The following is a 67,622-nucleotide window of genomic DNA, read 5'->3' as shown; positions in this document are numbered from 1 at the left end:
GTATATGAAGCTTTTCCATTAGTGACACCAGTCTGCTTTTACACTCTTTGAGTATCCTCACAATAAAAAACAACAACTCAAAGCTGACCTGTTCTTTTCTATCGTGCATGCCTGGATGGACGTTGTTTTAAATATTTCAGCTGCATATAGCAAACCCTGACCTGTAGTGTAAATCTAAAATGCAGCGGCTTCAGTATGTGCCAGAACACTGGTACACGTACCTACAAATAAGGTTTCATGGCCTTTTAGGACTAAAAGGACTGTAGGTGAGAATGTGTTGAGGCTAAGTGCAGACCCCTGGCACCCAGCGAGACCCCAGCTCTGCTCCCTCACTCCCCTTTAGCTGGCCCCTTCTCTCTCTGCAAGCGTTGAACAAAGAGAGGACCTAAACAATGTATCACTCTAAGAGCTGAATGGCTTTACGGGTCAAGCACTAACCCCCCTCCCTCTTTGACAGAAACACAACCCACACTTTTCTGCTGAAGAGAGGCTGACCCTCCCGGCAAAGACATAATGAACGTTGCCTGGGCATTAAACTGATAAAACTACTGGGACTGGGATCAGTTTGGCAGACAAATCACGTCTAATGGCGTAAGGCTGGAGCCTGTCTTCTGTCCTGTCTCTTCCCTCTTCATTACACGTCTACTGTACACTGTCCAGGCATTCACACAGCCATGTTAAGCTGCTCAAGAGAGTTCATAGCTTAGGACATGACCTTAAAGAGCAGCTGCTCATTTTTTTTTTTTTATCTTTTTTTTCCATTCTTGTTTTGGCTCAAGATTGTTAGAAATAGGGCGCCTGGGTAGCTCACCTGGTAGAGCACACAACCATGTGCAGAGGCTCAGTCCGTGAAGCAACGGCCATGCGTTTTCTCATGGCCCGCGGCCCTTTGCTGCACGTTACACCCCTCTCTCTCCTCTTTCATGTCTAAGCTGTTCTGTAACAAATAAAGGCCTAAAGTAGCCAAATACTATCTTAAAAAATACATAAAAAGGTGTCACAAACAGAGATGTCATTGTGTGCAACCAACTGAAAATGTGTTGGGGAGTTATTTGTTAGGCAAATTGACTGATCAACTGCCACAAGAGCTTCTGTTTATAAATATAAGCTCCCCCTATGCAATCTCTCACAGCGTCAAGGTCCAACCTAGAGATTTGCATGTTTCATAGTCAAATTGGCTAAAGAAAATACATTTGCAAATCATCTTCAGCATTTATATACTGCTCCCTCCTGGAGTCTCATAGCATCTGAAAATTCCACTGATGTCATTCAGGGTTTCAATCACATCAGGAAAACACGAAGAATTCATTTTCCACTTCTTTCCCCGCGATTGTCTGAAGCTTATCATGCAGATACACTTGTTCGATTCCTGCAAAACACACACAACCATCTGGAAAAGTGAGGTTAAGGAATTATTTTAATGTAATGAATAATGCCAAAATGCAATTAGATCCAGATCTGTTCATAGTCAGCACAAGGTACGAGAAGATAAAAGTTAATTATCCCCATGGGGACAATGGGAAAGATCATCATCATCATCATTTACTGATCCATCCCTCTTATTCTTCCTCTACTTTTCTTTGGTTTCTCCTCAGACCGCTGTTTAACCACTGTGTGTTGTACATCAGGTGGTTTTGACTTCCTGCCGGCTTTGTATGGATGTCGAGACCCTTTTGTGTGGCTCAAACGGTGGTTTTACAGCTCACCGTGTGTATGGGCAGCTGAGGTCTGGAGGCATGCAAGCTGTTCGGTCTTTCACCTTCGCTCGCAGCCCCTCCTCCAGGTCAGCGGCCATACATTAGATCAAGCTAGGCCTCACAGGGTTAAGGGGCCGGTGCCAATCACATCACAATGTAGCAAAAAGCAGGGGTGTGTGGAAAATAAAAGCCTTGCTGAAGCAATGCCACATGTTTTTCTATCTTTTATTTCATTGTATTTTTTTCTAATCTTGGCTGGAGTTTTTGGAAATTATTCAATTGATCAATAATTAATCAGTTTGTTCTGTTTTCAAATGATTATTTCAGATTATGTGTATAATCTTCTTAGATTTAATTAATTAGCCTACATGCACTGAGGTCCTACTGTGTGTTATTGCTTGCATGCATTTGTGAACTTTATAATCTGTCTGCTGTCAACATGCTCAAGCATAAAAAACAGACTAGCTATAATAATTAGTCAATAAACAGATCATACACTTGTTAGAAAAGTGATTGGCAACCAATTCACTGACTAAAATTGACTACTTACAGCTTCATTAATAGTAAAGATGTGCTGGCTTTACGTACTTGTACTTTTCTTGGGTATTAAAATTGTGTGTATTTTTTTAACATATATTTCACAGCTACTCCTGACTTTACACTTTAACATTGTACATACCAAACATACGATCAATTCATAACATGTGATGCATTTTATTCTCACAGTTCTTTAACACTGTCTATGTGTTGACGCATCTTTGATAGTAGCTCAATTATATAATGTTTTATAATTGTTCTCTGCATAATGCGTACTTACAGTACATGGTGATTATACTTCTGCACTTTTACTTGAGTAAGAACTTTAATGTTGGAGTGTTTTTATATATGGTATTACTACATCTACCGTAGTGAAGGTACTACAGGTACTTCTTCTACCATTGTAGTAAGCAATGTACATAAATTAATCTGGGCTCTGAGAGATTGGGATGGGCATTATATTACTATTTTCTGAGATTTTGAAGACCAAATAATAATTGAGGAAATATTCTGCAGATTCATTGTTAATAAAATAAATCTAAGTCACGTAATATAGTAACCGTCACATGCAGACAGGTGTGTACAGTATAAAGAAGAGTACGTATGCTGCTGCTGGAATGCCTGTGTGTCTCCAGATCTGCATCTGCATGTCCCTCAGACAGCAGTCATACACTGAGAGGAGACTCTATGGCTTATTGGTCTCTGAGAATTGACTGTGTAAAATAATCATCCTCAGCTAGAATCTATTATCACCTGATCCCGTACTGTTTCAAGTTTGCCAAGGCCCAGAGACAGAATGCCTCGAGTTAAACCCTTTCCCCGTCACACTGCTGGATGGCATCCCATTTCCCTGACTGTTACCAAGAGTAAATGTTTTCTTTCGTCCTCTCCAATGAGTAATTTCTGGTGTCGAACTTGTCGCTAACCTTTTCCTACCCCCTTTTGTTTGGCTTTTGTTTAGCAACAGCTGTTATCATGGATTTTTTTTCCTTTTTTTCTGGTCAGCTGTGATTGCTCCGGGCAAAACAGGAGCAGATGGTGTTTTGCTATGCATGAATGGAGCGTTAGAGGAGTTGGGACTGAATAGGCCAAGTTTTGAATGGTGTCTACACAGCACCTGCCTTGTAGCAGCAGGGACATCCTAGTGGCATGATCTGTCTTGGCTTCGCTGCCATCGTAAAGGATGAAAGAAAGAAACAGAGGGGGAACCTTGTTGGGTACCGTCCGCATTTATTGATTTTCCTGCAAGTTGTGGCATAATGTGGTGTACAGTCAGTTTGAGTTAATTGGATGTGACACAGCGTTCACGTGTAATCTATCACTCTAGTCTCCTGGTACACTTTATCCGTTTTGTTGCCATAGAAACATGTTGGCTCTGTAATAGCCTACGTATATTAACAGGCTAAGTAAGTTGCAATAAAAGGCAATTTCAGAGTTGGGATCCTCTGCTGAACACAAAGCCTATAAAATACTGATGAAATAAATCGGAGGCAGTGGGGGGGGGGGGGGGGGGGGGGGGGGGGGGGGGGGGGGGGGGGGAGCGAGCTGGAGTTTACATTCTAAAACCAAGCAAGTCCAAATAAAAAGAGACGGCTATCGTTTCCATACAATGCAGGGGCATCTGTCAACCTCTGGGCCATGATGCTCTGTCACAATAAAGAAAGCTTTCTCAAATCACTGACAGCATGCTGTGCATTTCTTTTAGAGCGATTGTACAACTCAACAGAGAATAAATGCTCCAGATGTATTTTTCTGCAAAATACTGACAATGCACAATTGTGTTCTGAGTGAACAATAATGCTCTGAAACAAACAGCTCCTCATGCTCACTGCTACTATTGTTATGGTGACAATTGCTTCCAATAAACAGTGTTTCCTCAGGCTTTAGATGTTTATTCCATGACCTTTATGACGCTGACAGCAGGGAAGATGATGGTGGTAAGCTTATCTGGCTACATTATAGCTTATGTTCAACTGCACAATGTACACTCAAGTAGGTATAAAAGGAATAAGCATTTAGCGTGAAAAACAACTAGTATTTCAGTTTGTATTTGGCTCCTGCAAACAACCACAAGGCAGGTAGTTTCATCGCAATGACTTTTTTTGCTAACATCAAATCTACAGCGGTTGTTTCCTTCATTACAAAATCCAGGTGTGCTGCTATAACATACACATCAATCCCCTGAGTACAATTACATACTGTTAATCATTTACAGGAAATAGGCTCATTGACAGTCATTGACAGCTGCACAACCTTCTCTGGCAATATTAAATGTTTAACTGCGATGTCGCTCCTTGCAGTGTATGAGAATGGTTGTATCACAGTTGTGATAGTTTAGCGGTGCACAGCCTGACACAGGTCAAAAGACTGGCAGATCAGACTTACCATAACAGAGCTCTGCAAAAGAGGGGGCTAAGTCTAATGGCTGAATCACTGCATCACCAAGGCAACATCACTGAGCAGAAATCCAAGGGTGGAAAATGTGTGTATGTGTGAGTTTGCATGTTGCGTGTGCATGCATGTGGCTGGGAGAGATTTAAAAAGATGGAGAGGAGAGTGCATATGTGGTTATTTACGCGTGGGCTCATATTTTCTGCAAATTTGTATTTATTGTTGAAGTTTCTTTCCTTAATAATTCCTAATTCTTTAAATTCTTTAATTACAATGAATGTGCAAAATCAATTGACCAATTTAAAAATAAAAACAAATTGAATTTAAAGACTTAGTTATGATAATCAGAAAGGTTGTGCAAGGGTATCATAATATTTATACTAGCCCCCCTGACTATACCATTAACTCTGCTCAGAAGTATCGTCCATGGCGCTCCTTTAGTTCGGTAAATCAAAAGTTCTCTAAACAAATGTTACCATTGGTCAGGGATGTCAACAGTCCAGACAGCCAACAGAGCCCCCCCCAAACAAAGTTTACTATTCATCAAAGAGGGCAATCGTTTTCTTTACAAACTCATCATCACAAGGGCAAGAATTCCTTAAACAGAGTCAGCCATTTGACTGGAGGCCTAGCCCCTCCCTGGAAACATGGACTGGCATTGGACTTGTGTGGTCAGCTGTCTTTGCACTCCTCTAGCCTGTTTTTTTGTTTTTGTTTAAAATATAGCTCTTATATCTCTCTTGATATCTCTTGCATCAAAGTATTAGAGATTCACTTTTTAGAGGTACAGCTTAGTTTAGGTCAGGGGTCTTCAGCGTTTGAATCCTTAGGATGAGCTGTATCTGGGGATGAATATCTAAGTGACTGACCCATATAAGGCCAATAAGCCTATCCTCATTGGGGATTTATATTTGCTAATAAAATGTTGGATTCATGTGAAGACTTTGTAGTTTGAAAAAAAACTAAACATTTTGCAATAATTTGGAGGCCTTCCTGCGTTGACTCTGAGGAGCCCCTAGGTACTTTAGGTGATATACACGTCTCTCATCACCTTGATATATCAAGGTGATGAGAGAAATGAGCTCCATAATCTTACAAGTTGATTTACAGTAGTTTCACCAACTTGCTGTTAATTTAGCTCAAAGTCCCGGCACAGTTTTGGCCCAGGCAAACTGCCTGACTGGACCTCTGATCAGGACACTGGGGGTGTGTAGGCTACTGAGTTGGTTTAAATGACATCTCTTTCCCTCATTTGTCAGTTTTGTTGCACTTCTTAGGACAGCTTACACCTGGAGTTTGTTGACCTGAATGAATTCATAGCAGTGCTCCACCCAAATGCAACCCGAGCACAGGTCTAACCAGCCAGAAAAAAACAAAAAATCAAATGTGTGTGAGTAACCAGTCTTGAACATAGCTCTTATTAAGACAGTATCAAAGGTTTGAAGATTCACTCTTAACAGATACTGTCATGTTACATGAACCCTCTAACTTGTCATGACAAAACCAAATGACACTAAAAGAAGCCTTATGTCATAAATGTTTATGACTTGTTTATAATGTTTGAAACTTCATGACAGTGTCATGTCACACTTGTGTAGATTCCTTCAAGTAAAGTGTAACTGTAGTGTGTCTGATTTTGATGTAGTCATCAATATTGCTGCATTAAACTTGACCGAGACACACTGTTTCTGAAAGCCAAACCGAAAGGTTTAATGCGAGGCAATAATACTTCAGTGTGCAAAAAGAGGATAATTGGCTATACACCAAAATCAGACACTGACTGAAATATTGATGCATATTTGTTTTTAAAGAGACAAAGTTTAGTATCAGAGCAGAGTGGCAGGTCCTACATCTGCCACCTGAGTCCAGACTGTGAGATTGGCTGCAGCGTGGGTCTGATGGTCAGATGGTCAGTGTCAGCACAGCTTTTGTTATGCTCACATTGTATCTGTGCGATGAACGGGAAAACAACAAAAGAGCCAAATAAATCATTAAAATACAGAATCTCTTAGCCTCCACATCTGACTTCTTAGTCATCCACGGCACAGTGCCGAGCAACTGACCTTAGTGGGGAGGAGGGGAACAATTAGGTCACCTCGTGATTGCATTACTCAAATGACATATTAATGTCATAGTGCCCTTCATGCATTTCATCAGCGTTACTTAATGAGGAGAAAGATAGAAGAGCAGGACTGATATTGATTGATTCATGCTGCCATGATCATACCATATTGCACTTTGTAAAGAAATATTTGTCTTGCAGATGCACATAAAAGTCTCCAGCATACAGTAGGTGACATTTATTTATTCACCTACTTAAATTAAACCAATCCCCATTATATGAAAAACAGTGTATTATCCTTGTAAATTATGTGTGTGTGCATAGCAGTGTTTTGAAAATGTCTGTAACCTTTTTATTGCAAAGTCCCATAACTCCAACCCTAGCTGTGAGATATTTGTACACACAGTGACCGCAGTACTGAAGGGTTATGGAATAACAAGGAGCTCCATGCATTATTAATGGGCTCTGCTGTGAATCTGCTCAGAATAATAACGCCGATTTACCAGAGCCTCATTACTGTGTGTTTTTAAAGCATGTGTTTGGTATCCATGGACACCCTCTCTCACATTCTCCTCTTCTCCCCCTGTGTTGAGATTCAGGTCATGCACGGCACTTGCTGTTTTTAATTTTCATTTCATCATAAGCACTTTAAGACTGTTGCCAGTGCTTATTTGCAGTTTTCCAGCAGACCTCTTCACTCGGGGCTTCTGACAGGACAGATGCTGCAATTAATCACGGCAGAGAAATGGGCATCGTTTACATATTGAGCTGAGGAGCCAATCACCGCAGCAGCAGCGACGGCAGAACCTCAGCCCAAATTACAAATGCTTTCCTAAAACTAACTAATTGAAAACAAACCAAAATTTGAAAATTCTATCAAGCTGCTATCACAGAAGCACAGGAGAAGATTCTGTCTCCTAATTTGTAACCAACAATAACCCATGTTTAAAATGTCTCAGCTGCCTTTGGATTAAAAAGGCCCTTCTCTGGGCCAGTGGATTCACAGCCTATTGTGAAGATATGATAATTATTGTTTGCCTGCCTTCCCTCCCCCGCTCCCCATTATATTCAAGGGAGCTCAGCAAACCCCCGGGGATGTCTTGGAAATGAAGCGATTTTGAAGGGAGTAAGAAAGAGGCAGAATCCAATGCACTGGTGTGTGAGAAGGGGACTGTTATTGAGACAAGGACCAGTTACATGCTGACCTTGTCCAGTATCAACACTGTTTTTACACACAGTTACAATGGACTTCCGTTCAAATCACTGAGAAACAGCACACACTATACTAATGCCAACATGAATGCTCATATATCCCTGCTAGTATTTTTTTTCATCATAGAATTTTTTCATAGAAAACATAAAAATGTATTTGTATTATCTCATAAAGAACTGAGTGCTATGGATATCTATCAATTTTATTTGTTTTCAATAGCTAACAAGGAGGCGTGAAGAAATATCTCATAGAAATTATGGCTAATAAAGCTTTTGAAACAAACCGATTCCTCCAAATAAATATTTGTGATTGATAGTTTAATTCTGAACAGAGACACAAAGAAATATATAATACTTCATACAAAATTATGGCTACTATCATATTAGTGATGGAATGTCTCTGGATTCGTCTTCATGGCCGAGCAAAAACTCAAAACATTGAATTACTTTTCCTATTGGGAGCTGAAAACAACCTTCTAAGAACTCCATAGCAATATGCATTTATTCTATTGACAGTTTTCAAAAGCATTTGGTCTGTAAGCAAAATACAAACAAAATAAACCGCTGCCATTGTAACTCATAAAAAAGTATAAAAGAGCAGAAATGCACTATTTGATATACTATGTGATATAGCAATCCACAGGTCGTTTAACAATGTTTTAATTAAAGCCTCACATATTAAAACTTTACAACGGGTGATATGAAAAATGTACAACATTTTCTTTTTTTTCCCCCAGGGACTTCTGTACAACTGGCAAAAATACCTCCGATGCCTTTTCAGTTGGCTTTGGCAGTGCAAACAACGGTCTCTGCTAGTTTTCCTTTTTTTTAAACAATGACGTATCAAGGAGCAGAGTAAAAATACATCAATCCCTAAACCGTCTGCCTTGACCCGATCATTTGTATTAACCATAAAATATCCCCTTTATTACACAAAATAAAAACATAATTTAATTGTTAAAGATCTGAAGTAAAAACAAATAGATTAAAGAAGATTTTTTTGGGTGGGGGGGGCAGGGAAGTGCCAGTTACACGCTTTTGGATATATCATCTGGAGGGTAGATTACTGGATACAGGAGGTCTTGTCTCTTCCCACTCCACAAAACATGTACAGCAGATTACAGCTACAGTTTGATGACGTGATGAAATAAATGATTTATGGCAGTTTCTCTCTCAGTCTGTGCAGTCATTCATCTAGAGATCTGTGTCCCTAGACTTCGTATTTTCACTTCTCCTTATTCTTAAAGACATTGTCTGCGACATGTGTTCAAATATCGCTGGGCCTCTGATGTGTGAGGATTTGATCAAACATTTCCTCCACGCCATTGTTGAACAGTTTCATTTGCGAGAGTGATGGGTGAAAGAGAAAGGTTGAAGTAAAGAAAGTCTCGCTATATACTGGCCAATGTGGGAACAAAGACTGAGTGGGGGGGTTACTGGTTTCCAGCAAGGATTCTATGAGTCATTCAGTCCAGGCAAGAGCTGATAGAAATCCTTTTGTTGAAACACTTTCAAAAATGTCCTTTTTGCTGCACTGAACTGACAACTCTGGCCTCATAAATAAAGCTTTATTGTTAAATAAAACATTGAAAGACAAAAGTCTTTCAACATATAGTGTGCCCAGTCAGTTTAAATTGACAACTGAAAGACCTCACAAACAAACAAATAAACAATCACAGGCTTCTATCATAGCTCAGCCTATTTTATAGACAAAAACCCAGTTAACATGTTCACCCCCTGTACACGCGTGTGCATATCCGTCTATAACAATGGACAAAGTTCTTTGTATAACATTCTAAGTCTTACACACTTCTTAAGTGCAACTTTGAAAAAGCAACGTGGAATGATGCTTTTATTCTATTCCTGTTCTTTGACGTAGGATTTCCATTTGGCTCAGTAAATGCTGACTTGGGACAGGACCTGGGCGTGGGCCTGGATTTGGGAGGGGTGTGGTTGCTGCTGTGGAGCCGGCTGGGGGCTGCCGAGCGATGCTGAGCCTCCCACTGAATGGGGTGTACCGGGAGAGTGTTGGGGTGGGGAACACTGGGACTGGTGCTGCTGCTGTTGCTGTTGTTGGAGATGTTGAATCTGCTGCTGATGGAGCTGATGTTGCATCTGCATGTGCTGAAGCTGCATCTGCTGTTGCTGTTGCTGCTGTTGCTGTTGTTGCTGCTGCTGCTGCTGTTGCTGCTGTTGCTGCTGCTGCTGTTGCTGCTGTTGCTGCTGCTGATGTTGGTGTTGGTGTTGGTGTTGGTGTTGGTGTTGCTGCTGTTGCATGTGGTGCTGCTGCAGCTGTTGCTGGAGGTGGTGTTGGAAATGCTGATGCTGCATCTGCTGCTGGATCTGCTGGTGATGCAGCTGCTGCTGCTGCATCTGATGGTGCTGGAGGTGCTGCTGCATCTGCTGCTGCTGCTGGAGCTGCTGCATCGCATGCTGTTGCACCGGTTGCATCGGCGGGCTCATCTGAGACACCGCTGTGGACTGGGCCCCGGCCACCATGCCCCCTCCGGCGCCCATCTGGCCGAGCAGCTGCGGTGGCATCCCGGAGGACATGTTCTGATGGGAGACTGTAACCGAGGTCACTATCTGATTGCCCCCTAGTCTCATCTGCAGAGGTTTTGGGGCAATGGCCCGTGGCAGGGCTTGTTGCAGCGCCTGGGAAGCGGATGACATGGACATGGAGGGGTGCTGGTTGAGGGGGGAAGGCAGCACCAGGCCGGGGGACAGGCTGGTGGAGGCCAGGGTCTGCTGTACTGAGCGGATAGTCTGAGCCTCAGCTGATTCTGCTGCAGCCTGGATGGAGAAAAATATCCAAAGTTGATAAGCCACGGTTTTCCCCTCTGAAGAATACCATTTAATCTATCTAGTGGTTTAGTGTAAAGTTTTGCTTCGGTTGTTTTTGGCTTTACAAAAGAGTTTCTCTACAACAAGAAACTTTTCTGTCAAAGTCACACATTTTTCAGGTGGAAGGAAGGAACAGTTTCTCACCTTGGAAACCAGACTAGCACGGTATGCGGCGAGGGCTTTTAAATATTCTTTCTTGGCAGCTTCTGTTTTGCTTTTGTAAACCTGTGATGACACAAAGGTATGTGTGAATGGGCAAATAAAGCTTCTTACTAATTAGAGATATTTCCTGTTACAATACAGAGTATATTACATAGATTACATACTGTATATTCATTTGTTTTCTGCATTAATATGGATATCTGATGATGTAACAGTTTACTAGACCAGTCTGAACTTTGTAGTACCTGCTTCTGCTCCTCTCCCAGACCGTCCCACATCGAGGCCACAATTTTGGACACCTCTCCAAATGTGGCGTTGGGATTCTGACCCTTGATAGCGGCCTGGGTGTCTCTGAAGAACAGGGCATACGCCGACACTGGCTTCTGAGGCTCATTGGGATCCTTCTTCTTTTTCTTCTTAGGAGTCTTGGGCTTCTTTGCGGGATCTATGGGGGCTGGTCGCTTCTCCCCAATGACCTACAATAATTGAGATAAACAAATTTAAAAAAATGCATTTAACACCAGCAGGCTAATTTCCTGTGATCCAAAACATTTCTAACTTGGCTCACCCTGTTGCTTTCGTCCTGGTCGTCTTCGTTGATGGAGCTGGAGGGAGACGGCGTGGCGGACTTGCTGGCAGGCGGTGATGGGGAAGTATGGGTGATGTTGGGTCCTGCCATGTTTAGGCTCAGCTGTGCGTTGAGTTGGGATTGGTTGATGGTGGTTAGCTGATTCCGTGATAACATCCCGTTGGGGCTGTTCATGTTGATGATGGATTTCATCACCATGGCTGGATTGGGCAGGTACTGGCGAAGATGGCCTGCTCCAACATTCTGTAAAGGAATTGACACAAAAGGAAAGGGACCTTGTTAAGAAAATGATGAACAAATGTAAACTTGATCCCTTTCCCTCTGGTTTAACACTGGCTGTGAGGTTCTGGCTATATAAACTCGCACCTCATTTCTCCAGCTCAAAGTTATCTCTGTACTCACTATGACGCCTTACTGCCCAGCGCACAAAGCTCATAAAGCTGTATCTCTGTACACAGAGGAAAACGGGTCACTGGATTCTGCGGATTGTTATGTTGGCAGATCACATGTCACTGTGTCCTGGGTCTTAAATGTCTCTATTACAGGCCATGATAAATTATCTTGACACCCAAGGAGCTAACTTTATAAGCCAGTAATAGATGGCTACACAGCTCAGTTGATTCATATTAAAACTCTATTGTATGGAGATCTGTGACACAGCTTTTGACTGCCCGGTCCCTGGAGGGGAACTGTGGATTCTGTTCTCCGGCGCTGTGGTACATAACTTCAAATGCCACAATTAAAAGACTGTTCGAGTCGCGGTTTGTCTGCATGCACCTACATGTCAGTTTAGGTTGAGGGGGCCACAAGCCTATATGCTTTGATGTAATGTTACTTTTAAGGTTATAACTCTGTAAAAAGGCACCTTTCATAGATCATGTTTGACTGCCAGAGTGGAAAAGAAATACTTCTATGTAACCAACTCCATAAATTAACTGGCTGAAGGTATGAAGCTTAAGGGTTTTGGACAGCTCCACTTATGTCTTCCATCCAGGGTACAATGTAATAACATTTTCAAAATCGCTTTCACTTTTTTCCAGGTAAAAAAATGTGGTTCTTTAAAGAGTCTTGGAGAAGGTGATCGCAACAAATTTTTGCATTGATTGTGGTGAGGATGAAATTACAAGGACTACCAGCTCCCTAAAGGGAAGACTGATCAGAGAGACAGCAGAGCTGACTTAAAACATTGGAAAGGATGTGAACACAACAAAAAAGGTGATTTGTTCTCCCTAGGTACATCCATCGGGTATTCAGCAGCACAAACTCAATCTCTCCCACCATCAACAAATCAAAAACCCACACACCTGACTTTATTGAAAGAACCTTATGAATACCCGTCTTAAAAAACAATATTAGTACACTATTTCAGACAGAAACGTATTGGATCTAAAATCCATTTCTTTCTCATATGCCATGTCTACTGCTTATCATAAATACAATCTATGAAGGTAGAGCAGATTTATATGTACATGTGCGAGGAAGGTTCTACAAAAGGTGAGGCGAAGTTGGAGGAGAAATTGAAAACATATTGTTGTGATGCTTCAAATATGGAAGCTTTTAGTTTTCTTGTGAGTAAAAGCTGCAATAAACAAGCCTGTGACCAAATGACCGTGATTTACATATCTGCAACCCGCCATGTTCCAAGTGCTATTGTCATCTTCATTACTGAGAGCATGATGGCTCGCAGTTTGCTCTCTGCGAACATCGAAGACGCACACACTGAGATCATTAGCCCTGGCCATCTGTATAATAACACTTTTCCCCAATCCCAATGATGTAGTTTTGACTTAGAGCAATGGTACAGTCTGCCATTTGTAAGGAAAATGGTGCTTTCTTCTGATTGGCCTTTGGATGTTGTGCATTTATTAAAACAAAATATGTACTAATGACTGCAGTTAAACACTTAATTATATCACATTTAACAGCCTACTTAATATCATATTTTATCATAGACTACAGCAATAAATGAAGTTGCAGCAATTGTGTTTGTCACTTTATGAAACAAAAGAACGATGACAATTACATCAGTGAAATGCCGGAATGAGCACACCTGATTTGAATGACAACAAAACAGCTAATAACACAGGGAAAGAAATCATCTTAAGTAACAGTTGCCTTGATTGTGAATATGAATCTGGTACTAGGATGTTTATTTATGTCCCTCTACCTCCTCATTTGCATTTTGATTGCAGTATTGTCAGCAGTCACAGCAGACATCTAACTGGATATTTTGATAGTCATCGTAAATCTGCAAATAAGTCCTTATCTTGAGTACACAGTGGCCAGATGTGCCTTAGCCAGGTCTGTGTGTGTGTGTGTGTGTGTGTGTGTGTGTGTGTGGGTGCAAACACTAACTAGCTGAGATCTACTCCCTAATCAATAAAGGCTTTTTTATGTAAATTCATTCAGTAATATTCCCCAACGAGTTGCTTTTAATGTGAAATCTGAAATAACTGGCAACAACACAATGCTGTCAACAATATGCTCCAAGAAGAAGAAAAATAGCTTGTTTTGTACATTATTGTTGGCCTCATCCACACTCCACACAGCAAACACTCCACACAGAGCCACATAAAGCGTTCGAGAAACTAGCAGATAAGAAAAACACTATTGACAATGTGTGAAACCCATTTCACAATAAACATAGGCCAATACAGAGCAGCTGGACACAAAATGCAACATTATGCATTCACCAAGTGATAAACAATCTCAACACTGATGTCAAGGAAAGCAGGCTCCAGTCTGTTCTTTAAGATATTGGAAATCAGAATTTAGGGAGAATTTATGAACAGTGGCACCATGTACTGAGCTGTAACAGGCTGAAAAGAATGTTAACAAGTTCAATTTCCATTCAATCAATGCCAGAGCTCTTGGAAATGTTCCATGGCAGGAGAGGGGTAAAATCATCTATATGGTAATTATAAGGATGAATCCCCCAGTAACTTTCGCCAGCATGAAAGGTCAGTCCTATTAAAGATAGTTTATCAGTGCTCTGCACATATTCCTTTACTCGCCTTCTAAACGGGTACATCATTTTATTTTTTTCCTCCATTTTCAGCAACCTGCTGAAGTCTGTGCTTAAGCCAAATGAGAAAAATGGAATTTTGAATGCCGGTAAAGGCTATAATAGCATGAAGATAAATTGTTTTTCTTTCTCCTTCCCTGTCTCAGTCAAATACACTTCTCTCTCTCCCTCTCTCGTTCTATGCTGTGCAAACTCAGTCCATCTATCTCCCCAACCTCTAACCCCCACTTAAAAACAAATCTCTCTCTCTCTCTCCCTCACAGGGCCAGTAGGTTCCCTCCCCTTGGTCTGGTACAGCCACTGACCCATACCCTTTTCCAACATTTCTCCTGATGCATTATGGGTATTTAAAACTTGTCAAACATGACATCATTTCATTTTGAGAGCTGCCTGAGAAAAGTAAATTACAGAATCAATCATGCAGAAGGTCAAGCTGAGACTTCATTACAAGTATTGCATGCCTGCATGAATATCTTTCATTTCTGACTGACCCAATATGTCACAATAGCGGTCTGTCGAGGGAGAAAAGAAAAAGGCACGGAGCAAGAGATATAAAAAAATCCACTCTCTTAAATTGATGTACAACTCATGTCAGTGCTTCTTGGCTTGGAAGGAAGATAAGAGGGAAGTGTAGAAAAACATGCTTTCTGCAACACTGCCCACATTTTCCATTTTGATTCGGGATCTAGTGGCTTTTGACCAGTCAAAACACAGGGTGTTATACTTACTGGCAATCTACACTGTATCAAGGCATTTCAAATTATGAACAACAAACTGCAAATCTCTTTTTCAGCCTCACTTTCATCTAGCATGTGGTCCAAGCACACTATCTTGTGTTTGACATTAGCATATCTTTGCTGCTGTAAAGCTAATGACATGTGAAACAGCTAAATGGTAATGCAAAAAATATAACGCATCACCACACAGTGGTAAATGTAATAAGACAACAGGACTCAAATCTCCTAAATATTGATTTTAAAATCTAATACAACTGGTTGACTACTGTAGGTTTCGATTCCAATCGTCGAGGACATTTCAGTACATACATGCCTACATGTGTCGAGGAAAAGTGTGGTGAAGGCACCAGGTGTCTTTTAAAATAGTACCCAGAAACCCTTGCTGTGCAGCGGGGAGAAAATTAAGAAGAAATTGCGAATAAAGTAATACTGGCAGCTCTACTCCAGTACTATTTGGCACTATTGAGATTCAATCACAAATCAGTAGGACACATGCTGGGAGACAAAAATGAGAGTCAGAAGCTTGTTAGGAGAGCAGATTAAATAAATAATGACTTCAGATTCAGGGCTTGCCAGGCACATTGCAGCTGAGAAAATGTATTTCTCTTTGTAGAAGCTCGGCAGCTGTGGCCAATTTGCAAGACATACGCTGAACATTATCGGGAGAGGAATTAGCAGAACACTTGGAAACGCAATGACATGGAAGAAGCTTTTGAAAATAGCCAAGGTATTTTCACTGGCTGGGTATCTCATTAAGTTGTGATAAGAGACATGCTTCCACACACTAAATAGTCTCCACCAGTAAGTTTGTATAAAGAAGGAAAACCAAGACAAGTGTTGGGGAAATATGAGCATGGCGGCTTGATGAAAAATGTAATTGCAATAGTGCACGGTTTATTTGTTTGCCCCTGCAGCCATAACAAATAACACAGAATGTAATCATGTATATAAGGTTGTCATTCCTTTATCAGTGTTCTGACAAAATGACAAAACACCCCTCTTAGGGACTTCGTAAATCATTGTCTCTGTATATAGAATGCACTGCAATCAGCGCTGTTACTTATCTCATTTAAAAGTTGCACACTCTTTTAAAGGCAAAGATAACACCTTAGATGAATAGAATTTCTATAGGCATTGTCATAAGACTTTTGGGGATCAATCCCATTTACAGGAAAAAAAGAAGGGCCACCACAAGCCTTGTGTTGTGGCGACTGATAACAAGTGAGTAGTGTGCTGCCGACAAAGCCACAAGGCAAGGAGCAGAAACCCACATTCTCCTCTCAGTTTTTAATAGAGTCGACGCACAATCAGAGACATGAGCCATGCAAATGGTGTTAAAGAGGAATAATGTTTGAGAATCAAATCTAATCCTCCAGCAAGTCGTGAGAACAGCCAGGAATGTAATTGTGTCAAGGTTCCGTTTCTTCCAGATGTAGAAAGCTTAACTGACCATGAAATGAAAATTCTTTAGGAAAAAGCCTTCTGGGGCTCGCTTACTGTATGCGGCCGAGATATTTTAAAAGCCGCAATTATTTTACATGCCAGAAGCATGGAAGCAGGAAAAAGAGCTGTAAAATGTTAGAGTCGCCTTTCAATATGTAAAGTAAATAAATAACTTGAATAGTGTGATTCAACAAATATGTTGTAGCGAGAGAGGGGGGTCTCATCATGGCGTCTCTTCTCAATATAATGTGTGTTGTGGCTCACAAAGCAAATTCAGCATCAACACCATCATCTCTCCGCTCATGCCTTTGTCCTTTCATTTCTTTTCATCTAAATGAATCTTCCATTTTTGTGATAGGTCTGTAAGACAACTAGTCAGCCGGTGATATTTTCCTCCTCAAGGCCTCTATGATCGTGGCATTTAAAAATGCCTTTCAACCTCAAGACAAAAAGCTCACAATCTATAGCACATATCAGCATCAACATAAAGAGAGTGGTTATTTTCATCTACAGTTCCATGTTTGACCATCCATTTCAGAGGAAAGGAGGATTAAGCTGAAAGTAGGTTCATGAAGTCCTTTCTTTGAGGATCATTTTCCCCAACACAAAGACAAATCTGATCCTTAACTCCAAACAAAGCATGTGTCTTTTCTGAAGACCTCTTGTGACATTGGACAGAAAGCATGCATCAACATTTACAAAACAATAAAAGCTTCTGGAAGCAACATGAATTAAATATGAGCATGTGAAACTGTGGCACTTTGGGGTCCCATTTTCACTGTCCTTCTGGGACTACATGTGCTTTGTGCTTTAACACCTGTGATCTGTCTACATCTGCTCACCTTACAGAGGGGGATCTTCCACACTCTGTCTGCGTTTAAAAAACAAATCTTCACAGTAAGTAACATAATATCATGACATTTACTCAATGTGATCATATACCTCCTGTGTTGTAAACAAGGCCAGATGCTGTGCCAGATGTACTGACAACAGGAGGCGTAGGGGAACTGTGAAGGTGACATTATTGTTTAGTAAAAGGGCTCATTTAAGGACTGGATGCTTGTGATAGCAGCAGTGTCCAGTAGTGTAAACTAAATCATATCGTATATCATATGTTAAGTTTGGGTACACCATTAAAAAAACACATCTGGAGCTGCAGCTACAAGTATGACACATACTGGAGCAGCGCTATTGCAGTATCTTGTGTGTTGACAGATGAGGATACCATTGCTCCAGTCGCAGAAAATGAATAGCCTTCTTGATGTACTAGTGGTGTATATGCATAGCAGTGCTCACCCCCGGTTGGCCGTTGTTGACAGACACTCTTTCCTGGTCCATCATGTTGCGTGAGATGGTAATAGAGGGCAGATCCAGGCTCTGTGGGGGGAACTGAGGGATTAAGAGACCCCTGTGAGGAACTGGTGGCTCCGGCATTGCTGGGAAAGGTGAGTCCACTTCCGATAGACCCAGACCAGACTCCGTCTCAGGTGGAGGTGTAATGGGAGGAATCTCAAACTCCTCATCTCCCAAGCTGGGTGTATGAAAAGTCTGCAAGGAAGAGTAAAATCATGAAAATCCAGCAACACTAAACAGCCGACAAGCATTCACTGAGGTGGGCCTTATCTAACATGCCGGAAGGAAACCTTCAGGGATTATATAAGACAACTTTGTTTAAGAGAGGGAGTGTTTTATTTAAGTGGTAATACACTTGTCTGTAAGTGCACTAAGATGTAACATTTCCTAAACCTATTTAAGTCCAATTTAAAAAAAAAAAAAGGAAAAAGGCGAGTAAGAAGGAAGACGTCAAAACCAAAAATATCAAGCAGCAATCATGGGAGAGAGAGGATACATGATAAAAGCCCTTAATCTTAGGGATGGAAGATGTTGGGTTGAAGAGCAGTGAAAACACACGTCACAGGGAGATGGGTTTAAAAATATTTTCAAAGATTATTACGCTTGGCCAGAAGTTTTTTCTTTTTGTCCCTCTTGCCTGCCCCCTTAAATCTGCTCATCAAACAGCCTAATCCTTCTGGATTTTGCATTAAAGCTTTTGGACACACTTAATTTGCTTATGTGCCTTCTTGGAGATGGGACTGTTCACCTACTTGGGTCTTGTTTTAATCGGAGTATTGCATGAAGCTACTTACTGGGAAGCCAGTTTATTCATATCCTCACAATGACCACACTGCAGGTCCAGATACATGCGGCTGAACACAGGGCCAAACCGCATGCTATCTAGCCGCTAACGTGATTTTAACTACTTGCCCTTGGCACACTGCTTGCATCAAGAAGCTTCTAGGAAACCCAAAAAACTATGTGTTTCTGCTTGGTCCCAAACACTACTTTCTTGGCCTTGGGTCACTTTTACATTTTACATTTACGATTTAAGATCTGCCTCCAGTGATCTCATCAACTATTTGAAATATGCCATGAAATCCTGGCATGAAAATAATAGGCATAGAAGCCAACAAACGGGAGTAAACGGGCATTTATACCAATTCGAACTGGCACTCGATTAGTCTCCCGCATGCCAATTTCACCTTTTCACACACCTGCATTTAATTTCCAGTGGGTTCGGGAGTCGTGGAGATGATTATGTCTCTCTTTCTGAGATAAGCCCTGCTTCTTTGAAAGGGGAGCTGGTTTTTCTCACACTTTGTTGGCTCACTCTTAACAAAATGTGAAAACATTAGAGCATTTAGGCACATGTAAAGTATGATTGCATGGCTTGTCCTGTAGTAATCAAACTCCCACCCGAATAAAAGTGAAGCTCTACTAACCTCAAACCTATAAACGTGATATTCAGAGTTGCAAGAACTGCCAGCAGAGCTCACTATGGTCAACAACAAGGCTAACCTGGCATCTCCTCTCTGTCTTCCTCCGCGCTGTCTTTCTGTCTCCAGCAGAGGATAGAATAACAGAAGGGAGACAACGGAGGGAATATGCCAACACAGCCCTTGATTAGGAAGAATTAATGTTCCCCTTGCTTGCTTTAGCACACAGACACTTGAAACTAATTCATTGCCTGCTCAGGGCAGCTGTCTTGACAAGCCCTGATGAATTCCAGTGGCAGAGGCAGCAAATAGAGTTTTCATTCCTTCCGTTTCTTTTGCTCTTCCTGCTCCCTACCACTGTTTCACTTTTCAGTGCTCGTTTCACGGCTAGAGAATCAGTTCTCTTTTCAAAAGGAGCTATGGTCATATTCATCACAGCCCTAGCCTGTGGCATGCAAAGTGCAGAATAAATCTTGTGCACCTTCAGTAGGAACCATTTACTCTGAGTCCTCTGCTGTCATATTATGCTTCAGTCCACTCAAAAACCTCCCGAACTTGGGCACCATGAAAATCCAACCGCAGAGTGTTTAAAAAAAATATTAAATAAAATTGTCATGAGTCATGAACAAAAAGTTCCACTAGCACATAAAAAGGATCAGAGATCGTTCATCATCGCGGATCATCATCATTCATTCATCTTTTTCAACGTCACCAGTGGAGTAGGGGCAACCTCCACACCAGCCGTAAGATCTATGGTCCAAGTGTCGCCTGTATCATATCATGTAGCAATCTAAAAAAAACTATTATAATTTATCTGACTTAAACGGTATCAGCTCTGTCTTGGGTCTTACTTGTCCAGTACATTTTGACCGCATTTATCCACGTAAGCCCTTGCAGGAATGCTTTTGAGGAGGGAAACGTATTGCTTACATTTTTTTGCTCTTGCTCTACTATGGACACTATTTGTCAGTAAGTAGGTTTCCTGTGGCGTTACACCTTGTAAGGTAAATCAGAGCAGAAATAAATAGGCCACTGGATCCTATAGGCTGCTGCATTGTGGCCTAAATTACAGAGCCAACCTAGAGATTTGAGATGTCAAAGAAGAAGGTTGGCTAACAGAGCTCCACTTTAGTAGGAAAGCACCACAAGCATGACTGTGACCTTTAAGCAAAACACAGACATGTACTTGAAGGAGAGGAATGCTGTTGTTTAGTGTCTGCCAAACAGAATGTAGAGCAGTGGAGAACAGAAAAAGAAAATACTGTGGGGTAAGGGAGCTAGAGCAAGATCGGTATCAAAGACTGAACTTGTGTGCATCGCCTCTCTTTGTTAATGATGATACAAATTTAACATCTGCACCAGGGGCACTGATGATGTTGACATGGCGTTTGTGTCTCATTTGGGGGGGCATGGAAGATGTCAGCTGTCTGCGAAGAAAAGGCCCTCTCCCCAGAGAAGAGGAGCCAGATTTTACTGGAACCCACAGAGTGTTACAGTGTTGCACACTGTCTAGTGTCATTTCACATAAAGCCAGTCTAATTCTGCACCAGGAGCAGCTTAGGGGGCTCTGATCGGAGATTAAGAGATGCACAATCCACTTTCTTCGCATCACCAGCCTGATTATCCATTTAAATTGTCCTGAAAGGCTAAGCAGAGCCAAGTGCCAAGCTAGATGCTGGCTTGGGATGTGCAGGCATGTACATGTTAAAGGGTGGGCAAGGGACAGTACAACAGAGACAAGTAGTGTGTGTGTGTGTTTGTCTTTCCATTGGCAGCCACAGGATCCAGTGGTAAGATGGCAGGGCAGGGCTTGTAACAGAGAGGCCTAATGTACCCTGCATGAGCACCATGAGCAGGTGTGTGTGAAATCACTAGTCCTCAGTGGTAAACATGGACCAAACTCTACTGTTCTGCAAATTATAACATTTTCTGCCTAAAAATTCATATAATATAATCACAGCTAATGCTTTGTAATGATCAGAATTACTATATTATGTACAGCGGTAGATATAGTACCGTAAATTCACAGTAAAATATGACCAAATACTGGGACAAAATTATGCAAAAATCTAAACCTAAACGTCTACAGCCATACTAGCGGCTCTTTGCACAGCAGTGATTTGAGCTAAATGCTGCTGTTGGCATGCTAACCTGCTCACAATGACAGCATGCTAACATATGCTAATTGAATACACTAAAAAAACTAAATGCAAAGTATAGCTTAAGGAGAATACTGTTAATTCTGGCTGTAGTTAGTCATTAACCAAAGTTAAAATTTGGACCTAATAGTGCTAGGTGAAAAGTCAGAGGTTTTTAGGATTCATCCTGAGGGGGGCAGGAACACCTGTATAATCTATTTAATAGTTAGATAATAGAGACATTTCACTTAAGTCATCAAATGTTATACTCATGGGGGCGGTAGAAGAAACGAGTTGGGGGGTCACTAATGTCATACACATCTCCTGGGGACCATGACAACATCGGTACAACATTTTCTGCCAAGCCATCTGTCAAATGTTGACATTTTTCAAGTGATAAGTGAAAACGTATCAGTTATATCACCTGTAAAAGATCTTGGAGGCACTGGATGAAAAGTAGTCCTGCACAATTCGGGGAAAAATAAGAATTGTGATTTTTTAGCCTAGAATTGATAGCACGGTTCTCGTTCACGATTTGTTTTCTCACAGGGTGTAATGTTGATCGCACACATGAACCACAACAAAACAAAACAAATTGGCAGTACCCAATATCAATTTTTTTTGGCACCTATAGCACATTGTGCATCGCCTCAAGCCTGTAAACATAGAGGCTTCAATGAAGAGAAGATGGAGCATTGCAGGGAGTGGGAGAAAATAATAATAATGTAAAATTAAATCTAAATCAAAGGTATTTCAAAATTAAATCGCAAACCAGGGTGAATCGAGATTACGCTTTTATTAGGATTTATCGTGCAGTCAGGGAAGATACCAAAGTCCTCTAGGGGAATCCATCCTTTCATTATCAAGACATGTCACTAAAAATTAAATAGGTGAACCTCATGCAGTGCCAGAAGAAAAGTCAGGTGATCGCCAAAGTTAGAATGCCTTATCCTCCGGGGAACATTATACTTTACAATATGAGATCTTTTCGCCTGGACCATTGAGGACCGAGCAACATTGTCATCCCTTTAGCTCTGCTATTAGCATGGCTAAAAGTGGCCGTGGTAATTCTATCTAACAAATTAAACACAAAAACAAGGCTTACAACAACAGAAACCGGCAGGGAGGTGAATTGTCCCTCCCAATATTTTGTCCTCGTGCTGTCAGGGCGCTCTTTTAATATCAGGACAAAAAGCAAGAGAAAGCTTTTCGGGCAATATTCCCAGCCCTTCAATAACCGTAGTAATGCAATTCACAGATGCAATAACCAAGACTTGTTAAAGGCAGCAGCATGCAATTACTGCATATAATAGGCCTCAGAATCAATAGAGACAGGATCACGGATCCAGTTTCAAATATCTAGACAGGCAGAGTGCAGCTACTCAAATGACAACATCAACCATGGCACCCCTAATCAACATTATTTCTAATTTGGATCATTTGTAGTCCATTTCTACATATTTATAGTTCATTACATGTCTCTAATTTGATTAGGAAAGTAAAGTGATACATCTGAGTGGAACACAATCTCAGTGTACAGTATCCTTTTCCCTGAGCGAAGCAGTCAAGCTTTCTCTGCTAGGATGTATGCTTTACCAGGCACACCAAGGTCATCTTATCTCATCCTCTAAGTGCATAAGGTAAATGATACACCAGCCAACTAAACAGCAAATACAGGTCTAGTGTTCGAATGCAGAAGCATAGTGCCTTGAGGACAATACATACTGTTATTTTACTTATAGTATGTAGAGTATGTGTTGTGCAGACTAATAGTAACTGGACGTTTTTTAGCTTCAAAGGAATTTGCATTAATGCTTAAAGCACAAAAATGTGTAATGTTTAACACAATTTATTCTTCTTACTTTTGAAGAAATAAATTAGACATCCTTCCTTGTATAAAAGAAAAGTATAATTCATTAGCAATAAAGCACGTAGCAGCTACAAACACTCATTTGGCCTGGTACTGATATGTACTGGCTTATGGTAGCTAATGTTAGCTAATCTTAGCAAACTTTAAATAGGTGTTGAGGGTCAGTTCACTGACTTTGTGACTCTACTTGTGTTACTGTTACACTGTGATTTAACATTTACCATTATCCCAAAAGTGTCATTTGTGGCAATGAGAGTTGTTAACAAAAGTTCCATAGTCTCACTAAATGATAGGTGAAGGAATTTGACACTTGAATTGCAATTTATTTATGTAAAACAACAGGTGGAAAACATAAGGGCAGCCGAGCTATTGACTGTTGTTTAAGCAGTCATATTCCCCAAGATTGAAGTTAAGCAATGATGCTAACTTATACTGTGTTTCCACTGCATGGTATGCTCTGCTCTACTCAATTCAACTCACCCCTTAATCGTTTTTCATCGTCATTTTCAGTACTTTTTTAGTACCACTTTCTTTAGCTGATCCTATACTAGAACGTAGAGTTGAAACACTGCAGTGCACTGATTGGTCAGAGATAATCATCACTAATGTAACACGGGACATCATGCACAAACTTGTAATTTTTACATGGCCAACCTACTGGTAAAAGCGAGCGCAACCTTTTTTATTTACTCGCCCCAGATTGTGAAAAGTGCAGCCCCCCAAGACTACGCTGTACAATTGGCAAAGTGCAGCTGTTTCTCTGTTTTGTTGCTAATGAAAGGATTCAGCGATTGTCACGTTGAAGATGATGCACGGCGGTGCTTTGGCAATCAGCTGAGAACAAACCTACAGACTAAACACTTGTGCACAAGTGAAATAAACAACTTAAAGCTAATGACAATCTTCCCACACCTCATTTGAGAAAGAGGTGTAGCTATGCACACAAGGAGTGGATGTTAACTAAAATGCACAGAGGGTGCATGTTTTTATGCAAGAGCCCTCTGGTTTGATTTAGAAACAATAGCTTACCAAATGTGATGGCATTAATTTAGCCTGCTGTCATCATAGAGACCTCATAATGGCCACTTTCTTTTCCACTATACCCTCAGCCCGAGACAGACACGTTAGGTGTATAGCATTCCAGTGGAGATAGTGTGAAACCCCAAAGTGGAAGTCACATTTCTCCTAATTTAGCTCAGGTTGCAACAAACAATACTTTGGGTACTCCTAGAAAAGAAAACCTTATGCTTAAGACTTCTTCTTCTCTCTCGCTCTCTCTCTTAAGCACAATACCATCTGTGCCCTAACACTGGAAACAGTTGTTTCCTTTGAAGAAATGCAAATTAGCTAGGCTGTTTTTTATCAAGGAGCCACCCCCCCCAGCCCATCCCCCCCATTCACTGACTGCCACAGTGGGCCCTCACAGCTGGGGGCTTAATGCTCTCCAAGCAGTTTGTGTCAACGTGCTCCCCGCTGCAGTGGGCCTCAGCAGCCAGTGGATACAGATGATGCGCCCACTCAGCATAAATGTGGAAGGAAATTAAACTTCTTCCATAACACTCTGTGGCTTTGAGAGGCAGCCACTTTATGAACATGAGGTCACGCACTCAAAACACAACTGTCTAAGCTTGAATGTCACAGTTGCATCCCAACTGCCCAAGTGACTGTAAATGAAAACAATAAGGGTAACATTGACATCTAACTCACTATGTAGGAGCGGCGTAATGAGGCTTTGCTGTGGGTTTTGAAGCCAGATCAATTCCCCTGCTGAACTGGATGAGATTGGCCCGTTTGAACCACAGAGGATGACGGGTATTTTTGGTACACTTGTCTCTAATGACAGGGCAGCGGAGTGGGTGGAGGGGGAATAGAACGGGTAAATTTAGCACACCGTTAGGTCTACTATGGCTCAGAGAGGCGTTTATATACCTCCAGAGAAACAACTATTCCAGTCTTTCTTTTAATGCAACAGTACAGCACACAGAGTTAGTCCAGTAGCTCCGCACAGTCAGATGGTTGGTGACATTTCACTTTTTGTAAGTGACTGCAGATAGGAACTGACAGAACTATATAACCTCTTTGTGCTCCTTCATTATGTCTTTGAAATGAGGGGGAAAAAAAAAAACATCTGTTTACCTCAGCTTTATCTTACAGAGAGCGGACAAGACAGTCAGATCACAGCAGCTCTCAGGAGTTACTATGAGGCAATATAGGCTGAGCACAGCTCATCTTTCTGTAAGCTTATTGTCTTTTGGGGCTCTCAGGTTAAGCAGCATTTGAGCAGGCAGCATTTCAAGCAATAAAGTAATGCTACCTATGACAAACTTGGATAACTTCAAATTGGAATTTTACATTATGGATGTTGTAGAGGGTTTTGCAGTGTGAAACATAGCGCTTATGCTTTAGATATTGGCTTTTGCCAACTTTGGCCATCTACATTTCATTAAATAATGAATGACAAACCACAGGGAAATATTTAAACAGAGAAGTATGATAATATACATGATGACATTCATGAAAAGGCCTAACTAAATGAAAAATATATGAACTCCAATGTATTTAACTGCATTTGTATTAGAGAGTAAGTTTACATTGGTTGAATTTCCCTTGCTGAGAATTTGAGAAAAAAAAGGAAAGGTACACTCACATCACCAGCAGCGAGCAGGGCACCGTTCGCCTCCGCCATGTTCATGTAGTTGTTGTTATTCTGAAACTGCAAATGAGAACAAAAAACACAGTCAGCCTACTAGTGTCCAGATAAGATCCAGTGCAACTCGAGCTCTACTCGTTCATAATGGACACCTGTCACTCAAATAGATTGTCACACTTAGCTCTGAATGTTTACACACTGAGTTAACCCCTTTTCTCGACGTGCAGGAGCCATTATTGTGACATGACGAGAGGCATGTGAGAGGCCCAGGCCAATTTAAACCAGGGTAATGAGAATCTGGTCTGGCTATTGAGCTCATATGGGATGGCAATTAAGAATATGTTTGCATCACAAAGCCAAGTATCAAGATGCAGTGACAGGGTATCAACTTCATATACTTTAGATACTGAGGGGAAATAAGGAGGTGGAGAGTGTTTTTAAAATGGCTGGAGTACATTTTTGATTAATAGGAGGTTCGTTTTTTTTTACAATTTATCCCACCAACGTGATTTTGACATTCATCCATCTTTGTAAAGAATTGGATTTCAACATAAATGTATGTAGGATCTAAACGTGTTAATATCGGAGTTGATATCAGAGTAATAACAGAGTCACCAGTGGTGATCAAATTTAGAGTGACACACTTTAAAGACACATCAGTGTATTAGACAGTTGATAAGATATATAAACCCCGTACTTTGTTTTTCACAACATACCCCGCCCTCCCAACCCACACATAGCCTGCTGGCAAAATGGCAGCCACTTCCTTTCTTTGGAGACACAACCATGCTGACAGGTAGGAACAATGGGACATAGAATGAAGAATTATGGGCTAGCAGCTGGGCCCAGGAGCACAATGCACCTCTCTGTGAGTGAGTGCAAAACACAGCCTACACGGCACGGAGGAGAGTCACAGCGTGTTTGCGTCTTCATGAGGTTCCACTGAGAACACATTTTCAACAAAGCTCGGCAGTAATCTCTTTTGTGTGTTTATTACAAAGTCACTCTCTTAAAACATTATGAGATGAAGAACTTCAATAGGTGGAGAAAGAGAGAGAGAGAGAGAGAGAGAGAGAGAGAGAGAGAGAGAAAATGGCTTATTATTCTAGCAGAAGTCAAACAATAGTGGAAACAAATTAAGATCAGAGCAAACTGAGAAGTGCATTAGTATATTTTCAAGCCCTTTGTGTTTTTTTCCCCTTCTCCTTTTCTTCTGAGTGGTTAGTATGCGAATGTAATTACCGAAAGAACTGCTGCTAATCAACTGCGAATGGTATCCATTAATTAGTCTATGCCCTGGAGAGAGAGTGGGGAATCAGCAGCAATGTTAACAGTGTTATGCACCAATGAGAAGGGGAGCCACATGCTCTGCTAGCAGTTGCCGAAGCAGGTGGTTTGTGCTGTCTAGGCCTCTGGTGCCGACTTACCTGGAGCTGCCCCACTAAACTATATCTGACTGGAGCACCGGGGGTTTACATTTTTGCTCAAATGCACACACAAATGTATAAAGAGACACACACAGACACACCTCGAGTGAGAAACATCTGTCGATAGCTAGCACTCATTCACTTCCAGCTGTGTGTATCTTGGAGACATGACACGGCTGGGTTACGTCAGCCACTCGGCTGGTAATTAGCCTTATGCTGGGCTTATCTTGGAAGTGTCTTCTTTTAGATAACAAATTGAAGTCTCAGAGATATCCTTCTCTATTCAAGCACTAGGAACATTGTTGTGATTGTAGGGGGAGATAGGGCTCCGTGCAGTGCTGTCTGTTTCTTCTATCCCTGTGCCACTTTGGGTGTGAATATGATTTTTTAAGAGTAAGGGGACAACTGCACTTTTTGGCAAATAGTTGTCTGGTTCAGGAATACCCCAGTAGAATAAAGACAGATCAGAAATCTTAATGAAACTTTTAATATAGTTGCTTGTATACTTTCCTGCCTAAAACAAGCTGCAAAATGTTTCTGCGTTTGGAGTAGCTTTGTCTCAGGTCCCATGCACTTGGTCTGGGTTTCACTTCTTGCTCACACAGCTTTAGCTCAATTAGCTGCCAAGTTGAATCTCACTGGTTCATGACAATTATGCCATGTAAGCGTTTATAGGACTGCTTGATTACGGAAAAGATATCAATCTTGAAATCCAGATTATTTGACGGGGTTACACATTGTCTTTTGCAAGATGTTTATTATTCAAGTTAAAAAAAAAACAACGAAACAAATCAACAGTGAAATTAATAAATTGCCCTAAAACATACTTTCCCCTTAATCTGAGTTGGAAAATGGAATGTGCAAATTATAATTTTTCTGGATTACTCTGTTTTTGTGATTGTTAGAAGCCAAAATCGTAATTGCGGTTACAATTTCAATGAATTGTACAGCCCTAAGTGTTTATACATCAAGGAGTGATGTGTCATTAAAACAAACACAACAACTGAGGTACGGTTGAAATACATACTGTAAGCACAGACATTAATCAGATCATATTAGCTCCATTAGTGAGAGAAAACACAATCAAGTTAAGTCCAAGTGCTAATTAGTGGTGTGAAATTCTCTGGGCTCTGTCTCTGTGAGTCATGTTTTATTGTGTTTCCAGGGCCCTTAAGAGCAATTCCATATCTCCTCAGAGAACTGTGACTAACATCCCAAGAAATGTCCCCAGCCACCGGTATCAATCTTTACCATTAAAAACTGTACCATGTCGCAGCGCAGCCCGGACTGGAGGCCCCAGTGGACAACCAGAGCAGGGAGTGGAGATTATCATTGTTATTCCCTGATTCATTTTTGGGGGGAAAGCCATTTGCCGCTCATGTTCGCAGCAGTGACGATTGAGTCAAATGCCAGATGAAATTAAGTGTGATTGGAGGGACAACGCAGCAAAAATGGGTCAGCGCAGACAATGAAGGCTCTGTAATTAAAATGAAGTGACGAGTTAGACAAGAGCTGCCATGTGAGGGGCCAAACAACTGTGTGTGTACACACACAAGTATGTTGGACTCAAAGATGTAACATGTATGAAAAGTTGGGGAAATCTGGAATTACTTGACTTTTTGCTAAATAAATGCTTCTAAAGCATCAACTGGCCTTAAATATCTAGTAAAGCACAATGAGCACCACTCAGACAGATGCATTCAAGAAACCAGCATCTCATTTCTTTAAATTTTATAAAAGCAGTCATGTACTTCTAGAAGCAACCCAAAGGAAAGCTGTAGAAAAGAGTACTTTAAAGTAGCTGTGGGGTAGAAGGCTTTTATTAACAGAGGGAATTTACGGTTAAAGGTGCTCTGTAATATGAGTCGCACTAAGAGCCAGACATGGCTACATGGCAGAGCAAACACTGGGCACTCAGTGTTTTTATTTCTCCTTCTGCACCACCAGCACATTTCTTCAATAACTGTCTAACAGGAGAGAATTAAGAGCTTACATGGGCCCTGATCCTAGCGTGAAAAGGCTCCACTGTCTGCATCATCGCAGGCAGACAGAAAACCAGGCAACCTTGCAGTGAATGGGATGGATATGAATTTGTAGTTTTTTTTCCATAATTGCACAGTACCCCCTTTCTTTTTATTCTAAGTCAAGAGAATACTTTAAGTATATTCTTTGTGTCACTGTGAACGCTTCAGTCATTCATTATCAGACAAAGCAGTTACAATCAGATTCTAAACAACAAACATTTCTGACAGACACCAGAGTAAATTTGATGCTTGATTTCCATCCCCCCCCCCCCACATTTTAAATCCCAGTGCAGGAATATTTGTATGAAAGAAAGTCCAGGGGGAAATAAGGTGTTTTACAGCTATTATAGCTAACAAAATTATTTCAACCTCAGGGTGAACACAATATTGCAGCAACATGAACCCATCTCATCCCCAATATGATGGAGTAACCACACAGATCATATCAGTAAACATGAAATGGACAACCAAGATCCACAGAATACACGCCTGAAGAGCCTCTGATAGCACAGCTGCCATCTCCGCATGCATACAAATGGAAAATAAACATGCACTAGCACACACCTTTTCATCGGAACAATGAATACTGCTTTGTCAACGGTGTTTACATTGTAAAGAATGACTGGGAAAGACGCAAGATGACAAAACATTTTACCATAAACAATAATGTAAATTAGATAATTCTGCTTTTTCAAATCACCTCCAAAAAGAATGTTTCTTGGTTATAAAGTGCAATCAAAAAGCCACAATAGTGGTGCTGTCTGTCAGCAGGTAACTAAATTGGACACATTCTTCCTCCCCAGTGAAAACCACCAAACTAATTCAATCAAGAGCCCGGGCTTTTCCAGAAACATTTCAACTGCTGACAAGCAGTTTTACAGTTCAGCTTGAGCTCAGTAATCACAGCCTAGCATGTGTTCTCTGGAACATGACACTTGTGCTAATATGTTCTCCAGTGGTCTCCATAAAACACAGCAATAACACCACCGTTAAAACTCAACCTCCAATCCTGAGAAACACGCTGTAATTTGCTATGTATTATTTTATGCAATTTCCTAGCTCGGCCTACGACCAGCCAGGCCTCTCGTTCAGTGAAGGGGATTGCAGCACTGTTTCCTTTCTGGCAAAACCTGGTCAGACCCTGTTGTAGCCTCTGGAAAAGATATCTTCTGTTTCCCAAGGTCCTCCTCACCAAAAACATGCTCATTTACAACCCAATTCAGCATAAACACTTAATGCCGCTGTCTCTCTGGAGATCAGGCAGAGTCACACACAGCAGGCCGTCGCGCATGCAGCGTGGAGCCGACATCCGTACCTATATTTCCTCCTATGTGTGCAGCAGTTAATTTGTAAAGCGAATCCACAACACAGCATGTCCACGCAGTTGGCCACAACCTGTGGTCTGATCTGCAGGCTGTATCGATTGGTAATTCAGTTTAAAGCTAAAATCATTACTCCTCCAACCCAGCACTGTCTTCCACCGTTAACACTTCTAGTCCTCAACTACATAAAATAGAATGAAGGGGAGTTTCATTGTAAGCAAGTCACTCTTCCTCTGCCTCTCAGTGTGAGTACTATTGCACTAGTGCAGAGAACCAGCGGGAGAAAAGGTCTGGGCCTAGGTCTTATCCAAGATCTGAATCAAGCTGATGACAGTTTTGTTCAGGCTGTGTGCTGATTATCTCCTCTCTCACACCACACTGACCACTGTGGCCTGAACTAGTGTCATCACAGCTCCCTTTGCTTTAGTAAACATAGTCCTGGAGGAACAGTTTAAACCCATGGAGAGAGATTAAACCTGTCATAAAACACCATGTTTCCTGGTACGTGTTACAGGAATAAAGATAAATCGGCTCTAGGATGCTGATCAAAATTTGGACCTCTAAGTTGTGAAAGTTGTCATCACTAAGGTCTCTAAAATAATGTAAGCAAGACAGTATAGATGCTGGTTGTCATGAGCAAACACCAAAGCAGAGCCTCTGTTCTTTAAACATCTACTAGTCACAAGGCATGAAACTAAGTTTGCATATCCAAAAAAAAAGAAAAAAGTTTAGCTATCAAAATAAAAGGAAGAACTTAAAGCGATTTCACCGTGCAGCAAAAGTGTATCATACTATTTCCAAGCCACCCAGATGTTATGGCAGTGTTGAAAGACAGTAAAAGGCGAGCTATGGTTGGAGCGTTCAGTATAGTCCTCGGGGCTACATTTATATTCAGCACAGACGCAGTGTACAAGAGTGATTACATGGAAACTCAAACAGAACAGCGTGAATCAGCATTTGTAAGATCTTTGATTTTCTTTAAGTCTTCTTTTAGTATTTGAGATTGAGATCAAGTCATTTTGGGATCTTCATCTATATGTTGTAATTTAATACTAGTCTCCCAATTTAGAAGCACAATTACAGCCTTGCTAGCAGCTATGTGAGGCTTTGCTGTACTTGGGCACAGGCGTCTTTGAGCTAAATGCTAACCTTAGCATGTTAACATGCTCACTATAGAAACACACTGAGGTTTAGCAAGTAATGTTTGATCACGGATGCCTGTGAACAATTTCATGGCAATCCATCAAATAGTTATTGGGCATAGAGCTATTTTTGTATGGACAGAAGTGCTGGGCCGACACTGCCATCCCATTTTCTTAAAATGTTAACATCCTAGGCTTCTCTGTCATGAGGTTTTGTGCATAAATGTTGATTTTAAAGGGGAACTGTGCTGGTGTGTTTTAGCCTAATTTACCTTAACTAAACAGCTTCGGAGTCATTTGAATGATTCCATTACTTTTTTTTGTTGAATGGTGGTCATCTCGCTCTCCCTTAGCGCCTGTGAGCAGAAAAACCACCCATGCAACTTTCGGCCAGTCATATAGCTAGGAAAGCATTGTTGGAGGAACAGAGAAAGGAAAAATGGCAGACTGGCCGAGAGAGGAGTTAGACACAAGTAAAGATAGGAACTGCCAAATATCCATTCCGAAGCTATAAGGGGAGCTCTATAGAGAAACCTGCAAGCAAAAAGCGGGAAAAAAACAAGAAAACAGTGAAGAAATGACCATAACTGCATTGCGCCCCTTCAACACTTAAACACCTACTTTTTAAGCATGGCCACATCCAACACCGTGTTACACAATGGAACTAAAATAGACCAAGGTTTACCATAGCTATTTTCTCTAAGGCCTAGGACTTGCAAATGCTGCCAAAACAAAGATGGTCTTAGCATTTATCATAAACGATCCATAGTCTGAGCTCAGAAGTCTCAATAATATGCAGGTCAACATCCAACATCCAACATCTTCTAGCATTTGAGTCTGCTCTGTACTCTCTAGAGCAAATCCTAAAAGAAAGTGGAAGCTAAATGGGGTTCCATCTTTGATCTGGCGGGGTGCAATCCTTTTGGCCCACAGCCACAAAGGAGCTTAAGCAATGGAGAGGGCCTCAAAAACATGGTGTAGTTTTCTCACAATGGCTGCTGTTGCATGGACACACAGCTCTTGAGAAAGCAACATGAGAAAGGCTTGGCTTGGTGGTGTTGTCTTGCTTTTACTGCTAAGCCATGTCTCAAGGCTGTTTACTCTCAGCAGCTTTGAAGCAACTCCAACTCAAGATGGTATCAGAGGTGTGGATTTTAACCAAGCTTATTCTGCAATGCTTTCCATTCTTCACTAAAGAGCAAAAGGCTGCTGTGGGTTAAGGAAGCTAATAACAAAAAAATGACATGTGTACATGTCATACAAGAGAAAAGCAGCTTTCTGGTACTAGAAACAGGTTTGTTCTTGGTGGCGCAAATGCTGATGGTTGTGCTACTTCTCTTGGTTTGTCAGATGGCTAAGAGCTCTGGTACTTCAATTCACATAAAGCTCTATTGAAAGCTGCTGGGAGTTGAGTCCTCTCTTATTGCTCTAGCAGCACGGATGCATTTTTCTATTCCCTGTACTGCTGTTACTGGCTAATACACTTATTATAACCGGCTTTGGGAATGTGCACTGTCAAGAGCTTTTAGTGATGGTCTCAACACAATCCTCTATTTCTTATCTAGTGATGGCAGTAAAGGGAAATATTTAGGCTACAATGGCTAAGATAAGATGTTTATATCACAGTAATTAAGGCAACAATATCAAAATATTAAAAAGCTTAATGCATAGTATAAAATAATTTTGGACAACTTGGCCTAGTGACTAGCTTCGTTCTCTTTAACTTATTTCAAGTTCAATGATGTAATATTTATGATATCAACCCAATCTTTCTATGGGATTCGAAATACATTTCGGAAACCCTTAAAAAAATCCTTCAAAACTATACCGTAGCTATGTGTGCAGCCATCTGGATGTTTAAATCTAAAGTGCCTTTGTCTCCTCCAGTTTTGTGTTGATCAGAAAGTCCAATCCTACATTTTAAAACTCTCCTGTGTGTACAGTCACAAAACCTTTCAAGTCGGTGTGTCTTTTCTGATATTTGTACGGTAAACCTACAGTAAGCATAAACCAAACAGTTGTTCAATCTCTATAAATCGGAAAAACACAAACTGCTGAGCGGTGACTCATATATCAGTCTATTATATACTACAGGGCTGACTGTATTAAACAAATGGCTAGGCCTGCAGCTGGAAAAGAGAGGCAATATAGAGAGAGCAGAGGTTATTGTCTAATTTAAATCTTGGCTGCTTTCCCAGAGCTGTGCCACATTCCAATTTGTGGCTGTGTTGCTTGGCGCTACTGACAGAGGTCCGGCTGCAAACACTCTCGGGCTCCTCTCCAGAAATGTGTCTCCAAACTGACAATCAACAAGTTGGCAGAGATTAACAATTAATGATGGGGGCATATTAGGTGAAATAATGAAGATGCACACATAGATGTTGTGTTTGGTACGGTTTCTGCACGTGCATCTTCCCCATCCCCCTGTGGTTGGAATAATGTACCTATAATCATTACGACTTGATGTGCTACAACAAAGGCTCATAAAGAAAGCCAGTGCATTGCGCCTGTAAATGTCTTTGAGTTCCATAATGAAATAGCAGCTGGGAAAGACATCTGTGAACACATAGCAGTTACAGAATGGTTGAGCAGGCTCTTAAAAGCAATTAGCTATTTCATGCATTTTCTTCTTGGCATACTATTGTCCGTTCATCTGGTAGATTGACAGCTCACCAGGACATCATTAGCAAACCTGACGGCTGTTGAGTCGCAGACATTGTTTTTCTTGTGACAGCAACCATCAGGCTAAGTGCTTCACTAATGTTTTTAACAGTATTTAAACTCAAAATGTCACTTTAACATTTCCTACTTCAAAAGCAGTGTGAGGTTAGGATACCAGTTTTGAATAATTACAAACACTAAGCTTCAACTTTGATTCCATATTATTGCTCAGACATTTAAAGAGATTCTGAACAAAGACACACTACAGATCTTTTAGTCATAATGCAAAAATGATTCCTTTCCTCTATGTGAAATGACAGGTTGGAGATCAAAGGCACACAGGAACCTGGAGGTCGGCTCTGTATTGAAGCGGATATTTTTGGAAGGGAACGAGGCAAGTTAGCAAAGTGTTTTGTTCTGTATTTGAGCCTTGACCTCTATTTTAGGACCAAGACTTTCTTCACTAAAATAAATGACAGCATGGCACAGTCTGCTCTCCAATCACAATCCCACTCTCCTTCTCGTGCACATGTTCTCTCACCACTTTTCATTACTCTTCATTAGTCCCATGTTTGACCTGCTTCTCCATTCTCCAGTATATGTAGTCTGCAGAGAGCATCAGAACATGTGATATTGTAGTCTCTTAGCACCATGTTGTTTATATACAGAGGTGAGGAACAACATAATTTCCTTAACTTAACTTGTAACTAACAACCAAACATTTTGTGGTCTAAAATAAATATACAAGATACACGAGTTATCCAATGGGCCCTATCTTGCACCCAGAGCCAGACGCAAGTATCTTTGCTATTTTTAACCATTGCAGTCGTTAATTTGCCGTCCTGCGCCCACGTCGTTTGAATAGCAACTGCACCTGCACCCATCTTTGTGCCCATGGGTGTGCCGGTCTTACATGGAGGTGTGTTCAGGTGAATTCCTGGCATATTGCTATCTTGCGGCAGCAAAAAGTGATCGTGCCCTTGACCAACAAAAACCTGATCTAAAGTCAATAGCGCAGCACACACACACAAACACATGCAAAAGATTTAAAATATGACGGTGCAAATGTGCTAAGGTACAAACGCAGCTGGCTTTTGAAGGGAATGGGAGATGACACTCTGATATGTTGTTGTATGTTACGCTCAAAACACAACTATGAATTAATGGAGACACTAAGTACAACCCTTTTGAACCATGAGCCCGGCTCACTGACACTTTCCTTCACTGTCAAACTAGCAAAAAGTGGATTTGGACACAACTTAAATGCCCCCGCGCCAGGCACTTCACACTGTGCACTTAGATTGTTAAAAAAGGGCCCAATGAATCAACATGTAAACAAAGTTTATAATGACAAAAAGTGTGCTTTCAACAGGGGGGGCCATGCTGGAAATACCTGACTGCAGCTTTAACTCAAATTGAGAAACAGAATTCCCGCAATCCACTTGTCATCAGCTAATTCACCTGGAGCCAGAGGAGGGAGAGTCACTGGACACATGGTCAGAGTTAATCTCTTCATTCATCTTTTGCTAAAGAGATCGACACAATTAGCTTGCCACGTTGATTGACAGCCCTTGTGTTGGCTTTTCTACCTTGACTTTTTTCCCCTTCTTAAAATCGGGAGTTATGCAGTTTATGCTGGCTCCAGCGGAAGGCCTCTAGAATTTTTTAAAGGGAACTGTACAACAGTGAAATAATCATGATGTCTTTATTCAAATCTGTCAAGTCTGAAATATTCACCACTGCAATTTGCTGTGACTGATTAGCCAATGAAAGGGTTGCTTGGGGATAGCTCTCTAGAGTTCTGTAATTGAGCGAATTTGACTTGGAAAAGGTTTTTCCCACTGATAACTACACACGTTCTCTTTTTTAATGTACTTTTCTTTTTTTAGCATCCAAGAGCCAGTGCACGTCAGAATTATGTTGTTTGCAGAAACATATTTTTCATTTCTCTTTTTTTAATTGCTGTCACTAGAAAATGGGATTCCACATCGTGTTTGGTCTTTTTACCAAAGTGTCTCTGGTTTTAGCCCAGAGTCCAGTCAGTGTTAATGGCGTTTTACAGTAGCTTCAGCTGAGCTGGCGTGCGTAAACGTGATGTCATGAGAGCGACGTAACAGTTTATACTCCCGCGAGGTGGTAGCGACCCCAATTGCAGTCTTTTCCTGAACAGAGGTGGTGGTAATGAGCAAAGGTTACCAACATTGCTATTTCTACGTACTAAAAGAAAAAGAAAAAAAAGGTAAACAATGGCAAAACTGGCAGGAGCATTGCCGTCAATGCTTCTATTTGATTGGATGACCTACATCGTCGGATCAAGCCTTTCATTCACCATAAAATAACTCATTTTCACCCAGTTCAACAGAGAGACACGCAGTCACTCTGAGAGTCCTCGTTTAGGCTTCCTGTTTCCGCTTTGTCAAGTGCTGCTGATAGAGTGGTGCTGGCCCTTTGGACGTGCACTTAAAATCCTAGCGCGCCAGCAAGATCTACGTCATTATGACGTCACATTGGCACACGCACGCTTGGATGAGTCAACTGTAAAACAGATCTTCGTTGGCCTGGTCATTGCAGAAGTGTCAGATGTAGAAACTTTAATTTTAGGGACAGCAATGGCCACCGTTGTCCCTGACCTCCCACAATACACACAATTGATATAGTATACTTATCTATTTGGTTACACCATTTCAGTCATATTTTTCAAAGTAAGCCTCATTACAAATCAAAAGTTAAATCAAAGCAATTGAATGTATTGCTACACAATATTAATGTTAAGAAGACTTTTAAATGATATTACTAAGTTGGTTTGCTAGATTTATAACCCTTTCCTTCTGCTAATGTTACACCATTATTTTATCATTTTTACTAGATGCCACATTTGCAACTGTTTAACAAAAGTTACATAGGATCACTTTAAATAGCTTTAAAAAATGACTGCCATCCTTTCACAAGTCACCTCCAATATGTATTGATAAGTGATGACCTGTGACAGTTAAAAAAATTATAATTTATAAAAATATATATAATTATATTCTGTAGCTGGCACATACAAGAGCTTTAAAAAAGGGATGATTGATAGTGCACTGAAAAGGGTAAGCCGTTAAATACTGTCTAATAATAATGAGCTGTTTCATTATAATCCTGTTTTGGTAATTAAGAGATTAATATGTCAATGCTGGTTTTGGCAGGTTCTGATGCCAGGAAAGGCTATATTTACCCCAGTCCTTGTGCCACAATGCACTGAAAACAGCTTTCTTCCACATTAAATCTCATTTATATTGTTCAGGAAAAAAAGAGATGCGGTTATTCTTTTCTAAAAACACACCCCTAATGCTCTGGGGCATGATTTGTCATTGTTATTCAGAGCTCGCTCACCTAAAACATGATACTTTTGGATATTAATTAAGCACCAAGGTATGTCCAAAGGGGCTCTGGCTTAGCCAAGGAACATGTTATTGTTTCAGCTTGAAGCTTGCCTGTTATGAGAGACTGTGGTGATGAATAAAAAGAAACTGGGTTATGTTGTTGTTTGTTAATAGGTTCCTTTTAGGAATGTACTCATGTGAAAATATCAATACCCGTTAATAGTGAGGATTTACATAGAGCTGTCTTTTCATGTCATCTTCTCAGCTCACAACAATCAAAGATAAAACAGTGACTACAGTATGTTAGGAATTTATCATTATTAATAAATTAGGAACCCACTGTAAGCTGGGTACGGTTTGATACATGTTCAGCTAAATTTTATGACAAACCCTAACTAAACCAAGAACAGCTGATAGGATAATACCTCAGTGTGTTCAGCTACTAATAGGATCATAAATCACTTCATGCATTCACATGCAGCCCCCATACTAACCACCTCCATACAGCAGCAAAACAGCTCAAATCAGCAATTTGCTTAAAATACAGTACTATTTGCATAATAGTGGCTTTTCAATAGCAATTGTATTCAAACAATTTCCCGGCTATTAGATGTGTAATTATTAGCAAACATTGTGATACAATTCCTAAAGCAGAGGTGTACACATGTCTCAATTACAAAAATGCCTTCAGTCATCTAGGTATGATATTAACACACCCTTTTATTGTATTATTCTAAGTTTATATGATTTTGTAGTTGGACATACAATGGACAGAACAAAATAAAAAACAACATAAAAACATGTAAAACTACAGGTACTGTAATTATTTGTGCAGTAATCAGAAGCTAAATACAGTTCAGATACTTTAGATGAACATGATATTGGAGGAAATGTAGCTTATATGTACTATAGCATCCCAGATGTATTGTACTTATTAGCAAAAGCTAATATTGTGGTTTCTTTGTAAATAGATAATACTTATTCAGTAACCATATAACGTGGACAGCGGCCAGTTTTCAATATAAAACTTTAGAGTATTAGCAGGAGTATAATGCAGTCTAACCAGGTGTAAAATGTGCAGCTGTTTGTAATAAAAGGCCACATGCCCTGCAATAACAGATGACAAATACAAGTGATGTAATAATGTCCAGACAATCATCTTTTTAATGCAATTTGGTTAGAAAAGCACTATAGCTGTGGATTGTGAAATGGTGTTGAGTTTCTTCACTTATTATTTATTTAAGTTTTTCTGGATGAGTGTCAGCTGAATGACAATTCAATGTAAAAAGTGATGTAAGACTTCATCTTGGCCTTCTGTGCCACAGACAAATCAAAGCAGTAGCTGAAAACAAAAGAGAAGGGGGTTGGACACCTCAGTGACACAAGAACGGTTACAGAGAGACAGACCTTGTACATGGGCTGCTCTCCTAGATGAGTATCAGAAGGTAATGGAGTCTTGAAACTACAGGGGTGCTGCAGGATCGCTACGATTACCTAGTGGAACTGCTGAAGGTCACCACTGCTGAGCTGAGCAGCCACGGGCCCTCATAAAACCATGCAGCGTATCATTATTTTCAAAGTGTTTCATTATGGACGGTTAACCTTGGCTAACTCCGACCTCACACTTTAATCAGCTGCCTGTTATGCCTTTGAAACAGTGTAATCATTCAGCTTCTGTTCTTGTTTATCAGCGGGAGAGACACAAATGTTGTGGAGCAAAAAAGGGAGAAATCCCTTTCCCTAGGCTGTGCAAGTATTTGAAAAGTTACACCTGGAGTCAGAACCTCCAAAAGATGAGGAACTAGATCTGTTTCCTTGGGAAGAATGTCATTTGATAAGAATCGTCAGTGTCCGTCCAGGGAGGACCTTCATTTATTCTTTATTTTAGACCTTCATCTTGTTTCTACTTCTGCCATCCCGCACTGTGACCACATCTGAGAGTCCACCAGCCAGCAGAAACACACACATCACAATAAAGAAGGACATGCTGTAAATGAGCCTCTACTTCAACTCCCTAAAATATTTGAAGTCGCCTCAAGAATTTCATGAACCCCATTCATGATCACAATTGAGGTTTCAAAGACTGGACCTTTATTATATGGCTAGAGCTTTTACTGGGGTCATGTCCACTGTTCCTTTTGATCATGTAACTTTCTTCCCTACAGTCTCAGGTCGTGGCAACTAATTCCATTTGTATGGTTATGTTTGGGCAAGTCAAAGCACTTGGTTGAGGGTCAGGGAAAGATTATGATCTTAGATCAATATTGAAAAGGTCAGTGCTTCCAGTCTCATGCTTTAAGTCAGGTTTCCAGTCTGCACAGAGACAAAAGTTCTTTATAGTGAGACATTTTAAAATGGTTTGTAAAAAGAGTGGTAGCTGTTGAATAGCTTTAAATGAACTTGTTCTCTATGATGGATACAAAGACATTTCTGACAGTGTATAAGGAAGACAAAGGGCAAACATAGTCTTCTAAGAACAACAGTTTTATTCCCTTCCGGGACTTTACGGTATATCAAGACAATTATCCGTCAGTGCACTGTACAGTATTGACATCTTGATATAGTCATGTACATGCATCATGGCTAAAGACAAAAGTATATACATGCCAGAGAATATCAGTCTAATGCATATATATAAAATATCCAATCAAACGTTGGCAGGGTGAGATGGCAGTTCTCCAGTTCTAGGAGACTATTAAAGCTCATTTAGTAGGGGGGTGGGGGTGGAGTAGGTTTATAGGCTGTGGTATTATTGCCATGGTAGAGTAACTGCTGAGACAGACATTAACATTATCCAACTGCCTCAAATAGACTTTATGTTTGAGGAGTGTTCAACAATCACAGCTATCTAGAAGAAACTCACTGAATATACACATGAAAACAAAAGGAAACAAAACAGTGGCCGTAAGCAGCGAATACATCTGTCTATTTTTTTTAAAGTTAAGTTTTAAAGAGATGCTTACAGTTTTGTTCTGATAAAACAGGTTGCATTTAAAGTAAGTCGTTCTTGAAATCTGCATCAATTGGTTCCAGCATGCCATCTATTTTACCATCCAAATAAAACTTGTATTTACCCCCATTATTTAGGCGCTTTGTTCAACGGGTCTGAGGGATATTTGCACACCTGCTACTATTGTCAGTCCTTTAAGTGCAACCTGGTAACACGGTGCATTATGGGAATGTGTCACATAGGAGGGGGCAGGTGAAAAAGGGTGGATTAATCACACTGTGTAACATGTAATAATACAAACACCTGCAGCCCATTCCCCTCTAATGAGAAATATATTCACATTAAACCTGACGCATGAACAAATGCTGGAACAGTGACTTATATTTCTTTAAGCAGGCTGCTTTAGTTATATTAGTCACAGCCAAATCAGAGTATAGAGAGAAATCCTACAGACAGACAATATTTCTTCTTTGATTGACAGGACTAATATTTAACTTTTAAAAATGTTATATTCTGCATTTACCAAATTTGTTAGCTGACCTAAAAGCGAATAGTAGGAACAGCTGGACAAAAGAAGTGTAATATAGAGAGCAGCAATGAGTTTAACTAGTCCAGCCTAGCAAATATTATCCATAACTGTTTGAGACAGACATTTGTCATTGGCCTATGCTCCTTGAAAAGAGCTTAGGTAAAGAACTTAGGTCAAACAAGTTAAAAGCAAAGGAATTCAGCTGAATCTTTTGATACAGTCTGTGAGCCCATTAAGAGAATTGGACATTAGATCTATGAAACAGGGAATGGCTGCCTCTCTGGAAAGCTTTAAAAATGAATGTGTCTAAACAGCAAGCCGAACCACTAAAGGGACACAACACTTATTGAATCAGCCAACCAGAAGTGATTGACTGGTATTTTAAAAAAATGCTCAATTCATGGTAGAAGCACTTTTCTGGGGTTCAAGGAGTTCTCCCTTTCTTTTTAATAAGTCAGCAAGGTTGAGATCGTCAATGTATGTACATAGTAATGCAGTGAGCCAAAACCAGATTTAAAAGAGTGTATCATGGTGTAAAAATATATCTTGTAGGGGACTGCTTTGATTTAAAGAGGCACAGTTTTCACACAAATATGCCTATTTCAAACTCCTAAAGGAGGTTAATTTTACCTTCGACCTTACAAGACAAACTAAAACCAACAGTAGATTTACTATATTCCGTGTCAATACAGTATATACAATTTAGTCAAACTTGAAGTGTTTTTTGTACTTGAGTCAAGTGGTATCTTAGTCTTATCTTAAGATCATCCACACATAAACCAACCTTAAAAGAGATATTTCACCATTGGAAAGGTGAATATATCTTTAAATTGGGTCACTTAGAAATGTGAAATGTGTCAACCATATACAGTACATATATAGTGCTTGGAGTGATGTAAACACAGAGTCTAAACACAGTTGTGAATTTGCGTGGAAACCACAAGCGGTTAACATTAGTTGGATAAAAAGCACCCTTTTTCTGCACCAGTCCGCGGCCGTGTTAACTCAGCCCCCCTTCCTCGAGTCTTACCCAACAGAGCAGCATCTGCTCGGGAGGCTAGCAGGCCTGGTAGCTAGATAGCGGACTGTTGTTCAGCCATGTTTCCACAAAAGCAAAAACACCGTTGTCTCTGGCGTTTCTGCTTTCATGCAAACCTCTGTCGATGTCCCCTCACCCGGCTAGCGGCATCGGGCAACACCGCTGGCTGAGGTGCTGGTCTTCGTAGCAGGAGAAGCTTGTGTAGCGTGTTGAGTATTCTGTCTGTAATAAAGTTCCCTGTTTATTCTCCAATCTCTACCTATGTATCCCGGTGGTGCACATGTGCGGTAGTTTGAATGCACATAATTGTTGCAAAGGTTAGCTGCTGAAAAAAGAGAGCTGTAGTTTAGCTCCAAGTTTACTGACACCCGACTCACTTTGGCTCACTTAGGCTCCCTCAGGGTGAAAAACTAAAAAACAATGTGCCTCTCCTGTGGATTCATCCACTTTGTATCACTGAAATAGACAGGCAGCTACAAATAGTTAAGACTTTTACTGCCAGTGGTAATCCTAAAGGAAAAACATAAAATGATAATGCACGTGACTGGCCTACTGTGTGAAGATATTCACCATTGAAGCATGTTTTTTTGATTGGTTTTTCACTGGAGTTCCAATTGGTCCCTGGTTATAAGATCACAACCTGAGGCCAACTCACTACAGCGAGATGTTCTTTGTCTACAAGAGTGTGAGGTCTGCCTAAATGAGCCCCGAGTAATGTACATGGGGATGTAATAAAGTGGATTTATAAGCAGTGATGGCAGGATTAGAGAAGGTCTTTACGAGTGTTGATCTGGGTAATGGTCTATGTCTGTCTAAGATTTCAGAGCCCCTCATATCCACCTCATAAACAAAGCAGGCAACCTGGTCCTATGTTCCTACAGGTTCAGACTGTTGGTTCAGACCAGACTCTACTGGTAAAACAAGTTGAAATGAAACTCAGTGGGACTTAGTTTGTGTGTGCGTGTGTGTGTGTGTGTGTGTGCCATTACGTCCTCATCTCAATGTGGTCAACAAAATAAAGAGAGAGTGACAGCTGTGATAATGTCGTGCCACAAGAATCAGAAACTATTAGGGTCATAGTTTAATACAAGGCTGCTATAGAAATGAACCATGTGAACCCCTTAAAAGTCCAATTTTTTTAAGCATTAGTTTCCACCAATACAGTTTGTCTTTATTGATACCTCATCAGTGGATGCTATCATCCGCTTTGTTCAATGTTAAGATATTGTGCAGAAATTGGGGAGCTGTACATTAACTAAATGTTAACATCTGCCCTGTGGAGATATGTGTAGTGCAGATAGTCAGACAGAGCACTCATTCTTGGAGGCAGGAACTCCAAGTAGACTGTGTCTTCAAGCAGGCAGACTAAAAATAACAGTGTCTATTCTCAGTGGGGAAATTAGGTGTTTAATAAATCTGTTGAACTACATCTCCTGACAAGCTACAATTAAAAGACTCAGCAAAAAAACATCAGCTATTCACTTCGGTGACTTTTAAACATTTAACATGTACCTTGAAGTCCTATCCATCAACTGCTGAGTTTGACAAAACAGACAGCCTCTGAGGTTACACCCCTTAAAAACACACACACACACACACACACACACACACACACACACACACACACACACACACACACACACACACACACACACACACACACACACACACACACACACACACACACACACACACACACACACACACACACACACACACACACACACACACACACACACACACACACACTTAAAGCTGTGTTTGGATATGTTTAGAATGTGTGTGATGAAATGGCACCAGCTGTGTACACTGGAGAGATGCACAAGGCCTCCCTGGCAGAGTGTTAACTCCTTCCCTCCCGATGAAGCAGAAAAGACAGACAAAAGAGTCCTGGCCCACCATGGTTTGGACACAATAAGAGGTTATTGCCCAGGGGATTGTTGCTGTGGAAGTACATTACTTAAGGTCCTTCCCTCAGTTCTTTAAATCTTTGATGTTTTTAGTTTCCCTACATATGCACCGGTGAAACATGAGCAGGCTTCTGTTTCACCTGTTTTGCATTACTCAATAAAATCCTCTGATAAGTTGTCCAGTTTAAAAAAGTATGACAAATGGGCTAAACTATGCAGTACAGCAGTAGAGGATTTGGCTTAATATAAAGTGCTTGAAGTTGCAATCATCAACATTTAGACCTGGTTGATTTGGCAACAAGCGTAGTGACTGTGGTAAAAGCAAGTGTGGTTTAATACAAAACCAAACACACCTTGAGCAGCTACTTTGTCAGAATTAACCCAGGGGAGCAACTGGTGCCTTTGTTTACAACGCAACCAACTAAACTATTAAAAGTTGTTATTATAAAGGAGTCAATACTGATTACAACCCCAACGTGATTGCTTGCTGAACATGGCACGAGTAGTTTTCAACAAAAGCACGGCACAGCAAAGTTGGTTACCTTGCTGAGGAGTTGCTGATGTGCAGCCTTTTGTTTGCAGCTTGCTGAAAATATATAAGTATGTATCAGGGTTCTTTAATACGTTGATCAGAACCTTAACAATAACTCGTCCTTTACTAACAAATGTTGTATGTCCCCTTACAGAGCTTTACATGAACAGTCACACACTAGGATTTCAGTTGGCACCTTTGCATTTACAATGTGCTATATTTGCCAATTGTCTACTTACCGCAATAGTGTCATTAAAACATTGATGTAATTCAAAGAAATATGATTTCTCAGTGGTGCTGGTATTCGGTTTGCAAATAAACCTCAAGTGTTAGCACCAGTGCAGGTGAAGAGTTGGTGTCAACATCTGTTGGTAATTTTAGTCTCTCTGCGCCTGGAGGTAATGAAAGCCCACAATAAATGGTTACTGTATCTGAAACATTATTAAACCTTAAAAGAAAAAAATTAGACCAGATGGTCATAAATATGAGAATAACACTGAGTCTCTTTCATGAAACCATTAAAGTCAATCACATTTGACTTTTACAAAATACCAAAACCAGTTAAATCCAACCTGCTCCTTGTCTTTGGTTGACGCTGTGCATGACTGAGGAGTTTGCCCAGAACAACCACATAACTTCAACTGTCTCGCGTCACTCGCATCACCAAAAACATAAATTGGACAAAAGAGCACTAGATGTCGATGCATTCATTTGATGTTTTCATTTCTTTTCTCTTACACATTTTACTGACTACAACCAGGTGTTCTTAAACGAGCCAGTAAATCCAAGAGTCATAATTACAGGTACATTAAAAACCATGCAACTTGAAGTATTAACCAAATTAGTTAAAGTAGGGGTCTTAAGCGTAGCTGATGGGGCTCAAGCTTAAGTAAAGCTGCTTTAAGAGCAGCAGACAGAGCTGCAAAGATTAATCGATTAGTTGGCAACTTTTAAATAAACTATTTTGATAATCGAATAGTTGGTTTGAGTAATTCTTTTAAGACAAAAGTTTAAAAAAAATTTTTTTATTCCAGCTTGTTAAATGTGAATAGGTTCTAGTTTCTTCTCTGCTCTGTGACAGTGAACTGATTATCTTTGAGTTGTGGCCAAAACAAGACATTTAAGGATGTCATCTTGGGCGTTTGGGAAACACAGATCCACATTTTTCACCATTTTCTGACATTTTATAGACCAACTAACTAATCGATTAATCGAGAAAACATCAACAGATTAATCAACTATGAAAATAATTGTCAGTTGCGGTCCTAAAGGAGACCCTGCAGTGACAGCCCTGTCCCCCACCTGAAAACTCTTTGTTTAATGTTATAAACTCATAGTAATGTACTTTACAATTGCTGTAAGGAGACTTTTGTGTTTATTTCTGCCCGATTAAAGCAAGTGATTTTTTTTAATTAATTTTAACAGTATTATTCAGCTGTGTGAAGTTGTGGCATGTTTCTTTCCAGCACTGCTGTTTCTCCTTCATCTCCGTGCCAAAAGAAACAGGCAGCTTCATTAGTCATGACTGCAGCACCTAATTAAGTTTGTGCCACTCGTTTGGATTTTTTTGTAAATTTAAAAGAATCTCTGATGTCTCAAAGTGCCTCTGGGCCCTTCTGTCTGCGTTGTCATTAAAATTAAATATGTCCTGTGCCAGCAATTTGAGAGGCTATGGTTTCAAATCAAAACTGTGAATCTGGAGGAAGTTTTGCTGTTTGCAGAAGGGGCCGCTACTGCTTTATAATAGATTCAAGATTTAATGTCTTACTAGTTCTGTGGGACTTAACAAAAATGAACAACATCTTATGGATGACTAATCGCTCTGCATTGTGCTACCTTTCAGTGAGCTGATTCAAATAAACTGTTGGCTTATTTGGAAGATGCATGCAAAAGAGTGTTTGCCATGTAAAGGCATTGTAATTAGCATAAAAAGCATGCTTTGTACTCTGCCTCTCTCTCTCTCTCTCTATCTCTCTCTCCTGCATAACTGGTGGAGATACTACCTTCTCACCACCCTCCTCGCTCTCTCCTTTTGCATTGTGGCCAATTACTGTTACAGATGGAAAATTTCCCTTGACCTGGGGAATTTATGAGCAGGAATAAAATCGCACTCCGTCTCTTACACCAATTCAAAGCAATCTAGTTAAAATGTGTCAAGGCTGATGAAGACATGATGAAATTGGGCACAAATGACAACTTGGCCACATGACAAAGAGCTGATGAAACAGTGAGACAAACCTAGTAACTGTTTTGAGCAGCATCAGATTGCAAGGGCAAACAGCACTATAGGGCTGAATAATTTGAAAGGGGGTGGTGGTGTGTGTGTGTGTGTGTGTGTGTGTGTGTGTGTGTGTGTGTGTGTGTGTGTGTGTGTGTGACAGAGAAAGATGGAGGATGTAGGCAATACCATTGTTTAAACTTTGTAAAAACAGCACACTGCGGTTGTGTTATTAGTCTATCATAGTGATGTTCCTTCTTGCAGTGGTACAAGGGAGTCACACTCCTGATAGATTATGGGCCACATAGTTCAAGTGTTACCTCACTGACAAAATATCACAAACTATTATCTGTGTTTTAACATAACCTCTGCCTCATGTTAAGAGTGTTAATGCACGTGTCATACCTCAGCCATGGTCTTATTCACAGCTTACAAACAAGGCTGCTTGTATACAGATGGTAGGAAAGTGAATACACCGACTTGTGAAACAATGCTTACAAGACGATAGGCTGTTTAACCTAGAAGCAAGTTGATAAAACTGTGTTGTACATGTGTCTGCCTCTCTGGGTATGACAGTCAGGGGTTTACTGATGCCATGTTTGAGATAAGTGCTCTACAGCGCAATGGTGACAATGAATGCATTCATTCTGAACAGATAACATGTGTGCTGTCTATATCTCTTTCTGTATGGTTGTGTTTCTATGCAGAGCTGTAAAGTTAATTTCCAGGACTATCTCCAAGAGCTGTTAACAGCAACCCTGATGTGCTGAAGCTAGTTATATAAAAGGTCTAATGATTGGGAAATGAGAAATAGAGTAACTCACAAGAAATTGTCAAACAATGTGTTTGTAAAACATTTTTAACTGCTTTATGTGGGTGTTGTAACATGATCACAGCCCAGTAGAGCATTTTATTTGACACTTGATACTCTGTGTAATACTTTCATCACATTCTAACGTGTCACTGATGTTTAGGAACATGTAACTGTATAGCCAACAGCGCCCATGACTGTGGATCACATCACTCTGGTGAGTTTAGCAGTGCAGTGTGGCCGGTCTGAGCTGGACAAAAGTGCCACTGTTCCACTACACTTGTCTTGTGCTCTCATTTGCATTATTAATGCGCACCAGCAAAGTTTGTGGCAGGAGAGGGCAGTGTTAATTAAGCAACTCGGGAAAGACAGTCATCATTAGCGGCTAAAGACAGAGGGAAACAAGTGGAAGCAACTCATTAGACAATTAAAATCGTTGGTTTTGATTCAACTTCATTTCAGATAGATTTTCATTCATCAGGACTGGAGCAGCACGGAGTTCCGTCGCCCTCATGGTTCCAGCACTGGTGGTCACACACGCACAACACTAGACTACAGCACAAAACAAGAGGGCTTTCTCACCTTATTGAAGTTGTAGTAGCCCAAACAGTGGGCAAAATCCAGGTTTGGTGGTTCTCCTGGAATAGAATTCCCACCAGCAGTCGGATAAAATCTTACATCCATGATGTGTGAGGGAGCCGCGCAGCTGTAGCTGTAGCCTACTCTACACGGAGATCAATTTGTTTCTGCCGTTTACAATCCCAGCGTACAGAGAGAGACGGAGAAAGAGAGGCGGTAAAACTGACCCAAGCTTTGTAGGGGTGAAAGAGACACTGCGTTGGGGTGTGTGGGGGGGGAGGCTCTGGTAAAGTTCCGATATTCCTCCTCTACACCTGGTTCAGCCGCTTCATCTCTGAGGAAGCCCACATGAATGTTGGACTGAGCCGAATAGGCTGTCCGTCAAGCAGCAGTAGACGCTGTGTGCCCATGCATTTACACACAGCTGCTCCTGTATACAAAGAAGCCACGAGACCGGCGACTGAGCGTGTGGGTCCACCTCCTTTTCCTCCCCCCTTCAGACGCAGGGACAAAAAATGAAAACTGTAACAAAGTGGTAATGATAACCACGAAGTAAGCCCGCACGTCAAAACTCTACAATACTCAGAGTGTGTCCGTGTCCTCCGCTGTGTCTCTCAGAAGTTTTTTCCTCCAACTTAGAAAACTAGTTGGTGAAGCAGTTGGAGTAAGCTAGCAGGCTAAGCGAGCCCATCTACTAAGTACAGCAATTGGAGGGTTTGTAAAACAAGAAAAAAACAACACTCCACAGATGGTGCAATTAGTGGATATGATGTAGTGCACTGAGTGTTCGAGATCAGCCCTCGGCTCGGACTCTCGTAGTGATGAACAAGGCAAAATGTGTGAAGACGGCAGCCACTCCCCAAACACAGTAAGCCACTCCCATGAAAACACTGCATGTAAGTCCATGTGACATATTAGCGTATGCTAATTACAATTACACTAGGATTTCTTTTGCATGTTATGTGAATTTTATTCTTTTAATCCATATTACCACATCATTCTTTTCTGTGTTTTGTCTGAGCACTAATTTTTAAAGTGCCCTTTTTATGTTCATTTTCAGGGTTCATAATTGTATTTTGAGGTAGTACCAGAATAGGTTTACATGGTTTCATTTTAAAAAAAACACCATATTTTTGTTGTACTTCACATTGCTGCAGATCCTGTTTTCACCCTGTGTGTTTAGGTCCCTGTTTTAGCTACAGAGTGAGACATCTAACTTGTTTTAGCTAAAGAGTGAGACCTCTCACTTCAATACAATCATTGTTGGGAGTCGCACATGCACAGTAGCTAGGTAAGATCACATCAGCTAACCAACTAACTCTTTCTCCAACTTTGGTCAGTTCAATGCAGGATTAGCTGAGAGACTTCTTCTAAACGAGGGCACACTTGTGGAATACCTGCAGAACAGGGACATGCAAGTGGTTCTTTTGTAGATTATGGTGAACTAGTGTGTGTTGTAACAGGGTTTTGCCACTGAGAACAAGCTAGCATGCTAGTGCTAGCATGTGCCACCTCGTCTCGGCCATCTTGGCTAGTGATGTAGAAAGCCGCGCAGATTTTGAACACCCAGAGACTGAAGGCAGAGGACACTCAGAAACCCTTATCTCACTCGAAACAGCATGGGTAGTTTTTGTGTTCCAAGTTTGTATGCGTGTGAAAGCAAAATAACACCCTAAATCCCAGAAAAGGTGATTTTTTTCATATTATGGGCACTTTAAAGTGACTCTAGTCTAAGTCAATGGGGATTATAAGCATTTTATCTAGGCTAATCTATGTCAAATGTTTTTTGTTTTATGGCTATTCAGTGACCGGATATACAAGTAGGCCTAAAACTTTATATTTCTTCTATTGTTCAATGTTTCTGAATTCCATATGTTTATTTACCTCAAACAGCTAATGGTCAAAATAGATTGGTAGCTGTTGCTAGCAATGTAGGCTACAGCCCAGTTGTGTGTCTGTGTGTGACTCTACATGTAGTTAAATAGCTTAAATGACAGAAGCTATTTAGTGTTAATCATCAAACGTTATGAATTTGTACATGTTTACTTATACTATCTGCACTTCTACTACTCATTCATTCAGATGCACTTTTTTTCTATTGTAGGACAGTGAAATCATTTAGATATACTTTATCACAAATTCATTTGAAATACAAGTTGCTCACAATTGAATGTAGCTTATGCTCTAGATGGCAGGGATTTGTAACTTTTAACCAATTCTAATATGATATCAGTTAGAAATCTCCCCTGCTTACAACCCTGTTTCAGACCCCCTGTAAATAAATCATGATCAGATGCAATGATAATAGCATTAGGCTATTTTTTAATTTTTAAAAAATAAAGAGAAAAGAAAAATATGATAAAGTACCACAGCCAATATGTGAGGTGGTGGTGCTCAGAATTAAGTGAGAAAACAACACATCCGGCTGTTTTTTTCCTAACTGTATTTGACACTATTTCTTTTTTCCACTGTCATGATGTTACGCATGTGTTTTATGTTACTATACTAAATACTCATTTGACTGTGTCAACAGTGTTTTTACAACAGCTTATGAAATTTCCAAGTGTTTTCTCATTAATGTATAATTAAGTTTGGGCAAACTAAAATACTTGGTCATAAGGGTAACATGTGGTGCCAAAATAAAAGATTTCATTACAAACCTCTCATTTGGACGGTTTTGAATGATACATTATGCATTGTTTGGATGTTTGGTTAAAACACTGATTCAAAATGTTAACCCAACTGCCATCGACAGCTACAGAGCTAGTCCCAATATGATTAAATGGGGGACCCATCCAATGTCACCTTTTGACATGAACAAAAATGTCAACATCTGCCCCAGTATTACAAATCCTAGAGTATCTCACCATAATTTTCTCTATGGAAATACCAAATACCCCTTTCTATCCCTGGCCACCTGGCATGCATGTGCACTTCACCACTATTGGGTTTTACTGCAAATGCTTACTGTGTGTGCGCAGTCTGAGTACAATACTGCCATACCATTCTCTGTTTTCTTATTAGTTTCTTGGACAAAAACAAAATTGTGGAAGTATTACTTTTTATGTGGCGACTGGAAATAATTTCTAGACAAGCAGACCAGACATATTACTTTTGAGTAAAACTACTTCACAGCCCTGCGGAAGAATAGGTGTACACGGCGGATCCCAGTCCACCATAAGACTATCTGAGCAGAAGCATAGGTAGACGTTTTGCATGTGTGGGAAAACAACATGTAAAAGTAGTTAATGGTTTACTGGTGAAACAGTTGAAAGGTTTGTGAACAAAGCAAGTCATTATAAAATAGAAAGTAAAACTGGGTTCAGATAAAATTGTACTTGAATTAAATAGTACACCAGTTTGTATTGTAATAAGACCATATTGTGTGAATGCCAGACGCGATGATAAGTTTGACTTTAAACAAAACCTCCTTTAAAGTAGGGAAAGTTTCTTATTAAAAAAATCCCCAAATCTTTAGTAGAACTCTTTTACAGCAGACATTTTGACTCCACATAGCAGGAAATGTGCAATAAATAACATTCATAACAGCTTCTTACATTGAAGCATTAGTGTGTAATTTTTTTATAGTAATGGACATCCGTTACATTCAAGCCATTGCCAAATGAGCTGATACAAAGCTAATTAAGACTATCAGCTTCACAAAAATCACTCTGTATTCATACGTTCAAAAAATGGTGTCCTGCGTGCAGAAATTTGAGCGATGCTAATTACCTCCTCCAAAGAGTCCATCATGTTTTTTTAATCTTCTCTGTCCTCCTTGGTTACTAGCAACTGTGCGGATGAGGGGTGGTGGTGCATGATCACGGAAGGCTTGTATCATGTGAATGCTCTGACAATTTTGTTGTAATCACTTAGAATTCCTTAATGGGGGGGGGAGACAAAAACTACCCACTACACCTTTAAAGGGTCCCAGTTAGTTAGTTAATTAATCAAATTTAGATTTTTGCTCCTAATAATCACAAAAATAAAATGTTTAAGAAAACTGTTATTTTGCCAAAAAAACTCTTGTTTTGTCTTGAATCTGAAGGGGAGTTCAAAAAGTTCAACAGAAAAACGTATTAAGGGAAATTTCACAATTCAAGGTGTTTTCACTTTTGATTTAACTTTTTGAATATGTTTTTTAAAATTCAATAAACATCTTTCCAAAAGTCAATAGGTAATCTTGTTAAATAATCGTGATTGTAATATTGACCAAAATAACTATGATTGTGATTTTTTTCTATAATCTAGCAGCCCTCCCAGTAAGTCATGTCAGTGAAACAGCATGCACAATGCCAAAACCTTGAAACATGCAACTTTGAATGGAACACATAGCCATAATGCTATTAATTGTGACATGTGCTTTCCCTGCTACATGTCAAAATGAAAAGGAAAAAAGGCCCATTATTATTACCAAGCACGCTGTTGATTTCTAACACCAATTGTACTAGCAATGCAAATAACCAGAAAGCAGAATTTCACAAATAAATTGGGGGGATTTGATGCCTACCTCCCCCTTGTATTGTAAGCACACAATAAGAGTCTTTTCATTAACCTGTCACATTCAGCTCTCCAGAGAGAAGGTCAGAATAAACATGAAAATTAAAGCTACCGGCCCTGGGAATACATAAGCATAGCTTTACGGTTGTGTCATATTTGTCTGCAAATGTTAGATTTTCTTCAATTGACATTACACATCTGCTTTGAAATATGTCAAAATGTGTTTTTTTGCTATAATCAAAGATGGTACATTCTGTTGAAGTGAACATCCTCAAACTGATTAATCATATATATTCTCCCATTAAAATAATCTGCGATGTCTCAAGGTCACCACTTCTTCACTGTCAGCAGGAAGTACCAGGGTCTATAGTTAGAAAATAAGAAGTTCTTTTTAATTGGATACAGTTGGCAGACTGCTTATGGTATTACTTTGTACCTCAAGGCCTGTAATGCAATCACACTGTTTTGTGAAAGTTAAAATGAGTAATAGAGCATCCAAAAAATATTATGTTATGATATTCGTTGTTTCTGCCTCTTTTCTGTTTACAAAAGTTTAAATAATGTCTTGAAGACTTATTGCATATTCTGTTTGAAGTTATTGCATTTCTGAAAACCTTGAGAGAGGGCTTAGACAGGGCATGGTGCACGCATCATGGATGCCTTTGCACCAGGATTTGATGCTCTTATACCATCTTTTCAATACAATTATCTAGGACTTGTTAGTTGTAAGTTCTCAATGGACCTGTTTAAACCGCTTATCACCATACAAATTAGAATGATGTACGTATAATGATATGTTGTTTTGTAAATACAATACCTGTAGCTTATGTATGTTCAATTGGGAGTACTTTTACCTTCATTTAATACAAAATGTATCTCAGACACAACCTCTACTTCTTGTTTTGTCCTTTTCAGGGGTCCAAGCCTGAGGGGCTAGGAACCGCAGTACCAAAGCTTGTTTTTCTAAGCATATTCCCCCTCCATCTCATCCTCCATTATTAATCTTCTCCACGTAAAACTCATGCTACAGCCTAAACTGTACATGGTGGCGGTGTGCCATTTTCAGGACTGGTCCGAAACTCCGCAAGGACCTCAGGCGCATAATTGACCCACTTACAACAATAGGTGGCGGGATAGCATAAAAACATGTTTGGCCCTTTAACTCCCAAACTGGACATCGGACATTTAAAAACAACATATCCACGCGTTCCCTGGACCCAACTGAATCTCGTGATAAAGGTCACGCCCATTTCCGCCTACACTTTTATGCGTGAAAAATCTCGATTTAACAAACCAACTTTTCCAAACTCCTCTTAGACCGTGAGAAAACCCTTTTCTTCACGAAACATGGCCCATATCATCTTCAGACCGACGTAGCAAAAAATATTTTTTATAGAATAAAACTTTTGCATATTACGCACAAACACATTTTCCTAGCTAATTATGAAAACACCAACTTTGCCACATTTTAGCCAACATTAATTCTGTCAAAGCCAAACTTTAGATTATGCCTTGGTAGGACCCTGAGAGGCACTAAAACAAATTTTGATGGGTATCATCTAGGGCCACTCATGAAGCGGTCCTTGAAGTGGTGTACTGATTGGTCAAAGTGGGCGTGGCCTGTGGGACCCACGTTTGGATTAACCACTTACACTGAATTGAATTACCTTAAATTAATAGGGTAGATGCACAATGGGTAGTTGACCTGACTTACCAAAAACTACACATGTGGATTACTAGGGGGCACTATAATGGCGTCAAACATGTTTTTGCCTATGACTCCCACATTACACATCGTACATTAAAAACTTGAATGATGATATGACTGAATCAAGCTGATTTACCTGATAAAGGCCACGCCCATTTCTGCTCCACGTGTTTTTTTGCAATATTACACTAAGCACAAAACTAACTTTTTCAAACTTGTCCTAGGCCGTGCAACAGATCTGCACTAAACCTGGTATGTAGCATCTCCAGATGACAAAAATATTTATCCACAGATTTTGCTACGTTAAGTATTTGCGCATTTGACGACCAATCAAATTTTCCCTGGCAAGCTACCAAACATATATTATATTATATTATCAGCAGAGAACTTGATGGTAGTGTTTCAAATCCCACTCAGATGCTCTGCACCAAATTTGGCAAAGTCTGTCCATTAGGGGGCGCTATAATCAACGTTTATTGGTTTGGTCTAAAAACTCAATGCAATTGAATGGGAAATTTGGAATTGCAATAAATAAATCCACAGTAAGGTCTATCAACACCAAACCTGTGATGATTCTTAAAAAGAAATGATGTTCATAGATGGATTACGAACAACTGGGTTGATGTTTTACAAGCTTTTATAGAAAATGAAATCAGACAGACCAGAGGTTGTCAAAAATCCTTTAGGACTCTGGGATATTTACAAAGGCACTGTGCCGCCGACCTTGCGGCTCACACTTCTCGATGTTCCGTGACGTTTGCCTCCCCACGTTACGCTTTGGGTTCTGCTTTCGCAAGCTCCCTGGTTTGCCAATGCCGACTTGCGTCGGGACGACTGGCGCAATGAGGCTTGCACCCCGGTCAGAACTGCTTGGAGTTCTAGTTCAGTTTGTGCTTTTCTTGTACATTTAATGACATAATGTTACAATGACGGATGTTCATGGGCAAAGATTCATATAATCAGGTAAATATATGGGGGTGCTTAAAGAGACAGGGACTTCAAAAGAGGATGCAGCAGCCATTGACATTATGAGAAAAATAAAGTGTTTTTGAACATCAAATCATGTTAACATGTTCTGGTAGAAACAACAAATACAAGTATGAACCTGAAAATGCATATAATCTTCTTCAGGGTCAAATTATCCCTGTGCTCTGGGAATTATAATACAAATCAGCAGACACAAAAGAAATATAGGTCACATGTGCCAGATAATTATGAATTATACGTTTATACTAACTTAATAGTGGATTTTTTTGTAACTCTCTATGTAATATAAATAACGTTTTCTTCATGTAAAGCATATCATACTTTATTTCTTTACTTTTTCAGATATTATTTCTCCTAGATGAGGGTGCTTTTAATCACTTGTTTTGAGACAGAAGAAACCACTATGCAAGTGGGATGTGTGTTGGCATGTAATACGCAAGCTTAATCAATTACATACAGTGCTAAACTCTGCTGTGCTGTGCTGGAGGAGATAATCCTCATTTGAACGCTCTCCAGTGCTTGCTTAAAGATGGTCAACAATCCATGATAGTCGCCAAGAAATCTACTTTGTAATTATGGACACATTGATGCATATGCAAACCATTTGTCATGTTCCTGTTTGATAGTAGCTCTTGCATGCATAACGAAGCAATGCCTTCACATACTACACACCCAATCAAATCTCATTCACTCTTGCACATGCAGACAGATACAAAAAACCCACACAGTCTCCCACACACCACATATCAGATAAGCAAGCTCGTCTACATTCCCAATTCAGCCTGGTTATTGGATATTTGATTTTCAATATGACACAAGTGTGCTGTGTGTATTTTGGTTGCTGTTGTTAGTATTTATTCCTGTTTTTAATGTTGTTTGGCTGTGCAGCCAGGGAGCGGAATTAATTTATTTTCTGATGGTTGGGTCTCAGTGTCTCAGCCAGATGAATTATGCTTTTCTACCATATGTAATTTCCCCTCAGCCAACAGACAACACTGGAACCATTTGGTAACGTGAAAACAAATTATCTTCTGCTTGCTTCTGCTCCTGCAGATTCAATTAAAGTGGTGCAGAGTAATTATATGAAGGTACAAAAGAGTAATAAATGCAAAATAATGAATTAACATAATAATCTTTATTTACTGTACGATCCCCTTCATGTTAAGTGTGTGATTCTGTTAATGTGCGACATCTTCACAAATTGCTGCAGTCTGATGTTTGTCACTGAAGTTCTACCGAAGACAATTTTGTGTTTTTAATCATGTTTGATTTATTGCACAGGTACTTGTCATGCTCAGAGCTATTATAATTACTAACACCAGCACCCATGGAGAAAATATGAGTGCTCGAGCTAAAAGTGGCGTTAAATTTATAGGCAGACACTTATTGAAACACTGACATGCATACATCAAGCTGAACCCAGTTATCAGTTAGTAGCATGATTTTAGCATATAGGAAGGGATACAAATAGTGACGAATTGTGTAGTGTTTTGTTTTAAATAACCAACATATCACTTTAATAAATTGAAATTAAAAGTAAACCTACTTTTAATTTCAATTTATTTTAGTATTAAACAATTTAGAATTAGAATGGGCTAAAATCTCTGGAGAAAGAAGTGTGCTTGCAGCCAGAATGATTTGTTTGAAATAGTGGAATTACAGACAGATTTCACAATTAGTGAAACAAGATGAATAGGGCATGTTGAAAGAAGATGAAGTTGAAGTGTAAGACTTGAATACAGTCAATGTAATAATTCAAACGTAAACGCTGAGTAAAGTATCAATTAAAAGTGCTGAAAGGAATTAAAGATTCAGTTGAAGTTCAAGCCCTAACAGGAGCTAAACTCATGATCAATTAATCTGTGAGTGTCAGCTAAAGTGTAATCACTGAAAGCAGATTAACTCTTAGTTAAACAATAAGAGAGAAAAGCAGTAGATGTTGGTATAACCACTAAAAGTAGTTATATTGGCAGCTGAAAACTAAGAAAAATGAAAGCAGTTGAAATGCCAGTTGAACTTCACTGTAACTTGTAAAAGCTGTGGTGCGTAGTGTCACCCCCATGAGGAATTCTAAGTAATGACAACAAAACTGTATGCGCGTCCAAATGATACAAAGGGGTAAGCCAGCCTCCCTTAAGCGTAGCTACTATGGCGCCATTTTTATGCTACCTAGTACTCACCCGCCGTTAGCATTCCATTGACTGCCTTTCATTTTGACGTCAATTTGACAATGAACAACTTTACATTTGAAGCGTTTAAAGACTGCATTGGTCCATTGCTTATTTCTAAAGAAACACAACAACTTATAAAAGGCTCCATTACTTTATAACTTATGTTATGGCTCCGTAGCAGATGTTTTTATAAAAATACTCTAACAATTGTGTCATAACCACGTGACTTACTTTCACATAGTAGATGAATTACCAAACAGTACAGGCTAAGCTCACAGGAATTTTCGGCTTACATCAGTTGTTTAAGTTTAATTACTAATGTTCACTAGCATTTTAGTTAGCAAGAATTAGCCTATGTATCAAAGTTACTTCCTAACATATAACCATCCTCCGTCTCTACAAGATTTGGAATGACTCTGATTTCTCTTGGCACAGCTACCAGAAGACTTACAACTTTCAGACAGGTTGCTCACGTCACATCTACGTCGTCAAGCTCAGTTAGAGGCTGCGCAGTTACGCTCAGTTATCACCGGAGAAGTGCTTCTAATGGCCTTCACTGGTCTCTGTTGAAAACAACGGCGTCAAATTGTCTAATCCTACATGACCCCCTGCTCCTTCACACAGTTGCTAGTAGCCAAGGAGACACTGAGGATTAAAAAAACAGGATGGACTCTTCAGAAGTCAAATTAATTATTATTTAAATTAATCATTTGAATATTAATTGTATTCACTCAAGTTTGTGGGTGGGAAAGTTATCGGACGACACAATCTTCTGAACATAGCCATGTTAAGAAATACAGTAAGAGTTGTGTTGAGATGGTCTTAATTAGCTATGTAACAAATCATTTGGCAATGGCTTGAATGTAATGTTCAATAATTTCACAAATGTACACACTAAAGCTTTAAAGTGGTAGGTCTTACTGCATGTACGCAGTGGTCTACATCATCGGCGCTCCAGTGCCGCCGGAAATTCGTCCAGATATCCCTCTTTTTAGGCCAACTGTCCAACTATAACAACTTTTGAACGAGCACTTTCCACAAAAACAAGTTCCTTCCCAATGCTAATTTGCAGAGGCACTGTAATAGGGGCTTAGCGCCGCCCAAGAGGATTGTGATTGGTTTAAAGAAATGACAATAAACCAGAGTATGTTTTACTCCCATCCCAGAATGCTATGTGGACTAGCCAGACCCTCCTCCCCAACGCTGTGGAGGAAGGTCTGGCAATGCGAGATTATGTATGCAGCAACATCAGTTAAAATGTCCGTGGAAGTAGCTGAACTGTTTAAGAGTAAACATTCAAATATTAGTTGGTGAGTAAAAGATAACAGAAGTACAATTTTCTGTTAAAATGTGGCAATGAAAGCTGTTAAAATATCTGCAGTTGAACCATCAATTACTTGATGATTAATACTCTGTAACAATGAGATCAAAGACTGTGTTTCGCTAAGAGCTGTAGCACAGACTAGTGATTGTATGGACTGAATATTAGTTGGAAAAAGTGTTTTTAAGTGATCTTTAATTTCTGCAAAGTCTTTGAATGTTCGTAACGCCTTATTTGAAATTGACAAATACTGTGTCAGTAAAAGTGGTGGCACTTTGACTTTTTTTTTTACATTTGCCTAACGAGTTTTGGTTTGTTCATTAGAGACTGAACAACACTGACAACCAGTGCCTAAAAGAGGCTAGTACTCACCAGTACTGGGTACCGGCACTTCTTGTTTTTGTCCACATGAGTATCCCTACTTCCAATTGTTATTAACAGTATTATTACTAGGCTGATCTTTATACAAAAATAGAATATACAGTATGTATATCATGATTCAGTGGGTAAAAACAGGCAATTAAATGTCAAATCAGACATTCATCATCACCTCCATATAGCCTGAATGGAATGATCCTGTGTTTCATACATAAATTAATCAAATCTTCAGACACTGTAAAGATTTAACTTTGAGATTGGCTGTCAAATCAGGCTCTTTAGATCAAATCATAGAAATTATTGACGATTTGGGGTCACCGCTTTAAGATCTATGTATGAATGTAAATATATCCAAGATGCACAGGCGATCATCATGTCATGCAACCACTGAATCAGGGTACTGGCACTTTTTTTTGTCGGACTCAGGCACTGCTGACTTCATGAGTTGACTTTACCTTGACTTGCAGTGTCCCTGCACAATCACTTATTATTGTTACTCAGTCAACCATGTAAAAGGGTTAATTAACTGCCTCTACACTTTTTGTTCCACAGAAAAAACATAGCTTCTGTTCCTTGTAAAGGGTAATAGTTAAAAAAAATATATAAATAGCAAAAAAAACTTTTCTTTCAAGAAGCACAATATAACCAAGATAAAGACAACTTTTATTGAATTCAGAGCATGAAGTGTTTTCTTCTCAGAATAAAACACATCATACACACCATTAGAATTTAAAAGAAGAGCACAGTTGCAAGACTGCAAGGCTGTTTCTGTGGAGTGTTAGCGAACAGCCACTCCACCGAGACTTACAACACACAGACACACACTCATCACTAACAAATTTAAGTCTGAAACCCTCTCAGAGATAGACAGTGGCCTGCAGCAATACACTGAAAACATGTGAGGATAACACACTCCAAACCTCACAGCAAACCATAACAATACTAACTTTCAACTTCCCTCACTGTTCTGAATACAGGCCCCATATGAAATATGATAATAATTATGCTCTAACAAAATGTGATCAATTAAATAGTTCAGGCAAGTTCTGTGAGGTGAATCAGGGTTACCTACACAGTATCAGTATGCATGTGCTGTATGAAACAGTATTTGCTAATAAGATTTAAAAAAAAGTCTTGTATTAATATTAAATAAATATTATAGAAACTGACTAAGTGAAAGTGAAATGAAAGATGATAACTGACTCTGCTGCTCCCTCAATTCTATAGAGTATTTTAGCATCTATTGTTCAGCCGATCATTTCAGTTTAACCGCCTGCAACTTTACTCTCAGCTCTCATCAAAAACAAAGCAGGCTATTTTTTGTTGAAAATGCTCTGATACAGCCACTGTATGCTGCTTAGCACCAAATGGCTTGCAGACAAAGTTAGCTACTATCTGGTAAACATATAGAGCATGAGGCAGCTTTATAACTATATAACTATAAATTTGCCTTCAGGAGTTGGTGGAGAGTAAAACGGAGCTAAAAAGATCTGATCTGTGTCTGCTGGTTGTGTAAATATGTAAATATTAGTTAACATGTTTGCTTTATCAACTATGTTATGCTGTAATGTTGTGTCAGTGTTTTATTTTCTAGAGGTAAGAATTACCAGAGATACAATAGCATCAAGATACTTGTGTCAAAACAAAATATTGCCACAATTTTAAACATATTGCATGTTCTGAGATTTATTGCAATATATTACTTTTTTTTCCAACTTCAAACATTTCTGCTGTTTTAGCGAAATGGGATTGTCAGGCAGACAAACTGACTAACACATGTATAATAATAGATCGATACTTGGCATCTGTATATCGATACAGTATTGCAATGGAAAATATCGCCATAATATGCTGAATCGATTTTTCCCCCCACCCTAGGATTAACAGCTTGTCCATCTGGCCCCCAAGTGGCCAAAGATGTATTAATACTGCTTTATACACCATTACTGCACAGTCCAGCAACTGACTGCTGGAATGTGCAGCAGTGGAGGCTAAAACAAACCTGCTGAATCTGCTGTTCTGATGGTGGCTAGCTAGCAATACAGTAGTGGCCAAAATGTCCTTTTCTATTTTAAAAACAAGACAGTAGACAGTTTAACGTCTACGTCAGAATCGTTGCCCATTCAAATAGCAGGGCACTGGGCACTCTTCTGGCTTGACCAGTGATAATCGCAACCTGAGACACTGGTGTGTTTGACAGTCCTTTGCATGCTACATATACAGCAGCTAGCATCTTATAATAATACAGCTTGTGGTCCCAAAGACGAGACTTAAAACTCGGGGGACAGGGCCTTTTCTGTGGTTGGACCTAAACTCTGGAATGCTCTGCCCCTCCATGTCCGGACAGCCCCAACAGTTGAGTGTTTTAAGTCTCGTCTTAAGACACATTTTTATTCTTTGGCTTTTAACTCCATGTGAGTTGTGTGGTCCTCTGATGGCTCTCACTGTTTTATTGTATTTTAGTATTTATTATTTTTATCTATTTTTTATCTTTTTAAACCAGATGCTCTTATTTTGTTTTACAATATTTGACATTAATTGTTTTGTATGTTTGAGTTTCTGTGCAGCACTTTGGTAACTTTGTGTTTGTCAAATGTGCTATACAAGTAAAGTGGATTGGATTATAATATCTCATCCTGAAATGGTTATAGCCCCCACCAATTAACCTCACCCATATTCCCTCCTTCCAACCACTTTGTTTGCGTTTTATGTCAAGCTCTTGGGGGCCATTACCTATATGACACTTCTCAGTAATGATAAGGGAGATTAGACATTAAGGTGAACTACATTCATTTTATCCTTACTGGACTTGCGGTATCATTTTCACTGTTGAATCAAATCTGAACATGTGTAAAACAATTAATGCCAGCCGCTGTTTGTTTTGAATTCATGGACATATTGTGCATTTAAAGACTGCTAGTAGGTATACTTTACCAAATGTCATCAGCAGTATATGATGTTGGGTGTTCTGAATTGTAATTTCTCCCTTCCTCTTTAATATTCATATTGTGTTGAGTTGAAACATAACAAAAGGCATATTCAATTTAGTCAGTAAATAAAATATGGTTACCCTCCCCAAGAGTTGCAGACAAAATAAATTGACTTGCTTGGATAATAATAGACATGTGTACTAAGTAGACAACCTTGTTGTTGCTGTTGGCTGTTTTATTACAAGTCTTAGGCCTGTGTGGACCAATAAGGAACAAGGACTGCATACTGAAAAATCTGCAGGACACTTCATTATGTGATTCTCAATTAAAATCTGTCCTCAGCAGCATTAGTCATCTTAGCACTCGTCATTCATACTAATTAGTGCTTGCCTTCCGTGCCACACGCTGGAAGAGGATATTTCAACATCCCATTAAGCAATTCCAAGATATGCCTTTGATTGACGTTCACTTAAATCCGGGAGCTAATTACATTATATGCTTCAGTTTTCTTTTAATAATTTCAGATTTCCTCAGGTTTTTTGAGTTTTATGCTTAATTTGTGTTTAATTAATCCACACCAACACTGTGTAAGAGGAACAACAATACATCCTGGCACAATGACGAAATTAATGAGTAAAGCTTTTAAACATACAATACATGTGTATACATTACAATAGTAAGTAAGTAAATGCATCTGAATCACTATTGTGCACTGTTGTACTACGCTAATTACTGTGTAAAATATTGCTTAATTAGAAGACAGCTATCAAAACTGTAGACATTTACATGGATAAGAAAAATCTCACTGTACACTATTCACCACAGTACTTAGGCACCTTGTGATCAAGAAATGTGGCACCCATGTCTGTATTTGTTTTTATATTATTATTTGCACAGGATAAAATGTGCTTTTCTCAATGTACTGACTTGCTGATTTGAAGCGGCATAAAGGCCTAAAAGGCTCTTCATGCTGAGCAGTCTTAGCTCCCTGAATTGGCAACTACCTAACTATCAGCAGATTTTGTTAGAAACTATTTTCTACTGAATGTAGAAGATGGGGAAGATGTGTTGCTGCCGAGTTTTCCAAATATTTCTAAATGCTTTAAGCATCACAACAAAATTCCCTTAACATCTATTATACTGGGTTCGCAGGTGATATCTCAGAGGCAGAGCTCTCAAGACTTTGCTAAATAAAATATACTGCATTGTATGTGATTTAAGTGAACTGACCCTTTAAATATGCAGGTGTATTCACTCCCATTGTACATTGTTTGATCTTTAGTGGGGGGTTTTAGTAGTTTTAAATGGCTAAAGAATCGCACCATCATTTATAGGTTAAATGAAAGGCACATGACTTCCAATTTCCACGTGTTGTTGCTGTCTTTTTGATATATTTACTTCCATGCAGAGAGTGTGCCACAAAAATATTAATTACTGTGTGGTTTGACAGAACATCTGTTACTCCGGAAACGTTTGCTCAGGAAAAATATTATAAATGTGCCCATATTGTTGCACATATTCTAAATGGTCCAGTCTAATGAGTTTTTTGTAATAAACATCTAATGCATGGTAATAAATAGTTCTGGGCGATTATTTGTAGAATGCAATTAGTTATTCTGTAACATGTCAATGCTGAGTCTTTGCATTGATTACAGTTCTTTGTTTTATCCACTTCTGATTATTTCATTTATGTTAAGCTATAATTCACACAGCAATATTATACTTTAGCTTGACATGCTCAAGTACCATTAGATGATTTTATGGCATTATCATAATTCTAATTATTATTATTATGCCCAGTTTTCTTTTGTTTTTGATAAAAGACAGTAGAAAGAACGTGAGGAGAGAGAGAGAGAGAGAGAGAGAGGAAGTTTTAATTGCAACAAATGTGATTACATGCTGTCACACGTTTTGAGCACCAGACCACCATACTGTAAACACTATACATCACCCGAACATGGACCAACCTTGTGTCACCTGAACGTCCACAGTGGATAAAAATATCCAGGCACATGTTCAATGCCAACCTTTTTTGTACGACCTATGCCAGTTTTAACAATTCTCACTCTCCACATTTTCAGCACAAGGCAACCAAGGCACAGTCAAGGTTAGGTGAAGATTGCACTTGACAACAGTTGATGGCAGGTCTGTGACAGGACACAAACTCCAGTTTTTAGCTGAAAGTAGCCTACCTAAATTCAGCCTAGTGTGGCTGCAGATACGTGTGAGTCATTTAGTGGTAGTTTGTCGGTAGTTGCAGACACTTCCTGCAGCTTTAGATTGTAGCAATGTTCGTAGCCACTTGAATAGATCTTTTCAGAATTACCAAATGCATAAACTCGACAACCCCAGTCAATTGGTATTGCCCTGAGATCATTATTGGTTTGGGTGGATTACCACAAACGGCTCTAATCATCCCAGCCAAATTTACTTTGCTTTTGGCAAGAACTGATTCAGAAGGAAGGTAGAGGTATTTTAACAAGTCCTATTCTTTCCCTTATACGTCCTCTAATCACTGTATTAATGCTGAGACCTCCGCAACATCAAAAACAGGTTATTCTATTTGATCAAACGTGACCATTCTCTAATGCCTGTCACTGGCCATATTCTTGTGTTTATATCATGGGTTTGGAGGAATCCTCATGAATATTTATGCCCCACTGCAACTGAATGCTAAGCATGAAAAGAAATACTGTGCTTGCTGTTTGATGGTTGTTTGCCTTGAGACACAAATCTAAATATACAAATTGCCCATTGCATACAAATAGAAGTGCTACAGGGCTTCAACTTGCAGGCTACTTCAATCTCCTAATCTGATGAAATTTGAAGATACTAGTTCATTTGGGCATGCACTCACATTGCACATTGTTTCTGCTGCTAAAAACAACTTTTTTCATGTTTGTCTTTCTATTTCTTTTGGTTTCACAATTTATTTTCATTTACAAATGTGTTTATTTCAAAAATTCAGTGAGATTAGACTGAATTTAGTAGTGTATTATTTTCTCAATTCGTCCAAAACAGTTTTTTCTACAGATGCATGTTTATTGCCTGGCAATCACATCACTTTGAGCACCAAGTGGACACAGTGCATGGGCACTATGAACACAGCCTCATTTTCCAGCTACATTAAAATAACTGCATTTTCTCGGCCATGGTCCAATAACTAAAGAAAGGCTCTTGATTTGTTTTCCCCTATGGCCTACAAATCTAATTTTATAGCACAAGATCTTATGTGCAAACCAATTCCAAATCCACTTTTCCTGTCTACTTTTCCATTATCACAATACAATCGGGGCTCATTTTTATGATGGTTGAATGTTGAAATGCATTAAAATGGGTCTGAGAATAGCCTTGCCCTCTTGGCCGTTGTCTTTTAAATTTAAATGTCAACACAGGTGTAAAACAAAATGTAACCTCATATTCCACTGAATATAAATGTGCCATTTGCTGATATAGATGAGTCTGGAGCTGAAAGAGGCTCGTCTCTGTGCTCATAAATTAACTACGGGCTGTCCGTGGTTGAGTGACACATCTTTGATTTGTAGCAAGCAGTTCATTTTGAATCCAAATCCTCCATGCTCAATTCTCGCAGCATCTTGCATCTTACAGTGCCATGCAGAGGGAAAAATGAATATACTGCCATGAAATAATGATATGTCATGCAACCTTTCAAAATAAGCCATTTGCTAATGTAAGTTGAAGCCGACACCATACAACTTCAGACTAAACTTCAATAAATGTGTGCAGTCAGTCAGTTTACAAGTCAAAACTAATTGCTGATGGTGCCTGGTGACAACCAATTTAATGATTTCCACCACTGATGTTTTTTTTTTTTTCCAGTGAAATTGATTTTAACAGTGTAATTATGTCGGGACAAATGCAATGCTTTCAGTTGAGCACTGTATTAAGTTGTGCGAGACGAGGCTCAGGAGGGCAGCCAGTTTGGACAGGAGAGAAACAGAGGGGTGGCTGGATGTGAGCCATGACCCTTCTACTGTCTCTCTCCAAAACTGTCATTTCCATTAGTGTAGACTCACCAGGGCCCTGACAAACTCTCTCATCCCTTCCAACTCTATTCGATTGGACAAGCACTGGACTGTGTCGTTAAATTCTTCATAAATGGTTGTGTTTTCTGAAGCGTGAATTGCTCCACACTGCTGGTAAATGAAATCAGTATACAGTATACAATGGAGAAGTTTCTCATAATGCTGAACCTTTCATTGGAATGTGAAATAGGACACAGGGAGAGTGGTTATTATGGGCTACGACCTGGAGCTCGTCCAATATGTGTTCTTGAGTGCTGGAATTTAGATTCGCAATAATGATAGCTTTGGGATCATTTTCTATATGGGACATTTTGGCCATAAGGACTGTTGTCGGAGACTGACTGTTAGGGAGCAGCTATGTGCAAGTCTGAATATTCCTCGTGATATTCATTATATTTGGTAACTTTGACTCGAGTAGATATGCGCTGGAAATACAGTATATGTATATATACATGTTATATCTTATGTACCTTTATATAGTTTCTATCAGTGTTTTGGCTTCTTTGATGCATAGCTTGGAATCAGAAAATGTAATTCTCAACATATGATATGAAAGGCATTAAAAAAGCAATAGAAAAAGCAACCCTGCCTGCAAGAAAAAAGACTAAGAAGACAATATGAGCAACAACAGAGCAGAATTGGAGAAGAGAAGAGAAGAGAAGAGAAGAGAAGAGAAGAGAAGAGAAGAGAAGAGAAGAGAAGAGAAGAGAAGAGAGGTATAAAGGATGAAATGCTCTCTACAGACAATCCATTTACTCCCAAACACACCTTGGGTTATTGAGAACGATAACAATGCAGCGAGAGCCTTTTGTATTGCAGCGCACAGACACATGTTTCTCCTAGGCTGACATAATTGCCATTCTTCCTCTATTTTCTATCCGGGCAACATCAATCTCTGTTGCCGATCTGTCAGAACTGTCGGAGGCACAGGGCAAAGTCAGGCT

General features: G+C 39.8%; 1 protein-coding gene across 2 annotated transcripts; it reads right to left on the bottom strand.

The window, feature by feature from the left end:
- Window positions 1–8,200: 8,200 nt before the first annotated feature.
- Window positions 8,201–49,475, bottom strand: tox3 (TOX high mobility group box family member 3). Of its 2 annotated transcripts, none has more exons than XM_034874988.1 (8): window positions 48,641–49,475; window positions 26,129–26,194; window positions 17,996–18,247; window positions 11,474–11,737; window positions 11,151–11,381; window positions 10,888–10,968; window positions 10,102–10,692; window positions 8,201–9,963 (listed from the first exon to the last, which is right to left on the bottom strand). In XM_034874988.1, the coding sequence occupies exons 1-8, from the start codon at window positions 48,740–48,742 to the stop codon at window positions 9,793–9,795; spliced, it is 1,758 nt and encodes a 585-aa protein (XP_034730879.1). In that variant the 5' UTR covers window positions 48,743–49,475; the 3' UTR covers window positions 8,201–9,792. The 2 variants fall into 2 exon arrangements, with proteins under 2 accessions (XP_034730879.1, XP_034730887.1); XM_034874996.1 differs by having other exon boundaries at window positions 8,201–10,087; window positions 10,190–10,692.
- Between the last annotated feature and the right edge of the window lie 18,147 nt (window positions 49,476–67,622).

Source organism: Etheostoma cragini, chromosome 1 (assembly GCF_013103735.1).
Source record: "Etheostoma cragini isolate CJK2018 chromosome 1, CSU_Ecrag_1.0, whole genome shotgun sequence".
In the NCBI taxonomy this organism is placed as follows: Eukaryota; Metazoa; Chordata; class Actinopteri; order Perciformes; family Percidae; genus Etheostoma; species Etheostoma cragini.
Note: the sequence above shows the minus strand (reverse complement) of the source record. Positions and strands in the feature narration are given on the sequence as shown.

What these genes read in the sequence shown, in the direction of transcription:
- tox3 (XM_034874996.1), bottom strand. Translation starts at nt 48,742, where the DNA reads ATGGATGTAAGATTTTATCCGACTGCTGGTGGGAATTCTATTCCAGGA. An exon ending in CCCTGCTCGCTGCTGGTGAT is followed by an intron (nt 18,248 to 26,128) that starts GTGAGTGTACCT and finishes TCTTCCTTGCAG; the next exon opens with ACTTTTCATACACCCAGCTT. An exon ending in CACCACCTCCAGCAACAGCT is followed by an intron (nt 10,088 to 10,189) that starts GCAGCAGCACCA and finishes GCAGCAACAGCA; the next exon opens with GCAACAGCAGCAGCAGCAGC.